Below are 72089 nucleotides of genomic sequence, written 5' to 3'. Positions count from 1 at the left end.
TGTTTCTATTTTATATTACTTTGTACTCTTGCCAAACATAAGAGCCTGTCTCTTTTTTGGCAACTTCAACCTGAAGTGTTCTTTTTTTTATTTCTGTATATATTGTTTTCGTGCTGAATAAAAAAATAATAATGAACAAACGAAAAACACAAATGTTGAAATATCTGAGGTTTGTATAGTACGCAATAGATAATAACAACACGCAACACATAATAATAAACAATGCGTTTATGTATATTTGTATATAAGATATAGGTGCTGTACGATCTGCACATATTATTGTAACAAAATATTTAATGAGATGCGTAACTAACAAGTATGTGAAATATACATAAATCACCCCGAGGCGATTTTGTCAGATGATTCGGCGAAAGACATTATTATTGTTCGGCAAGATATTTACACACTTTCTCCAAAACTGCGAACAGAACTACAGTAAGTATGTAAGTACATAAATTTCCGAAAGTTTATAATACAAATTTTCACATATTAAGATATTGCAATAATGGAATGAACATATTTCTTAGGAACCAATGAATAAAATAATTGTTCATTTAAAAATCTTGAGTGTCCGGTGATTTGAAATGAAGAAAAGAGAGAACCTTCGAACTCCGGTGACAACAGTCATAAAGCGGAGGCGATACGGTTGGCGGAGCCGTATACTACGGTCGGCTTCTGAGAACCTTAAGCACGCTTGCCTACTTTACGAGGCACTGGGTTATCGACGTCCTGGACGTCCACTGCTGACTGTTCATCGGCAGTTTTTGTCAGAACTACGGAACAGCTGACAGAGATCCCTAGAGGCTCTTTCTGGACACCATTTCTGCTCCAACTACGGAGCCGACATGGAATAATGATGACGAAAAAATAGAGAAATTTGCCACAACCCAAAAAATTATAAAAACCTTGATCTATATTCTTCATCCGCCTGGAGCAGAATACTTACGTTTATACCGCTAAATTATTACTGATACGATTGTTGTAAATTCTTGTGCATCTATCATATTTTTTGGTAGTCGTATGTTAATCAACATGTAGTTACATACCTAGTGCATTCGGTCTATATGAAGTTATTTATGGTACTTTGAAGTTAATTAACAAATAGGCATTCGGTCCATAGAAAGTTATTTTTGGTAGTTTTATGTTAATCAACATGTGGGTACAAACCTAGTGCATTAGGTCTATAGAAAGTTTTTTATTTTTTTATTTGAAAATTTATTTATAAACCCTTACGGATTATTACATTAATTTTACATTAAATAATATATACATTTTTCATTTATACTCTGTTGTTCAAAATAATATTTTTTACATCTTTTGAAAAGTTTGTCTGAGTCTTTTGTTTAGTTTTGTCTGGTAGTTTATTGTATAATTTCAGTCCCTGGTTCATTAGTCTTGATTGTCCTTGTCTTGTTTTAGAAAGTTGTATATGGTATTTGTCTGATATTCTCGTATTATGTCCATGTTGACTACAATTTTTTACTAGTTTTGGTTCTTCGTCTACAATTACATTAGTGGCTAATTTATGGATAAATTTTAATGATTTTAATTTTTAATTATTTTTGGTAGTTTTATGTTAATAACCATGTAGGTGCATACCTAGTGCATTAGGTCTACAAGAAATCATTTTTGGTAGTTTTATGTTAATCAACATGTAGGTACAAACCTAGCGCATTAGGTCTATATGAAGTTATTTACGGTAGTTTGAGGTTAATTAACAAGTAGTTACATACCTAGTGCATTAGGTCTATAGGAAGTTATTTTTGGTAGTTTTATGTTAATCAACATGTAGGTACATACCTAGTGCATTAGGATTAGGTCTATAGGAAGTTATTTTTCAGAACAAATGTTCAAACAAAAGATGGTTAATAAATTTCAGATTTGTAAAATATTTTTTTTTATTATTGACAGGTTGATATTTAAACCCATTTAGTTTTATAGACCAATAGCCGGTCTTATCCCCTTTAAATCAAAATATTATTTATTCAAATTATTACTTCCTAAAAATACAACAAGAAATACATATACTTTCAACTTTTACAAAATATCCCCCACACATGTGTCTATATGGTTTAGACTTGTTTAAAACCATACCAGTCTGATTATCTCGCGAGAGCGATGAAACCTGTTATTGGAGTAAAAACTTAGAAGACTAATGTGCAACTTGTCATTTATAAAAAAAAAAACATGCGCTTCCACTAACAAATTTCACTAACTGATTTGAATGTTTAGATTCAGGCCCCGATTATTATGGGAAGTTATCTGAGTTTTTTCAGATTGTCCATAAAGTAAAAGCTAGTTTTCTGAATGAAAAATAAAATATTCATATAATGACAGGTTACTGATGATGGCACTTTCGAAATGGGCACTTTGCGAAAATGTGTATATTTTTTTTCAAACAAACTTTTTCTCAAATAAAATTCTATTTTGTTTTATAGATTGTTGAGGATAACACTGTAAACTTCCCTGTGTAACCGGTGTACAGGTATTTAAAACGAAAATCGAAACCAAATATTTAAAAAATCATGCACTATTTTGTTTTTATGAAACATTTGAACAACTGTTCGAAGAATCATTGTCGTCGGTAACATGTTACTGATAAAATAAAATAAAATGCTGTAATGAAGAAGTTTAGTGCTTCGGAAAATTGCATTTAAATATTTTTTCTTATACGCAGTAAAAATTAGAGCATTTAATGGTACGACGAAGTTTCTCGAAGCTGTGTAAAAATTAATAAAAATACATTTAAATGAAAATGAACTACTTTAAAACGTCACAAGTTCTAGTGAACAGCTGTTTAGAATAGCCAATTAATTATGTACTTTGATATATTTTTGGCTTCCTTTTTTAATGTCAGGACAACTCCCCAACGGCAACTCGCAGCTTCAAGGGCGAAGTAATTTTAAAATTGTATAATTTAAAAAAATCATTGCCATGATAATTAAATAACAAAAACAATTTTTTGGCTTAGTTTGATAGTCTATGAACAAGCAAAAAATATGTAAAAACCACTGAACTTCCTCATTATATTTTATTTTATTTTATTTTATTTTATTTTATTTTATTTTATTTTATTTTATTTTATTTTATTTTATTTTATTTTATTTTATTTTATTTTATTTTATTTTATTTTATTTTATTTTATTTTATTTTATTTTATTTTATTTTATTTTATTTTATTTTATTTCATTTTATTTGGGATTTTTACAGCTATTACACAAACAAAATAATTAGAAAAATCTTAACAATACTAAAGCCAATTAAAAAAAATCCACTGTAAATATAATGACACATAATATATAAGAAAATAAGTTTAGTAATTGTATTTGTGTGACGTTTGTATTCATGTGTATGTGAATGTGTGTATGCGTGAATGAATGAGGGAGAGGATACATGTGCGTGTGGGAGAGGGTGCGTGTGTATGGGTGCGTAAGTATGAAAATAATATATTTGCTTAAAACTTGTAAATTGTATTAAAAATGGTACAATAAAGAGCTTAGTAAACAGTCAGAAACCTTTTTGTTAAAATTCAAATGACGAAATGATATAAATGTTTTTTTTTTAAGTATGTTAAATTTCAAAACCGTATTCTGAAAAAAAAAAGCATTTTATATTGAAAGTTAGAGTTTACTAAATCCATAAATCTATATATAATTGCAGGGCTTGCTTAGTAAGACAGTTTCCTAGATACCAGATACGAGTTAAATTGAACCGGTCTCCAAGATATTCGGTTGGTGATTCTATTTGTAGCAGGGTTACAAATATCTGCCAGACACAAAAAGTCCATTTCAGTTCAGATGGGTAAGATGACATTTGTTTGTCTGCAGATCTTAAATTACATGCGGACGTGTGACTTAAAAAGGCCAGCTTGTGGAACTAAAGACCGTTGAACGAGATAAGACACCATTCGATTTGGATAAATTGTATTCTAGGAAAGTTAACAACTTTTGAATCAAAATGTTTTTGATGAATTATTAAAAAAATATGTCAATCTGAGTATTTACTCTTAATATTTTTATTAGGTTCTATTGCAATATCAAAATAATATTATGTGATTTGAAAAAAGTTGTATTATTTTTAAAGCCATGTACTACTGTGATAGAAAAGGTGAAAAATTTATTTAAAATACGCGGGCTCTTCGATTCTGGCAAATCTTTTTTTTTAGGTTGGTAGTACTGTCACTGACATTATTGTCAAATTTCATATCAATATCCACATTTGTCCAATAGTTACGCACGTGTTTTGTTTCCAACAGAAAAACTTAATTTAGCGAATTTTATAATGTCTGATTTTGTTGAGCAAAGATGTTGGATTCAATTTTGTTTGCTGAGTGATTTTTTTTGCAGAAACGTTTAAAATGTTGCAAAAGGCCTTTAGTGACCAGGTTATGTCACAAATAAATGTTTACAAGTGGTATAAACAATTTTTAAAATAGCAGAGAAAGTGTTGAAGATAAAAATTGCCTTGGGGTGGTATTCTGAATGTAAAAGCGCGCATAGAAAACGCATTTTTAACGCGATTTACGTACTAAATACGTGCTAACAGAGTGATATCTTTGCGCGCAATTTTGTTCAGAATACCAGCCCTGGACGACCATCAACATTAACTGATGAACAACACGTCAAGGAAATCAAAGATTTGGCGCTCAAAAATCATCAATTGCCAATAAGAGACCTCGTTGATACTGTTAACATTTTATTTGGATCACTCCAGACCATTTTGAAAGACGTTTTGTGCCTGAAAAGAGTGAAATCTCGTTTGGTACCAAAAATGCTCAACTTTTTGGAAAAAAGAGCGTCGCGTTGAAATCTGTGAAACAATGCTTTCTGACTATCAGGATAAGATAAAATGCATGATAACTGGAGATGAGACTTTGATCTATGCATACGATCCGAAAACAAACGACAAATCAAGCGAATATCGTGCAAAATGTAAGTCTAGAGGTCTAGACCGAAAAGATCGCGCTAAAGTCGTTCAAATATCAAAATCATGTAAACAGTTTTCTTCGATTATCGTGGTGGGGATGCGGACGGTGTGGTGCATTGAGAATTCCTTCCGCCGGCCAGGCTAAACTGTTAAAAAGGAATATTACTTGAGCGTTATGCGACTTTACATCAAGCTATTCGCAAAAAGAAACCAGAATTATGGGCGGACAATTCTTGATTTTTGCACCACGATAATGCAACATCTCACACTGCATTGGTGCTTCGAGATCATTTCCACAACCATCGTATTTGCCTGATTTAGCACCGTGTGACTTTTGGCGTTTCCCTAAGCTAATGAGACCGCTTTCAAAAATCTACTATAATAATTGTTTCGAGAATTGGAAAAAACGTTGGCATAAGTGTATTCTATCGGAAGGGGAGTACTTTGAAGGCGATGAAATAGATTTTGAAGAATAAATAAAGATTGTAAAAGTTACAAACAATGTCACCTTATTTTTTTATCAATGTGTTATATACTATATGAAGGGTGCAGGATATATAGGATGAACGTTGAAAAATTAAATTTTGAAATGGAAAGTTTTTAAGTTTTGAAACCTCTCGGACATTTAAATAAATTAATATATACAAAGAAACCTGCTTATATTGTTTTATATAATCTTAAATGGTTGTAATCAATATTAAATCATTGATTTATTTCCAGTATTTAACTGACATCCTTCGTTTATTCCCTGTACGTTTTTTTTGTTGGACAGTACAGATTTGATAAATTTAAAAAAAAGAAATGTAGATCAAATGAACTACCGTCATATGCGATTATTAGTCTACAACACATAAATATTAATACATATCCTTTATATCCAGGACTTATTATATTTTAATAAACATTTTCGTGCACCACTATGAAAAAATAAGTCTGGCTTTTTTAAAAGTTTATTTCAATTTCTTTTATCCTATCATCCTGATCCCGATCGGATGGTTTTGGATTACCAAAGCAAAAATTTAATATTTTTAACCAATATCATCAGTGGCGCTACAGCGTGTTGTGATCCTTGGCCTCCTCCAGAATATGTTTCCATTCCTCCGTGCACCTGCGTTTCTTCTTCAGTTCGTGGGGTTAATTGTCTATTTAAATTTTGGTCTGCCCATGCTTTGTCTGTCTTTCGGAGTGGTATTATAAACTTTATTGGAGATACTATCATTATTCATTCTGTGGACATGGCTCAACGATTGAAATCTTATTATTCCTATAAACTGTGCAATGCTGGGTTCGCCATACAGTGCCTCTAATTTATGATCAAATCGTCTCTTCCACCATCCACTTTGCTTTACAGCACCAAATATTTTCTCAAAATTTTAAACCATCGTCCATACTTATAGTTGATCAAATTAAAAACGATTTTTTCGGGCTTTGGAAACAATTACTACTCTTATGTACATTTGTATTTTAATTACGAGTATCTCCATTTTATATCTTGTATCATAATTTACTATAGAAACGTTTTATTCAATGGTTACAGAGCATGCTGTTTTTTTCTGTAATAAATATAAATAATCACCGCTATATTGCGTTACGAAAAATATAGTCAGTAATCAAAATATCATCTAATATTTTTTACTCCATTATATCTGTCAAATAAAAGCCATTTAATTCAAACATTTAGGAGATTTATGGCTTTGCTGAGGAGTGTGAAATTAAAAGGCAATTTAAATTCTCATTTTCAAGATGGCATTGGTCCTCGATCGCTCTCAACTATTATGTAAGTTAAACTACTTTTTGTATGAAACGAGAATCGTGACAAGTTCTAATTTAATGTAATAAATTATATAATCTCTGCGCCATAGACATAAACTTGAAACCTTTTTGCGCCAACGAAAACTTGTTCTTATAAATAGGATAAAAGTTAACGATCTTTTGACACTTTGTATACACTGAAGATTTACACCAGTACAATAAATTGGTGTTATATTTTTTAGACACACTATTAATAATATCAAACGAATGTTTTGAAGTTTTCTCACGAGTATCAAATAATATTTCTGTTAGTGATCGATCTCAACTTACATCAACATAATATAAAATATAAATATTTGATCACCGGCTTCCCTTATTTTTCTAATACCCTTCTTCTTTCTATGTGTCTATATGGTAATCAGTATTATAACAGTTTTGTTTAAAACATGCAAGTAATATGTAGAATAATAGTAGTTTGTAGTTTGCTCAAATTATGGTTATTAGAAAAAAGTTTTTTGTATTAGTGATAGTTTTTAATTTTTCATAATGTTATCTGTAATTGTGTTTTAAGTAAAATTATTGTTAATGTAGGTTAAGTGTAAATAATCGATGTAATTAATAAGAACCTGCTGACGAGTTGTATGTATGCAACTCAGCAGGACTTTAATTTAAGTCTATTTTGTAAATATTAAAAAAAATAAAAAAAAACAGTTAGTGTGTGGGTGTACTAGTGACGTCGTTCAAAGTTAAATTCCATGTCCGCTCTCTAGTTGAAGAAAATGGTGTCCACGAAGATCTTCCAGGCATCTCTGTTGGCTTCCAGCTCCAGTGTATTCTCCCAAGTGATGAACTGCCGACGAACAGTCAGCAGTAAACTTTCAGGATGCCGAGAACCCGATGCCTTGTATGACAGACTGATGAGAGTCGTCGTTCAAAGTAGTTCGTTTCTATTACAATCATGTTTATTATTTTTTCATACTTTTTCAAGAAACTTCACCGCACAATCAAATGCTCTAACTTTTACGGAACGTAATAAAACATTTTATATGTCTAATTTCCCGTAGCACTGAACTTTTTGATTGTACATAATTTTTGGTTATTTTTTATCTTGAAGTAAATTAAATTATTTCATTTAAATTCTTAAAGCACAATCCTTTTAGCTAGATTATAATTTAAAAATTTGAATTTGAATTTAATTTAAATTTAACTTAAATTATTATTTAACATTTGTATAATTTAGAATTTACTCAGATTATTTTTATCTGGAAACTATCATTGTAATCGAAGGTTCGAAGGGAAATAAGAACTTGATTCATTAATTTATTATGCTAGGATGTATAACATAACGAGTATCTAGAAGAAGGAAAACGCTAAGCAAATGCATGTAATTTAAAACCAAATGCATTCCCAGACTGCCTATTTTAAACTGAGTCACATACATATTACATGTATACGTGTAGTAGATACTTACTTTCCTGCATCTGTAAATATTTAAATATGTCAACATAATTTATATATATAATTTAATATTTAAAAAAAATATATACATATATTTATTAAGCCAATCAACAGGCTAATAAAAACCATATTACTCGAACATTGAATTAATTTAACCTAAACAATCTTAGAATCCATTTAAATGTACAATGGGTCTATATATCGGTAGTCAGATGGCAGAAGGGACCATCTGTATTTTTGTCTATGTTTAAGTTTTCAAAAGTTTTAATTAATATTTCAGTATATTCAGTATACACGCATAAAAAAAAATTGGCGTCATTTAGAATGGTAATTTATTATTGAAAAGCAACACTAAAATATTTTAGTTTGTGGATTAAAGTCTTGAAATTGAGACGTATTTCAGCTCTCCTGAACATTTTCGAAAATTACAGATGGTCCCTTCTGCCATCTGACTACCGATATATACCCATGACTATTCATGGCATAGTCATGGCATGATCTAGGCAAATATGGCAAGGGTGTCATCTCAAGTCAGGGGTGATAACGCTGCTTGATTCTTGAATGCTTGCCCTTGCTGTAGGAACACACCGACAGTATTGTTCAGTGAGATTTAGTTGACTGTTCGGAGGATCCTTGTCAGAGGGGAAAATAATTCGACGTTGGTTCTAAAATTTCCCACGGCAAAGACAGCATTGGTACGCAAGTTATGGTGAGCTACATTAAAGAATATCATGGGCATCTATACTCCTATGCTCAAAACCCTTCTGAATTCTAAACTGAAAATGAGAAAGTACTTGAGCTGATCATAATAGTTGATCATATTTAATCCATTTCTTAATATGACGATTTTAAAAAGTTACGTTGAATTTATACCGAATTGATTGTAAGGCTTTATTTATTTCAGGAGAGGTACTAGGATAGCGAGCACGCGTGGATTAAGTATTTTACACGAATATCAAAATTTCTTGATGTTCTTCCAACGTAAACTGAAGAACAAGAATTGCATTTTTGGTTTTGATACGTCTCGAAACCGGTAGACATAGAAAAGTCGGTAAGTGGTTATTTACAAATATTTAATAACATTTCACTTTGAAACAATTCAAGGTATATTAAAACATCATAATATTATATTATATTAGATACTCGAAAGTGAAGCATTTCTCAAAAACAAATCAACTTAGGCAAACAATGTATACTGTGTGCGTAACGACTGGCAGACGAAGAGCATATGAGGTGTCTTCACAATAATAATTTCTCTCAATTCGGAAATCACATAATCAATTAAAATCATGACATGACTTTAATAAAAATACAGGAGTTAAAATCTTACATACAAATAATAAAGGGTTAAAAGTAAATAATATGGAAATATTTCGCATTAGGAAAGCTTTAAAAAATAATGTTCCTTTGATCAATAATCAAACAAACTTCCAATATAGTCCTTTATACGATGTTCCACCGTAATGGTCACCCCATTAAACCTATTAAACTTACCCCCTTCCTCCAACCCCTCTACTTTTTTCGTTAATTCTCAAACAAAATATTTTTATAATTTAATCAGAGCATGTTTGTCCGAATCAGTGCATGTGCTTATTAAAATTATGCTGAAGGTGTATTGCGAGTTTTGCATGTTGGTTTGCATGTTGGTTTAATTTGAGTCCTGACGAAGAGATGGGTCGTCTCGAAACCGGTAGACATAAAAAAGTCGGTAAGTGGTTATATATAAATATTTAATTACATTCATTAAAATGTTTGACCGCAAAGTTAATGCTTTGAATATTAATAATATTAAATGTAAATTTTTAAAAACATTAGTTGAACAATTTATGGCTCGATAATATGTCAATTTTTCGTTTAAAAGTGAATCTGGAACTATTAAACATGCTAGAAAAACGTGCCAACTACAAACAATTCAAGAATACAAGACGGTAATACTGATAAACATGATTTTTAAATTTTGCATGCGATTGTTGAGATTTCATTTAACACAAAAAAATACAGGAATCGGCGATGCGGTCCGCGGATTTACCTAGCGTAATATAATATTTTTCGATTTGGTTCCTCCATCTTGCTTCTGCGGGAAAATCCTAATACATCGATTGTACTAAAAATACATCTCATCTTCACAAGTTGAGTGCCATAAAAAACGTTTTTTTATCACTAGTTCTTCGTTTGTCAGCAGTAAAGCAATTAGCTGCAAAGTCGATCTTACATAAAACAGCACTCGAATAAAACAGGAGATTCAATTAGATTCGTTTTTTAAATAGCTTTTTACTCAAGTTAATTATATCAGGCAGATTAATATCACAATAGAAAATTAATTGAATCGGCATGCAAATTGATTCTGAGAAGACGAAATATTAATTTGATGCTAAAAGGTCAGAACAGAGGTCATTAGGGTCTGTGAGACGGATCTGACATCAGAAATGAGAAAAAAATGGGTGCAAAGCTTGTGGGTATCGAGATTTGAGAGGTCCGTACAATCGTACAAAGCATTCAAATGTTTGACAAGCCTATTTTCTTAATTTTTTATTTTATTTTTATTTGTTAAGGAAAAACAACAGTTGTTACAATAATACAAAATATAAAAAATAGTACATACATCAAGTTAAAGTTTTTCACAAATATAATGAAAGAACATGTTACACAGTAAAGAGAAAAATAATATATTATAAAAGACATGAGAAAAAAAAGAGCTTGTAAGAAGGTTAAGGGATGAGGAAATAGAGTGGAGGAGTGGAGGAGGGAGAAGACGAGTGATTTTTATAATATAGTTAACCAATTCAAATTTTTCAATATTATAATAAAATAAACATAATTAAAGGAACATAAACTTATTACACACTGACAAATATTTTATTTTACAGTGTTTTAAAAAGTTTTTTTTGAAGTAACAAAAATTTGTATTAATGATATCTAAATGGGGACAAAGTAAATTAAATTTGGAGCAGCTACGATAAATAAACGAGTTTTGAACATATTTTTTTTTGGGCAATGAATTTGTCGTGTTGACTTTACGGGACAATTGATTGAAATACGCTCCAAGAGATATGGACTGTCGATAAAATTGTTTAAAATTTTGAAGAGGAAAGACAGATCAGAAATGCTTCTACGTTTAGTAAGGGAAGTTAAACTATGAAAGGAAGAAGAGTCTTCATACGAGTCAAAATATGTAAGAGATTTATGATCCAGAAGTTTAAGGAATCTTTTCTGTATGTTATCTAGTTGTGATATGTAAATTGTATATAGAGCATTTCAAACAAAAGATGCAAACTCAAGATGGCTGCGAACGTATGCATTATATAAGTATGTATAAGTGCCTCTCGGAAAACTAAGAAAGCATTTATTTTTTGCTTGATTTACATGAAAACTTATTGTTACGCACACACAAAGCAAAGGTTATTAAATATTTGAATTGAATTTACATTTTATTTGAATTAGGTATTAAGTTTTACGTCTTCGTTAAAATATATGAACGTTTCAAAATGGAAATTTGAAAAATTAAATATTTTTTTAAGAAAAATATTTTTATCTAGAGTTTTCATTTTTGCTATAAAATAATATTTTCTCTGTGTCCAGGCGGATGAAGAATACAATTCTCTGTGTAAGATAGAACCAGAACCCAGGGCAAGCGTTTAAAATGCTAAATAAATCGAATGAAGATGAGTTTGCCTCATAATGTATTGATTAAAGCGTTCATCTACCGCATTCGATTTACCAATATGGTGCCCTATGCACCATTGGGTGCAAAAGGCGAATACATTAATAAAATTATAACCAAAATGAATCAGACCGATATCTAAACTAGGCATTTTGTGGAAATCTATGCATTTGCTATGAAACTTTACTGAAGTCAACAGATGACGCTTATAAAGAAATTTGGAAAAATGTGAAAGCCCACCTGCTTTCAATAAATAGACGATTTCTAAAAATAATGATGATTTAAAAATTGTAATGCAAAATGGTGAAATTGTAACGCAAAGGACTGGATTCACCTCCCTGAGAAGCCCAGAGAGCTCTTACCAATATTCAGTTAAAAGTACATAAAATATTATGGAAAATAACAAAAATTCAATCATAACTAAAACACTTAATTTGTAATTCATTCTAAAAAAAAGGAAATAAAGTGAAGATGAATGGAGAAACACATTAAATAGGAGAGAATTGAGGGGGTGGCCATTCGATGGATAGGATAGGATATAATATTGTTGATAAATATCACCTGGTCCATGAAGAAGTATAAAAAATTGAAAAAATAAGATTTTCAGACGTTGCCTAGTATGTAGGTGAAATAATTCAATTAGATGAATCTCATCCGCATAAATCAAGGTTTCAGCTCTTTAACTTCATAAACATCAACAGATAAAAGAATTGAAGGAATATATATGCTCAAATATGGGCAGAATGGTGAATGTTACACAGTGTGTAAAGTGGCCACTTAAACCAGTCAACGACAGGTCATAAACCCTGTAGATGCCTAGACTTCTATATTAGCTTCTCTAAAATGTTCTTCATCTCTGTTGTAATGTGTTCATAGTTACATAGTATGTAAAGTTATAACTGAAACCAGCCAATGATAGGTCTCTAAATAACAAGTTTTGTAAATGCCTTGATTTCCATGTTTCACCTGGGTCGAGATATCTCTCAAAGTTATTTTCTTCGTCTCTGTTGAGATATAGGTCTCTAAATGAAATCCGAAGATAAATAAATCTTTGTAGAAGTCTACAAAAAATTGGACTCACTCAAAATATTGTTGAAATGAAATTGGTTTAAATGACTCAAATCAATTTAGGAAAACAACTCTAACTCAACCACAACTTTGTTCCCATTTTCTAACAGTAATTGAAATATTCGCGTAAATTATAATTAAATAGTAAATTGTAAAAGTAAATTGTAATTTAAAAAGAATAATAACCCTAGCATAACTTATTATTGAATTTATGTAACAAAGCACAAAAATGAACGTTTGCAAAATGATGTTACGACTTAATCAAATAATACGAGTATATCGGATATAATAAAAGTATAATGATTTTTTTGCTAATGGCGATTTCTTTGAATCGGTGTTTCAATGCACGTTTTCACACTAAAAGGTTAGCCAAAACAGTGCTCATGAAATTAACGATGAACTCAGGGGTTTTTGACCTTCATCAATGAGTCACCAAATGAATTTATCATATAAAAGTTTCATTAGTAACAGATACCAGATGTAACGAATGAAAATTTGCATGGAGAAATAACTTGCGAACTAGGCGTGGTAAATAATTACAAAAAGGAATGATTTTTATTATTTAAGTAACTTTATGATAAAAACGATAAGGTACTCGTATAATTCCTTTCAGCTAAAACTTCTAAATAGTTTCTGCAAAATAAAACTACCTGTTTTTAATATGACACTCGTGTAAACCGTATGTAATATAATTCTATATTGAGCTTTTTAAAAAAAAAAAAAATTATGTAAAACATTTTTATTTATAATTTTTCACCTTGTACTTAATTTCGATGTACTTTTTCTTTTCATGGTAATAAGATTTTTATACATGTTTTAGTATAAAGAGATTGTGGACTGTATGTTTTTTGCTCAAATAAATAGAACGATGCGATTGTTTTGTTTCGAATTCTTGATATTTACTTTGTGGTAACTTGTAACTTTACAAAGATTTACTGTATTAATAATAATAGGAATAATTATAATTAAATGAAAAATGGTGGCTAAATTCGTGTGGGCCAAAAATCGTTTAAAATAAAGGATTTTTAAACTGATAAGAGAATTTGCAGAAAGAGGCCGTGAAAGGCTCCGTGCGCCCTTTTATGACAGCTGAATTCACTCTGAACGTAATATTCAGTGTGCTCAACGCAAGAAACATAATATAAAATAATAAAATGTGATATATTTAGTTATAAAGGTGTTAAACTTGCTTTGTTGTTCTCAATTTGTGTTATTTTTTTAATGTTAATATTATTTATATCTCGAATTAAATTGTTGTAACTCCTGGGAATGTAATTCAACGTATTATGCTTTAAAATACTTTGCGTTATATGATTTATAAATAAAAAATAGGTTCTTAAAGGTTTTTAATAAAAATCAACCGGAGATAGGTAATAAGACATATGTATATACATATATACCAGTAACGTGCGGTGACATTTGTCTATAGGTAAGCATTTTTAAACCATTTCCATTGTGGGTATTTCGCTCCTCGTCGTGCCCACCGCTCCCTATTTTGTCGGTTTTTGCTCGCGAGTCAAAGGACCGGCAATACGAGCGCGAGTGGTTAGCCACATAATGCGTATATTGCTTCTATGGACGGAACGTCACTGATTTATATATACATTATACATATATGTATATATATATGTATAAGATCTTAGTATAGGCACCTCTTGAAAAACTGCAGTCATGCAGTTCAGTAGAACTTAATAAATTGTTTTTTTTTTTTGTAAATGAATAAAGAAAAAAAAATATTATGCTAGTTTGGATCGTTAAAATTCCTTCGAATATTATATTTATAATTTAAATTATTAATGTTGTGGTCCTGTAATGGTGTTGTAAAGTCCCGATTAGGGGCCCGGTGTTCGAAAAATATGTAAACTAATTATAAAAACTGGTTTAATTTTATTTTTTATATCGTTGAAAAGTAAGCAATATTATTTTCGAAATTTTATCACAACTGTAAATTTTCGAATATTTAGAGATTTATAATACCCGCTTTAACTTTCATGCGTGACGTCAACGTTCGCGTAATCTCTAAATCTATGTTTTTTGTAGGTTTTTATTTTGTTTTGACTTAAGACTTCAAGCATTATGGGTGAACGCGAGAACCCTCATACTACGAGACGGACTTCTCGGTTTCAACGAATAACTCGTCCAAGACATTTGTTTTATTTCCCACGCAGAACTGTATTCTTCATCCGCTTAGGCAACATACATCAACTATGAATATGAAAAAAAAACTAAAGAAGGTACTTGTACGTAAATCGTTTTTGTGAAATGTATTCAACTTAAATTAAAATACGAAACGAAAATAACAAAGAAACAAATATTACAAAAAAACATTTTAAAGTTTCGTAAATAATAAACAATACATAGAACATTGTGTAAAGGACCAACATTTGTTGAATTAAGATATTAGTAATGTTTGATTATGTCCAAATGCTTGCAGACTGGCTGGATTTCCTCCCTAGGGAGTTGTTCACATTTAAATTTATTTCAACAGAGAGGGAAAAAATTTTGAAAAGGGAATATGGAAGTCTAGGCATTTACAGGGCTTATGACCTGTCATTGGCTGGTTTAAGTGGCCACTTTACACACTGTTAACATAGGGCACTGCATTGATACACCGATCGCAGTGTATCTTGATCATTTTTGTTAAATGAAGGTAAGATGATCGTCAGTCTTACGCGTCTGGTACAAGTTAGGGACTATGAAATCACAATTTTAAATAAATAGTTCATATCAACCATGTCGGGAATCGAACCCGAGACCTCTTGCATTGTAGGCAAACGCACTGATTATTACACCGCGAGACCGATCTGAAATCTTATATACAAATGCAAAATTATAAAACGCGTTTTAATTTAGATTCAATTTTTCACTCAGACTCTGCGCCTGCATACAAATACTATGCAAAAAGAAAGAAAAAGGCTGCTATTACACTTTACAGACGGTTGAACCTAGTAAAAAAACATCAATTTATCTATTGAGAGTATAGCGAGTATTTATTGCTCAAGTCCACAGGCTGATTTTGAGTCAGAAAATGAACCGTGTAAATACATAAAGTTAAAATTTTTAATATTAGTTAAAAAAATTCTGGTTCTATTTGTTTAGATTTTTGAGCAATCCGGTTCAGATTTCTTCTAACTGCTTATTCAGTTTTCTGATCCGTATAGTGCGGCCTTCAGGCTTTGCGATGTCTCAATAATTATTATGCTGTCTAGTCCTATGAGAGGCGTCACCAGTCACCAGTACTGACCAAGAGACAGACGGTAGGGTTGGGCTCATAGACCCGATGACCCGCGCCCGCGTGTAGCAGGTAAAGGTTTCTGCGGTAGTTTGGAGGCAATGTACTGGATGTGTGTTATATCCGCGGGCACGGTTTGGCCAGTACGCCGCCACTTTCACTCAGCCAAATTTTACCTCCACTGATGAATGGGCACAACGCTCCGGGCGAGGTGCGCCACATATCTTCAGACTTCAGACAAGCACGTCAAAGACAAATCACTTCTTAAGTATGAGATCGATTGTGACAGATTTGTAATACTTGTTTGGAAGAATTTACCACAGCTCGTCAGGCCAAGAACTGTACGGGCGGATGAAGAATATATTATCTGAGTGTGAAATAGAACTAGCACCATAGACGAGTGCTTTCAACTCGATGGCAATGGTGACTCTTATATAAAAATCCAGCAAAAGGAAATCGAGTGTAGTTAATTCCGTCTCGTAATTTGTAAAGTAAAGGTTGGCGCGTTGACCTACCACGATTAAGGTTCCGGTCCGATTTCCTACAAAGTTGACATGAAATATATTTGAAAATTTGGTTATGGGCTTTGATATTTTATAGTCCCTGGACTGGAATCTGCAGCGTATTACTGATCATTTTGGCTTCATGCTAAAAATGATCGAATACGCTTTGATTTAAATACTAATACAGTTCCTATATACCTTATTTATATACATATATGTATATATATATATATTTATATATTTAAATATGTATGTTTATAAATATCTATAAATATATACATCGACGGTGGAAAGGGAAAAATTTATAGGCGACATGCGTTCGCTGTACAGAAAAGCCAATTATTATTTATTTTTTTAATTAATAAAAATATCTCATATATATCACGCCAATATATATATATATATATAAATTTCATATACAGGGTGTTAATTAAACCTTGTCATATCCGAAACCACGATGATCAGTTTGAGCAAGAAGATATATTTGCACATTAAATTATTTTTTTTGAACAAATAAAATTTTAAAAAAATAATAATGAAAAGCAAATGGTTGCTTACTTCTGCAGGGGAGACACGAGGAGGGGGAAGGGGGAGTCTGATACTGCGCTGCGCTCACCTCACTTCTCCCTTGCAGAAGTAAGCAACCATTTGGTTTTTTTAATATTTTATTTTTAAACAAATCCTTGGTTCAATTTTTTTTTAAATATGCTAATATGTCTTCTTGCCCGTACTCATCATTGTGGTTTCGGCTGTGACAGGGTTTAAAGAACAACCTGTATATATGTATATGTATTGGCGTGATTCATCATTTTTCAAAATACAATTTTATTATTAATTTTAAAAAAACAAATTGGCTCTTCCGTGAAGATGGTTACATGTCGCTTAGGAATTTTTGCGTTTCTACTGTCGATATATATACACTGGAACACGTTTTTTAAATAACATGGTTTTACACGTTTTCTAAATAACATGGTCTAAAAATTAAATGTTCGAAAAAAATATAATTTGTTTAACAATGCGTAGAAGATATTAATTATAGGTACTATTCGTTTTTGAATGCCAACACCACTCTTTCACTGACTTGGCGTGTAATATAATATACTAGCGGACCCGACAGACGTTGTCCTGCCCAAACGTTGGCTGAGTTGGCTTACATGCTATTAGCTTGTAAAAAGACTTTTAATTGATAAGTAGGTACCTAGGTACTTGTTTATGATTGAAATCCAAAACCAAAACTTATTAATATTCAAATATTTAGTTTAAGTAGGTACTTGTTTATGTTTGAATTCCAAATCATAAAATAATTCATTTTCAAATATAGGATTCTTTTTGCAAATGTCAAACTCAGCTCTTCTCACCAACAGGTGTGTACTTTGTTCATTAATGCAATTTTAAAAAATGTATTGAATGTCAGTTAATATTATTTTAGAATTACCAAAAATGCAGTAAAAAGAAAGAAATTATAATGAATGTAAGGAAAGAATCTGATTAGAATCCATAGAATGCAAATGTTGTTTATAAACATTCTAAAACCAACTTTTTTTAACACAAAAAAATTACATCCTTCCACTTTTCTTGTATATGCACTTTTGTCGAATGCAACCCTGGTAGCTCGATGAAAAAAAGATTTATGCTCCTAATTTTTTTTTTACATATTCGACTCAAAATTTTAATATTAATATCTACGAACACGCGCTGCGCAAAGATCTACATTTTGATGAAAACCGCACGTAAATCGGTTATGCCGTTTAGGAGTTCAGTGACATCACGCGTACAGAAGAATTATATATTTATATATGGATGAAGGGTACTATTTGCAAACCCGGCAAAATCCATCTTTATTTATTTTGAGCAAATCACATAAATCTGATACAATACTTAACTTCAACTTTTTTTAAACTTCAATTTTTTATTATAATCAGTAAATATTTTATAGGTAAGCATAAAATAATGATGACATAAGCATGATTATTAACAGTAGTGAAATAATAAATTAAATTTTATAGATTCCAACTTTACAATACTCAAGTAGAGGTTGTCATGTTTGTAACAAACCCGATAATTTAAAAGTCCAGTTCTTACAAATACAGACATATTTTTAACTGAACATGTTATAATTATTGTAAAAAATTGTATTCTGAATGAGTTTCAATTAATATCTCACTTTTTTTAGATTTTGGATTTTGACGGGTTTGCAAGTAGTATATATTAAGTATATGTATGATATTATGATGGTAATAGTGGATAATCTTTGTTAGAATTTTTAAAAGTCTTTTAATATCATGTTATTGTAAAGGAAAAAATAAGGTAGAATGTAAAGCAAACAATTTTTATTTTGAAATTTCAATTAGTTTTTTATGCTCAGAACTTATCCAGCATTGTTCTTTTTTCAGTATAATTTTTTTACACGGTACTGTGTGGGACGTATCCCTCGTGCAAAAAGAGGTTCCAGTGTATATCGTCATTTGATTCATGCGGATTGCTCGATACGTTTTGAACAAATTTGGTAAGTAGGGTCACCATGCACCCATGACCGGCGACAGGAGACGTGGGAGGCGGTCCAGCGGCGCAGGTAGGCGTGCAAAGCTCAGATCCTGCTCGAGCTATTCGTCATTTCTTATTTTGTAATCAAAATTTGCACAATTGCTAAGTGAGAAGTAGGCCAGATCAGCGAGACTTTTATGGATACCGAGAAAGAGTCGTTTGAAAGCTGTTGGAAAAGAGTGACGCTGCAAATCATTATTTATCGTAGCGAGATATGCATTTGAATAATGATTTTCAATAAAAAAAGCAACGCTTCATGATATTCTTTCTTAACCATAATAGAAATTATGTTTCGCACAAAACCCGCAAGACTTTTACTCAGAGGGACCTCTATTTCATCACACTGAAAGTGTTTAATATTTTGGATGAGCGTATGAAGCTCTCAAAGGATAAAACCTATTTTTAAGAGAGGTTTTCAGCACCGGATTTTCCTTGAGGGGGGGGGGGGATTGGAAAAGGAAACTGCTTGATGATTTTCCAATTGTTTGAGATGGTTGTTTTATGTAAACGAAATTTTTATCGATTCTACGTGTCGATTGTCTTGTAACCGATTTATTACAGTTATTAAATTATTTAGTTATGTGAACAACAAATATGTACTTTTATTTTATTTATTCAGAAAAACAACAGCAATACAAAAAAATATACACATTATAAAAAAAAAACATAAAATAAAGCCAAATCAGTTTTCCACATAAATACAATTATAAAAATTCAGTTCAGTTAGATATTAATTCATAGAAGTGCATGGGTGCGAGTGAATTGTTTTTTCTTGGTGTAAAAAATGTTCACTCGTAATTTTAACAATCCCCAAAATGAACTTTTAACAGAAATATAAAAAAGATGGATTGTTTTGTTTAAATTTTAACTTTTTCTGATATATTATTTTTTGAGGTCTCCGCGGGTTTTGTAAATTTTATATAACAGGATATATATTATGAAATTTTGTTACCAAGGGCCTTACTCATAAACGTGGTGTAAAGTTATGCCTATGCATAGAAGCAGAAAATTTTACCACTCTTCCTTGACATGACTTTATACCATGTTTAGAAGTCAGCCCCCCTAGTGTGTAAAAGAGATTGACTGAATTAAATATTTATTGAAGCTATCGAAATTATAAGTTATCAAAGGATTTTTGGACCTTTTTTTGAGACTCATATAAGTCATTGATGTGTTTTAAAAAAAAAACGACTCATGAGACAGGGTTAACAGCTTTTAATTTCGTTTCATTAAGTGAAATCTAAAATTGTTACCACAATTATGTTTTATCACCAATGAATACAGCTATTCGACAGGTAAAAATGTATTATATCTTATGATTTTTATTTGCGATACAATTGCTTTAATTAACGAGGTTATTTAAAAAAAAAACTACAAATACAAAAAGATGCAATATTTCGAATGGTTATCAATATAAGAGCTTGCTTAATATATTGAGTAGATAAATCAAATATTACTGATAATGTTTTAATGGGGTTAAGTAAAAGTAAACAGTATAAGTAATCTATTAACCTTAAATTCAAGCGTTTTACAAGGACTTCGATACTCACCTAACCGATATTAATGAATTATTGAAACATCAAATAAGAATAATGTCATTGTTCAAAATCCATATCAAACAAATAAAAAAGATAACGTACCTAGTATTACCTATCTAAGTGACTTTGAAAATATCAGATAATGAAGTTTGTGTGTATTTAGGAAAATTCGTTTAAAGGGAAATAAAAAATACATTTAAACAACTTCTTTGAATTTCAGGAACTGTATTGAACGAGAAGCTACGAATAATTCTAGTGGAATTATCAAAAAAGTTGGTATGAACAATTTCGGCAAACTTTCTTAAGATGTTAATTCATACAGACTCGACAACTCAATTAATTCCACAAAAAAAATAATTTCGTAGAAGTCGTGTGGAAAAGTATGTGTTAATAACGAAATAAAAATAAAAATATATCGTAGCAGAAGAATACACACTTTTGAGATGTGTTGGCGGTGGATGCTGAGAGTACTTTGGACGGCCAGACGCACAAATATCTTAGTCCTAGAGTAGAACAACCAAAAGATAGACTTTCTGACCTGTTCAAAGTCAGGTTCTTTGGTTAACTGACTCGAAGAGTAGGTGACAGTCCGTAGAGGCTTGTGCTGGTTGGGTAGCGTGGAAGGAAAAATATAGAGAAGAAAGGCAACAACGCGCTAGACTAGTGGTCCCTAACCTTTTTATCGCCGCGGACCGGTCAACGTTTATTAATTTTACCGCGGTCGTTGAAGGGGGACGTTAATTGTTAATATTTTGGATTTTTTTTATTCAATATTTATTTTTTAATTTTATTTAAACATGCCTTCAAGATAAAATACAGTTACACCAAATAATGAATATAAAGTGATTTAACATTTGTACTCGCTAGAACGCTAAATCAATGAGAACCCTGAGCTTGTTTCTTTGCAACGAGACGATTCCATCGGGGGGTAATAGGGACAATGACACCCGATGCAGACGCTTAGGTGAAGATCTATGCGACATCCCATCGGTGATAGGTAATAAAGAACTCACACGAGAGGTAGTATCATACATGGTCAATATAGTGCAGGCAATTGGTAAAATAAACCAAAATTGGGAACAAAATGCCGAACACTCCTCTAGTGGAACGGAAGGCCTGTTGACTACTGCCAACAGGCCGGCTTCTCCTGAAGAGTTTTAAGTGGTTTCCTCTCCACATGAGCAAATGCTGAGAAGTTCCTGATTGGCCCACATTAGTATATCTCTCCTGATCCTAACAGTTTAGATAAATTTAAAGAAATTTAATGACAGAAAAATCCACTTTGAAATATAAACTTTGTATTTTATAAGCAAGGTAAATAATAAGACACCCGAAGTGTGTTGCTTGTGTCCAGTTTATTACGTTATTTTGTTTTGGTTGCTGTGACTGCTGAAAACCCTGCTTCACAGAGAAAGGACGTTGGAAATGGCAATAGGAATTTAAGTGCTGTGGTGGTAGCTTCAGGGTATTCACCCATGATTTTAACCCAGAACACTAGCGTTGTCTCGAACGTAGTTTTAAGGCCGCCGCCATTTGCAATCTCCTTCTTGCACGGCCCGGTATCATTAGATCCACGGACCGGTAGCGGTCCGTGGCCCGGGGGTCTGGGACTACAGCGCTAGACTGACCAGATCAGGACGGCGACAGGCTTTTCATTGACGGTAGCCATATCAGGCTAACCAAGTCAAGGGACAACTTGAGCTAATATAGTTGGGGCTGGGGATGTTGATCGCGATCCTCAATAATGAAGGAACGACATACGTTTTTTTATGATTCTAAACTTAGTCGAATTCGACATGACCATGAAAAACTTCAACAGATATTTACTTGATTACATATCTAGCATGCCTATTCTATAATATTATCAATTTAAACATTGCAATGTCCTTTTATAGTTGGCTCAGCCAATGCTATTTATTATAAAGTGAATGCTTTTTTATTTAAGAAATACGAGGTGATTATTTAATTGCTAAATAGGGTAAATACTAGGTGAACCATCTCTGTGTGTTAATCAAGCCAATAAATAACGTCCTAGAATTTGTAATGTGGCAATATCAAATGAGAAAATTGGTATTTAAATTATTTGATGACTCGTCCTCGAATAAACATTCACCTTCGGGCCGTAAAAGTAAATTAAAAACGGTGTATAAGCATTATAACAATAACAACTAAAAATCTTTGAAGGAGTTCCTATATGATGTGTTTGAAACTAATTGTGGTCTAGTGGTATTGTTGCGGATTTTGGATTTACTGTATGGTTAAAAGCTCTGTAAAAAATATATATTTTAAACGTATGTTTATTTTTTTCTGATTCATTCTATCTAAATTTTATTTTTTTCTACAATTTTTATTTGGTACACTAATATTATAGCTATTATTAAATTTATCAAATATCGGTACCCCCTTGACATGACTATTTATTTTCTATTAGACACTTTTAACTAATTCTTACATGAATTTTTAATGAAACGTCCCACGGAATACGATAAAAAACGATCATTTATTATTTATTAATACTTTTACAATGTTTGTATTCTTTTTTTATACGGAATAATCTTCCCTCACTGGGGTGCCGTGCCGAGGGAAACATTTTACAAAAAGTGAAATATGCCTTAAATTAGTTATTTAACAAAGTCAACATTATGGTAAAAAATAAAAAAAACCTAATTAATCCATTAAACCTAATTATCATTGACATAATGAACAATATAAACTAAAATAATGATAAAAAAAAATAACCAATTTATAAAGAAGTGTAGACCAAATTTCATAAACAGTACACAAATTTTACCTATTAGGCTTGATCCACTCATCGATCCGTGCGCAACCCACCTCCACTATCCATTTCTCAATAGCAATTTTATATTACTAGTATTATCATTTATAGTATTTGAAACTACAATAATCAAAACGTAAACATATTTTAATAACATTATCGATGAAAACGAAAGGAAAAAACAAATAATGAGAAATAGGAAAATAATTACAATTATAAATGTTCATTTATTATTATTATTATTTTTAAATTGCAATATAAATCTGAAATATGGCTTAAACCAATAAGTTCGCTAAGGTACAATATACGTTATACAAAAAGTTGAATAATAAATAAATAAGAATAAATAGATAAAACATTTTTACTGTGTACATAGTACATGCATTTTGTAAAATCAATTATTGTTTTCCTCGTTTTGTTATTTGTCATAATAATTTCTGTGTGTAATGTTTAGACTGTAAATGCCATATTTTGTGGTGACATAATTTGACCTTTCCGGGACCTTGACAGGCCATTAAAATTTCTGTCACATCTTTGCTAGTGGAAATCGGAAAAATTAATGCTCATAATGATAGAGGCAAGGCGAGGATTTCAATGAATATTTTTACTCATGTGCAGGTATTTCGTATTTCGTAATTATCCGTACATATAATTAAACATGTAAACCTGTACACTATTCAATTATCTATAGATGAATATAATAAAAAAAATCTTTTATTTAATATGTTAATGCTTTTTAGGTGCATATTGAACGATAAATTTCTCTGGACCGGAAACCAAAGCGAGAGATTTATCATCATCTTGCCGTGCCTTGAAAATTGTTGAATTACGTTGCAATTGGTTACCCAACATGGGAAATATTGTCCGTGTCTAATGGTGCAATATGCAAGTGCATTTATATGAAATAAATTAAGTAGTTAGCATAAAATTAAGAATAGTCCAGAAGGAGCGTAGAATCATATTTGAATACGTCGGACTGTGTCCAAAAATCCCCCCACTTTAACCACGCGCATTCGCGAAGTCACCGCGTAATGTTGCCAGATGGGAAAAAAATGTAAGGTAAAAAAAACAATCAGTTTAGAAAATCTTTAATTCGTTTCACTAGAGAATTCGTAAAATTTACGATTAAACAAAGCATAATCGGTGCCATCAATTCAAATAAAAACAAATACGATGCTACTGTTATTTTTGTAAACAAATGTGAAAAAATATAATTGTATCACAAATGTAAGGTAAAAAAAAGCAATTTGTTAATTTCTCTAAAAATTTTTTGTGCACGCGGAAACATTGATTGATACAACATAGTAGAAAGGGTCATTTAATAAGAGTAATTGAATTAATGAACTTTGAACTTAAAATATAAAACAAAATTTATTTTACAGAAAACGGATATTTTTATATCGTGTTAAATAATATTTGATGTTTTATAGATAACGTCGGTTAAATGTCCACCACGGCGTCGTTTAATCCGAGGTCCAATTTTCATTAGTTCTCTCATTAGATGAGCAAAGCAGGGTTAAAAAAATACTACCCTGGAAACACTAACGAAATGTGCATTTTATTTTCTTCGACAATCTGACAGATGGAAAAATAATTCAATTTTTAAGTAATGCATTTGCTACTTACACATGCATTTGCTAATTACACATGAAATATGATCCCATCCTGTTTCTTTAAGATCCCAGCAGTATTTCCACACTTTAAAACGACACAACACGGAATAGTTGAATTCTAATCGGGAGTTGCGTACTGAGCGACGTCTACAAATAAACTTATGGGTCAAAACGCAAAAATACTCTTTTAAGAGAAGTTTAGTCGCCTTCTGTTCGATGCACGTATGCGGTTTCTGGACTATTCTTAATTCTATTGTTGTTACTTACTCGTACGTGTTGTAAAATCACTACTAAAAATTCAGTTTTTAGAGGCGCAGTTTACTTTGTTGCACAACGAGTTAAAACACCGAGATCTGCCTCTGGGCCTGAGTTTCTATGTCTGCTTGTCTATTTTATAATGTCAAAGAATTAACTTTTTTGAAAAGTTTGATTTTTGCTCAGTCATCAAAAGAGGGCCTCCGACTCCTAGGGGGCCTGGATTTATTAATGCAACCCAGGTTCTTAAAAAGAAACATATCTTTTTTAAAAAGCAATAAGTTCACGCGCAGTAGTTTAGTGTCACTATTCTTATAAAGGTGTGACATGATAAGGTAATAAAAGTCAATTTGCATTATCTAAGTATAAAATACACGTAGTATCAACATATCTAATACCAATTCCCATACTACAATCTCGTTCCAGTCTATAACCCATAAATGAGATTGCCTTGCAAATACAACACAATAAACCTTGTGATAAAAACACGATTCAATAAATGGTTTTATCGCCATTTTATCTAAATTGAATCACGTTTCAGTTTTAATAGTTTTGTGGTGTGATACTTTTGTGAAATCAAAGACCCACGAGAAATTAGTTTTTTGTTTTACGAAGACGTTGAATTTTAAATATGGTGAAAGACAACAAGACAGTGAGAACACTACTTTTAGTCGGTTTGTGGTCGGTCCCGTGGTCAAGTCGCGAAATCGCGGATCACAGATTTGATGTTCGAACCTCGCTCTAACACAACTTGATCAGAATTTTTAAGCACAGTTATTTAAGACCAGTTAAAAATGATTTCAAAATAATTTTTTTTGATACTTAATAAGAAAGATCATACTGTTTTTTAGTTAATTTAAAAACACATTAATTAACACGAATTTAACACGTGTTCTTTAAATAAATATGTATAATAACTAAAACTATAATATGTATTACATTTAGTGAAAGAAGAATATTTAATCACGCGATTGGCAGACTCATAAAAAAATCTTTATTAATTTGGAACAATTATGTAAATTTAATTATATTCACAATACGCGTTTTATTAAAAATTGTTTTTAGATGTTTTAAAGAAATTAACAACGGTTAGACGAAATCTGCATAATTAATATAAAATTGACAAACATATATTATACATCGAAATTGCGTGTAAAATCGTATTTCTAAAGGCAGAAAGATTTGTCTCTCAAGGAAACACATCGGTAAGATTGCATTTAGGTTCCATGCGTGCAATCATAATTTCTATGTTCCTGACAAAGTTAGCACATTTCATTAAAGGTTTTTGTACTGCAGCTTTTTGTCAGTTAAGTATTTTATAATGCATGGACTGACCATCTTGCCTTCATGTAACAAAATTAACATGATACTCTGAAATTGGTGCAGACATTTTGTATCCACCAATTACCGATGAAAAATAAATAAGCAGAGATAATGCACTACCCACATCATAAGTCTCAATAATAACCTACCTAGCTTAGCATTCCTAATGAATAATTAATATTATTATTAACACTCATAAGACCCACACAAGTTTGCTATTCTCAGGCATCATGAGAATTCTTGCTGGTATTATTGATATTAATCCTTATAGCACAGTTCTGTTACACGCTATTTCAGAACTTACGAAATCCAAAATAAAAACCAAAGTTCATTTTAAATCAATGTTACATCACAGGTACGGTCAATGCAATTAAAATACATTTTCTCATAAACAGATGATAACATGATGGCATGATGGTGTTGGTTGTTAGAAAGTTCATTTGAGATTCACTCGTCGTGACTCGCGACACTAACGTGACGTATTTAAAATATTTAAAAATCGGAAAAAATATTTATACGTGCTATTTAGTACATATTTTTCGCTTTGTTAAAATAAGCAAAACAATTGTTTAAACATATTTCATATTTTTTGGACAATTGAGAATGCTTTGAGGAATTTTAACACAATGTGACACAAATGAAACACTTAAATTTTCTACAGTTTTTACATTTTATTATTCAAATTTTGAAAAATTAAAAAAACACGTGTTTTATTATTTCCATAAAGCTATTAAAATGCCCGGTATTTTTCTATTTTAAAGGAGTTAAGTTACAAAAGGGTTAATTGCTATTTATTAGAATTCCCCTTTATTTGCGCTGTACACGAGAAATATTATGTACATGATACATTTCATTGTGAAGAAACGAGAGCGTTTATTTACAAGCAATGCGTGGAAATCCGTAACAAAGAAGCTTCTCGTATAGAAACGTCAAGACGGTTCGATTTTCAAGGTGACTTCGGACAAAAAGTGCAGTGGATATAGATATATGTACATTGTACAGACATCCAATATGGAGAGGCGTTGTCCGAGACTTTATGTTCAAAAGCAGTGTCCGGATGTTGGAAACTAAGAGTCGCCAATACTGTAACAGGTAGACAGAAAGACGAGTTTTTTTCAATACGACAAACGCGGGACAACCAGTTAAAATGAGAAAGTAGAGGCCGGAACAGAAGACGAATTTGATGCATTTTTCTTAGGAAACCTAGTAAATGAATACACGTTTCCTTTAGCGGTTCTATCAAAGGCGGACCTTTTATGGTATAATACTAACATCCGTTAGAAATTAGAAATATACTCTGTATTATATGCACCATACAAGTTGATAGATAACTATTGTTCAACGAAATGAGTGCGCATTATTCATGTTCCTAAGTTCGTCTAAAATTAATAATCTGATATTTTTTCTCATTAAAAAGCAACACGCAAAAAGTGTTATTGAAATGTAATTATTAGTTGCTAGAAAGTAGATCAGTTATAAATAATAGAAAATTGAGATTTATAAAATCGATTAACAGGAAATTAAGGCCATCCACATGGTACTTTTATATTATTATAGTCTAATTGCCGTTTAATCACTTATCAACTGAAACGTTTATAAGCAGTGTGAATTAATTGTGTTATGTGTTTCATAAATTTAAAACAAAGACAGGTTTCTCTATAAAAAAATAACATTTAAGAACCAACAGTTACCATGTGATGTATGTACTATAGATTTGGGGACCGTGTGAGTTGAAGTACTCTCTTATGGTAGAGAGGGTTCAGAAAAAATTTCTTCGGTTTCTCTACATGAGGGAGTGCGGATATTATCCATGGCTTTATCCCACTGAGTTCCTCCAAGGTATGCTTGGTTACAGCAGTTTGAAGACCAGAAGGAATATGTATTAACTACGCACTTCTTCCAATTATTGCGCGGTATTATTGACAACCCCGAAATTATGCGGAGCATTAGCTTAGACAGCGTCAGCATTGATTGTTTCACATTCCAAGATACAGGATCAACCTGCCAATGGTTATGCCTGTTGGAAGGGCTATATCTATATTGAACAATATTACTTTGGACATGATCATTTTTCACGTCTCTGAGGGAGTTTTTCGTGACAAGATTCTCTTACTTTTTAACATGTTATTCTTTGGATATTTTGTGTACTTATGTGTTATTTTTATATAAACCTAATTTTACGTTTTTATTTTTATTATTTACATATGGATGAATTACGATATTCCATTTTGTAATGTACATTTATATGAATAAATAAAATGAAATTGAAATTGAACATATGTGTGTGCAACATGCGCAAACATTGAAAAAAAAATTGATCTCAATATTAAAAAAAACTGTGTTTGGCATGTTTATTATATTTTCACGACTCCAGTTTCGGGAAATTATTTATACAGAAAAATATTTACAAAACACATAAAAAGCCAACATGTTGACAACGAATATAAATATCCAATATGTCAAACATAATACGAAGCTTTTGAAATGTGGGGTAGAAGATAGAGGTTCAAAAAATAATTTAACCCCAGCAAAAGTAGATTAGTAAATGGAAAATTTAAGAATAGTAAAAAAACAAATTAAATAATAAAATATTTTAAGGTAATATAACAAGTAAATCGTAAAGTACAATTTCATACAGCTGGGCAAAGTGAACAAAACATTGTATATATTATGAAATGTATAAATAAATAAATATATTTACCATTCACCATCTTTGAAAAAGTTCTAAAGATTTGTTCTATAGGAACAATACCCTACACTAAATATATCCGAAACGTGGGAATATCTATTGCCGAGTTCACGAAGTCTGTTCAATACGGCATTACAAGTATACTCTGTCCGTGAATTGTTGCCACAAAACGGTGGCACCTGTCTAGTCATTCTTCCAGGCACCCTGAAGTATATTTTATAAAATAAAAACTGTCGCTAGTAATTCAAGAATTGATCTTAAAATATAGTTTTTATTATGATTTAATAATAAAAAAACCTGTATGGCAACCGGCTGTATTAAGGTTTGTGAACCGGAAGCAGTACCTTACTTCGCCAGATAAAAAGTTGAAGGTGCAGAGGCAGACTAAAAGAGTCACTTCCATAAATTTATATTGGCACGCGACCAGAGACACTGTTACCTATAATTACGAATCTTTTGTCTTCTTTCGTCTTATTATGGAGGGAATGAGATAGATATTTTTGTTTTAAAATTACGCCAATCGAATGTATAATTTGCGGAACAGTCAATTCGACACGGAATTTCCGAATACAAACAATAATGACTAAACAAACAATGATACATTCAGTTACTTTACGATACCTATATGTAGGCTAGGAAATTTATATTTTATTGATAATTAACATATCTTGAGTGTATTAATTATTATAATAAATGATATTTATTATTATTAAAAATTATGGCTAGTGAAAAAACCTCAGAGTAATAATGCGTAACCTAGAGAGGAGCCCAAACGTAGGAAAACCATTATATGACTATTGGGTATTAAGTCAGCTACAGTTCGCAGCAAAACAATGGGCCGCACTCAGGTCAAAAATTGCCAAATGGATATTAATTTGCATTGTAAATATGTACATACCTGTGTATTTATTATTGCAGGGTTATTCCAATCTATTTTTCTATAATTCGCCTTTATTTGTTTTATAAAACTGAAAATACATGTGTGTGTTTGTTTTTTATTTATTTATTCCTTTTATTCACAATATACTTATGTTACATTTATTGAGACATGAATCCCACCTCCATGGAAAAGTCCTGTGTTGAGTTTGTTTGTTTGTCCGTTACATCTCCGAAGTGGCGAGTTGTAGCGGCCTGAAATTTGGACACGTAATTTTAGATGCCATTTCAAGGTTAATGTTGCTATTTTCGAGTAAAATTTTAATCGACCTCTACTCGATAAAAACTCAAACTTTATATGGATGCCTAGTGCGGCCCTGACATATTGCCCATAATCAACTCTCATTATCAACAGTAAACATACTTTAATTCACAAATTTATACCCTTAATTAATTTTAAGGTTATTTTGGGTAAGATATTTTTTCGGGGTTTTTTATTAGTTTTGGAGGTTAAAGGTATTAAAAAACCGATCTCAGTAAAAATATAGTAGCGAAAAAGGCCAGCAAATATACAAAAAAGTGCATAATGTTATTGGATTATTACGATAAAATAAAAAGTGTCAAAGTTTTAAAGACAACAGCGATGAAAATAATGAATAAATACTACACTGGCTTGGAGGTAGGGTTCCCTACCTTGCAGGATTGTCCAAGAATTGAAGTTGCTGTCCAGAATTCAGGTGGAATGTCAAAATGTCCCGGAATTCCAAAAAAAGCTATCGACCAATATTACTTACACTCCTATACAGTTATTTTTATTATTATTCGAAATAATTATTACACATTTTTCAATTTTAGATTTATTGTTAATAAAATGGATAAAAGCGATATAAAATCGTCGTCGTGGTGTAGTGGTCAGCGCGTTTGCCTGCCATTCAGGAGGTCTCGGGTTCGATTCCCGACATGGTTGATGTGAAATATTGATTTAAAACGGAACACCGTTGCCATTTATGCCAAACATGGCACGGTGACTGGCACCCGAAACGTAAGACTGATCATCTTTCCTTCATGTAACAAAAAATATCAAGATGCGCTGCGATTGGTGTACCAATACAGTGCCTTATGCACCATTAGGTGCGGAAAGGGAACCATTAGGCTCGCAATAACAATAAAAAAAACAGTAGGAATTACAATTTTTTTAAATAAAAAAAAATCCTCAGAATACTTTATGTACGAGTACCTATGTATGTTTCTTGTTTGAAATAAGTGTTTTGACATTTTGGGCTTGGGACATCATGGGCTTTTACGTAAGGAACTCCATAAGTCTGAACTATGAGGTACGTAGTTTACATCCGAGCTGTGCCAGCGAATTTGTTTTCAGAGCGTCGGATCCTCACTAGTAAGAGGGAAGTGGTTTCTCAGTGAATAATATTAATATTTTTATGTCATATATTTCGGTTTAGGAAAATATATCCAGAAATTGTCTCAGAAAATGGTTGGGAAAACTTCAAGGCCGACAATTAACTTACGGGGACCCATCACAATAGCTTAAGCCTTGACCACAGGTCGCATTGATGTCAGAAGCTTATTTAGCACTGACCCTCATCTTATCAAGCTATCTGCCATATTATTTTTTTTAAATTAAAAGGCATTTTTAAAGTCTCGCCAATAGATCCGACTACCGCCATCTAGCGATTTTCACTAGAATAATTTATTACATTTTTTAACTACCTACTTCTGTCTCTTTAGCAGAGCAATGTAATGAAATACCAGGGCTGGTATTCCGAACGCGTTTACAGCGCGCTATAATCCGTATTTAGTACGTAAAAACGCGCTATACCGCGCTATAATTTCGTTTGGAATACTAGCCCAGGAGGTAATCTTCAAAACGGTTATGTCCACTTTTGTTAAATTTGAGTGAATGTGGTGACCTTTAGTTTCTATATTGAAGCAGAACAGTGAGAGACTAGACCAAATTCGTTTAGCAATTTAAAAACATTTATTTTGTTGTGCAAATAGAAGTAATATTGATACATTTGAAGCAAAAGCATAGCTCGAAAATTAATGAACACAAATATTCAGAAATAAAAAAAAAAAATGGATTTGACCATTTTTGAAGATTTCCACTCAAAGTATACTTTTATTTCGGTGAGTTTAATACAAAATAATGTGTGTTCATGCAATTGGATATATATATATTTTTGGACCCCTGTATTTAGTAGCCTTACATGTCATGTATAAGGCTAAGGTACTCGGAAAAAATCGTTTTTGTTTGTTTTGGAAATGGATGTTCGATCACTGATTTCGGTTTATTACCTTTATGAGTCCAATCACCATTGTTGCAAAGTTCAAGAACAATGGCGCATGATAACTACTTTGAACTACAGTGCGGATATCTGTTAAGGATAATCCATCTTTCCTGCATTCTGCTTCAAGATTATGGCATTGTAAAATAAAAAATGGGCACTGAAATAACAGATGTTCGATACTCTGTGAAGAAATATCATCGCATGGACAATAGTCATCATTCCTTAATTTAAAGCTATATGGATAACTTCTTATAGCTCCATGTCCGGTAAACATTTGGGTCGTTTCGATGCAATTGGATATAGTATTATATTATGTGCATACAAATAATGTATATTTGTCCCTTATTCTGAATTGTCTTCACTTTGATAAAACCATCAACATCCTAAATATAATATTTTGCGAAAGAGTCATTTATTCTTACTAAGTAAAACACATTTTCATGAACAACATGCATATTGTTGTGCACCGTAAAAAAACATTATATTGATTTTAAATTTGAATACTTGCTGTATTTTTACATTCATATTGATGGTGGTGACTGAACATTATAAAATATCCTTTGGAAAAAGATAACTCAGCATAATAGTTTAATGCATAAGTGTCTAGGCACAAAAAGGTTTGCAAATTAAAAACTGATAAATACGTTTTAAGTGTTTATTTTTTAAATAAATTTCCAATAAAATAGAAATACATGAAGTACTGTGACACATAATAACATCTAGCAGGGGGGCGATTTATAAACGCTATCTTCATTGGTATGTATTGAGACCGCATACTTAACTTTTCTACTATCTCTATCAACCTCGGAATCACATTTTATCTTCGCTATATAATATGCTGTCTAAGTAAAGATATGATTTCCGTATCTTCCGATTGTAATCACACCCCTGATATCACAATAGGTATGAATACACGCTGTATGAATTAGCTTCTATTATATCTATTTCCCCATCCTCTCTTGTGGTCATCCTTGTATTCATCGTGACTTCTGGCTCTTTCCAAGATTTCCGGGTTATCCATTTCAATTTGCCGTTCCTAAAAACACAATATAGTGTATTATTTTATTTTATTTGGGAAATCAACAGTTCTACATACATATTTTTAGTAAACAAACAGATATAGTGTATAAACTCAGAACTAACAACAGATTTCCACATAGTATACAAAGTTAGTAAAGAAAATATATTACATATCAAATAAATACATACAAATTATGCATATAAAAATGTTATCTTCATGTACTCAATAATCAAAGATTTTTTAAATATTTATTTTAAGAACATTAAGTTACTGTAAATTGGGCGGGATAAGGACAAGAATGCTTGAAGAGAGGATAAGGAGGGGAGGGGAGATGTACATATTTATTATTATAATGTCTACTAAGTTACATAATACATTTTTAGTGTAAATTTTAAATCTGACAGAGTGATGTTTATGTAATCTATATTTTTAAATTTTCTATTGAACATTGAAAAAGTCCCACGAAAAAAAGCATTTTTAACATACGATGTTTTACTTATTAGTACATGAAACAGGTGGTACCGTCTACAAATCCTGGCTGGCACATGTATTGTTATTAAACCAAGCAGCTCTGTACAGTCAACCATTCCTGTCATAATTTTGTAAAGCAGTAGTTGGTCCGCACACACTCTGCGGTATTGTAGAGAAATGATTCCATGGAAGGTGGAGGCAGTGAGAGTAGATACATAAGAAATACCGGTTTTGTATTTAAGGTACTTTATAAATTTGTTTTGAATATTTTCTATTCTACTTATATATATGGCATACTGGGGATTCCATATCTGAGAGGCGTATTCCAAATGGCTTCTGACAAATGTATAATATAATGAAATTAGGGCCTTTGGATTATCAAAAAATTATTGAGACCTTAAAAATTGTGCACAAAATAACACTGGGAAACATACAAGACGACGACATAATATTAGTCAAAAATGCTGACATACACAAATATAACCCCAGATAACAACAACACTATCATATTGAAAAAGCAAAGACAAACACAGGACAGTCAAAAATACTACATAATGGACTTAAACACTACAACGACCTACCTTACTACTTGAAAACTTTTACTGGAGACAAATTTAAAATCAATCTGAAAAAGCACATGATGACTGAACTAACTAGACTAGACGAGACATAAAATGACTAGACAATATTAAATTTCTAATGTAACCCTAACGGGTTTTTTTAAATTGTAAATAAATAAATAAAAAAAAAGGTGTTTACTCATTCGAATTATGAAACCTAACATGCTCAATGCTTTGGAGGTAATTTTATTGATATGCGATTCAAAAAGTAGTTTCGAGTCTAAAACAATCCCAAGATCTTTAATTTCGTGCTTTCTCATTAGTACATTATTGTTTAGTTTGTAATCAAAATTAAGAATTTTTCTTTTCCTTGTGAATGTAATACAGACACATTTATTTATATTCAAAAACAGTATATTTTCAATACAATAGTCAGTTAGATGATTAAGATCGTCTTGAATCATGAGGCAATCTTCTAGAGATTTAACTTTAGCGTATATTTTCATATCATCGGCATAAAGAAGAAATTTTGACTAACGAAAGCAAACATCAATGTGATTTATATATATATATATATATAAGAAATAATAGGGGACCGAGTAGACTTCCCTGGGGAACACCAGAGGAGATTTCATAATAAACAAATTGCTAATTTAAGGTAATAAACTATGTATTGAGTTGATAGGGACAATAGTGTAAAGGAAAACGAACTAAAGTATTTTTAGAGAGAAGATTCACATACAATTACAATCTTACATAATTTATGTATTCTTATTGTGGATCAAATTTACTTGGCTAAATGTGATTCTAATTGAAAAGAAACACAAAGGTATCTGGTATTAAATAAACAATCTTCACAAAGAAATAAACTATTTAGGATTTGAAATATAAACCATACCTTTTCTTCCTCCTCGTCATCTTTCACTTTTTCCATATCGGTTTCAGTTGTTTGCTGTAGAGATGTTATACCCTTATTCGTTTGTGGTCCAGGAAAACTACAAAAAAAATGTATGAAGGACGAGTGTAAACATTGAGTGTTCTGCAATTGGGCTTTCTGGCCTGTTTGTGTTGTAAAAAAATAATAATTTAAAAACGCCATAACCAAATCTCACAATTATTTTTGCTTAACTTGAGATTATTCATTTTTGAAGGTGTCATATTATTATATTTCTTTCAATAATATGCTAATATTATTATCATATATTTGTTATTATGAAGGTTACATTATAAGCCAATTACAATAAGTATTGCTTACACAAAAAAATCATGGACCTGGCGAAAAAGTCATGATTGGCGAATTAATTTGTGCGTGAAATAAAAAATGTTTGTTTTTTGCCATAAAAAATAATATTTGTACCATTATAATGCCTTAATTTTATCAATTAATTTTCACGGAAATAAACATATTATTTTTTACTTAGGCATATAAAACTAGTAATTTGCATATGTATCGAGTAGAGTACTAAGACTAGGATACTTGAAGAACACAAAAACAAAATTTATCTACCTTCCTTCCCTAACTCTTTGATCATAAAACTCTTCCACCGTCAAGACAGGTAAAGAAGGATATCCGAGACCATAAACTGATTTCTGGATATCATCTTTCGTGATTATAAAGGGCTTAAGTGGTGCTACTGGTCTCTTGGGTTTCTTCTTTTCTTCAAGAGTTCCATCTGAGGATGAAAAAGATAACTTTTTAGAACAAAAGGTCAGTATAATGCACAAAATCATAATTTATAAATATATCAAGTTAGTACAACATCATCAAAATGTGTGCCGTGTAATACTATGTGTTTAAGTAGATTTTAATTTAAATAAGTATCTTGTTGTTGAGACATATCCTATGCTCACTATAGAATAAAGAAAATATAACAATATGCGAAAATTGGATGCAAAGGTATGTTTAAACCACGGAGATTGTTATAATCAAAATCAAGAAATTGTTCTTCATGGATATGCTGCCCTCATAAGTGTAAAAAGGCAGTTATTCGCAAAAGTCATATTTTGAGATATGACACTTTTATATATTTATCAACGTTACAAAAATGATTCAAAACTTTAAATAATCATGTGTAAAAACACAGTATGTCAATTTTTTCTAAGCATAAAACCAGTTTGTGTCATATCTAAGAGCAACTTTAGTTTTTATGTCCCAATGTGCAGAATGTGTAGATTAGTCAATTCTTCACACAACTTGGAATTTTTTGGGATAGATTTTCCGGCTTTTAGTAGATCTCTTCGCCACTAAAACAGTGTGGGATGAAGATGGATTGGCAAGGTTTAGCTTGAAGTCTTATATGTTTATCGTGTTTATGAATACATTGTGCGCCATTATTTTACTACCCTTTTTTGTTTTTGCTACATAGTTTTATGTTATTTTTGTTTAGTTTCTTGTACATAGGTGTCTTCATATAACTGTTATAATTGGCTTAGGCCATATATATTATAATAAATAAATTAAAATACCTACACTATATTTTTGATTATGAATCTCTAGATACAGTGTTATTGCTTAAAAAACAGTATATCGTTTTTCATGTTGAAATATTTTTTCTTCTGCTTTTTGCTTTATATGAAATGGTTCAAAATTTCTTGTAGAACATTACCTCAAATTGAACTCATTTTGTGATTCTTGTTGAAAAGCTGCCTTTTTGCTTATGATAGTCTTATGATACTCAAACTCATTTTGTAATACATACATATTATATTATGTATATTTAATTAAAAATAGATATTTGGATTACGATTTTTTATTTACAATTTTATGACTATTTGCAAGTTCGCATTAGAAAATTAAAATTAAGTTGTGGTAGTGTGGGAATGATGTAGGTTTACATGTTTGTGTCAAATTACCTAGTATTAAAACACGTGTCTAGCCAATCCTTTGGTTACTATCAGTGAGTTCATTATCACAGATATGTAGGAATTTCATATATACTAAATACATATTGAATATCAATAGAAATTAACCAAGATTTATTCCTTAGTGATGTTAGTATAAAATCATCTTCAGTTATTATATAGCAATATAAAGTAAAAAATAAATACATATAATAAAGTTCTTACTTTTCATGTTTTGTTCCATAAAGTCTAAAAGAGGCTTTTCTGCTTCTAAGCTGTTTAATTCGTCTAGTGATTGGTTAATGTAAGACTTAATTAAGGTGATAAAATATTCTCTTTTAGTGCTGTCATCAATGTTGGGAGAATCCATGGCAGATTTAAGTGTTTTTAGTTCATTTTGCAATGCTTTTTGTTCTTTGTATCTTTTCAACTTTTCTTCACGATTCATTACCTATAAATAAATAAAGTAAATATTCAACAAAAAAGAGAAAGCAGTTAAACTCACAAAAAAAAGAAATATTCCAAAACATGGAATCATAATTTTTACAGTGTGTGGTTATACATTATTTATTAGACAGTATTATTATTATTATAAATTTGCAGGTTTATTGTTGTCATAGTGTGATAGTTGACTTCAACCAGCTAAATGTAATAGCGTGGCCATGTTTAGCTGCTAAATTTTTCTTATATTCGAAAACCTAATTTTATAATTAGTAAAGAAAAAGATCCAAGATATAATTTTGAATACACGCTTGCCCACATGAAACCACATCTGAGGACTTAAGTCTCGTTGGTCATGCCCGTATATGAGGAAAAATAGCTTATTGCTAAACAAGAAAAGCTGCCTGAAGGAGCTCTTTGTAATCTGGTAGCTTTGGCATCTTTGTGCAGAAGTACAAACATAATATATGTCCTTCATTGGATTGAGGAAAAGTGGGAAGTTAATTGTTTTATCAAATAGAAGTACATGCTATCTCTTATCGCAAAAAACACATTTTTCAAATATTCTTTCCTTCCCAGATCACCCAGAGCACAAAACTAGATTGATTATACTCTTAGGCATATTCTCTGTTTCGTTACTCTCCTCTCAGGAAAAAAAAAATACTCTCCAAGTTGTGATGTTCTATTGATGTATTTATTGATATTTTAAATTGGTGTTTACACTCTTGAGTCCTACGTGTGAAGTTAAGATAACTACACTTATATGATTACATTTCACAGGAAAATTTGTGTATTGCCTTAAGGCAACATTTTGTTACATAACGTAACAAAAAAAATAATTTTGGCACAGTTTTTAACTAAGAATATACTGCATTAAATTTAATGTCTATGTCCTCGGTGCTAGGAAGAATTAGTTTTTTTAATATTTTTTTTTATTTTCCTTAGTTAAACAATGTTTATATCGAAACTATGCGCATTCCACCCATAGATTGGACGGAGCCAAAGCTTTCTTAAAGTTGAGTGCACAATCAGTAGATATTTTTTTCTGATAAGGAAGTTATGTCAGCTATAAGTGAACTAATCTTTGTAATAACTGACTGAATTATAAGCAACATAAAAAGGCTGAAATATGCAACATAAAATAAATAGGTTTTTTATTTTTTTTCTTTGGTAAAATTGAAACAATCTTCGTTTATATTATTGTTTTATCAGCCAAAATATTTTTGTAAATTAAGGATGAACAATCTACGTCCACCGAGGCTACCGAGCAGTGCTCGAACTTGGTACTATATTAAAGCATATTGCCCCAAGATTTCACTCGTGCCATTAATAAAACTATAAATAATATGACATAAAGATTTGAAGCCAGGGTTGTTTTGTAAAATATGTTTAAACTTTGGTTTGAGCTAAACTTTAATTGTATAGGTAAGCTACAACTATTAGGATCTGTAAAAATAGCACAAATATGCCTTATCAGCAGGTTTTCAGTAAAATATGCTAAAATCTGTGAAAATAGCCAAAATATGCAGATGCATATGCGAATATGCCATTGCATATATAATCTGGTCTCTAGTCATAACTAACTACACATAACAAATAATTCATAATAATTTTGGTGTTAATCGTAGTGATCTGCGGTGGGTTTGACTTTCATAAAATATTTCTAAAAAAATTTGGAGTAAACCCCCCCTATGCAACCTTTCCCCTGGGCAGTTACACGTGAACTGGAGACTGGGGTAATAATGATCACCCCGCTCCGTTTTTATCTGGAATCTGCATAACTCCATTGACGCGGGCGCTTAGTACTAAATTCAAAGTCTGCAAATGAGCAAACTCAGATCTCTGGAAGTCCTGCGGAAGCAGTTTGACTAATCCAATTATTTATATTTCATATATTGTGACTGTGTTGTACGTGCTAAAATTGATTGACATGATGGTATTGAATTTTTTTCTTTCTGGAATTATGGTACAAAACTATGTACTTGTTAGTTTATATTTAACTTCAAAATGGTCAATTTATTGTATTACCTTTTCCATTTTCCAAATAATAAGAATTTATTTCAGTTCGATATACACCTTAAGCTATTTTCATAAGAGATATTTTGTTTATTGTTTAGGTTGTAGGTACCTATTACCTATGTACTGACTGCTTTCCTAATTGAAAATCTCACCGCACACCCTTGATTGATACACATAAACATACCATAGAAACTAGTCTGGCCTGTTCACTTTGAGTGGCTTTGATTTTGTTATCAGCTACAGAGTCAGCATCATCAGAATGTGGTATAGAGATATCTGTGAGTCCATAGTCCTTGCACCGTTGAATAAAATCCCTGTAAAAATGAGTCATAAATTTTAGAACAAAGCAGTTATTTCAGTAGATTCGCAGATACAGATATGTTACTGGTTGCAGTTAACCCAACAGCATTGCTTGTTTTAAAGGAAAAATATCTCATCATTTGAGGGTCTGTATTCATTAAGGATTGTCATCATTTTCCTTCTTTTCACACTTAATGGTGAATAGGGCACTGCATTGGTATATAATATTTTTTTATTACACGAAGGTAATATGATCAGTTTAACGCTTCAAGTGCCAATCCATGGGCTATGAAATATCGCAGTATAAAAACACCTTTTAAAATAAATATTTCTTGTCAACGGCGATGGAAGTACAACCCGAAACCTCTAGCATGGTATGCAAACGCACTGACAATGATAGAATGTTATTGTATACCCATAGTATATTGCCTTACTGGGTAAAATTGTATAAAAGATTGATAAGGCACTGAGTCTGCCATTACATAATTAATGTAACACCACAAGAGTCGATAATAATCTACCAGTTAAGTTATTTATTCAATTGTTTAAAAAAAATCTTACCTAAAGTATATTTCAGATATATTAATGATATCCCGCCTCGGTTGGTTCGTAAGCTTTAAGCTTAGAGTTCCCAGTAATGCGGGAAGTAGTAGGTACTGAAGGGAGTCTGTAGATAACTCGTCTACACTTTCGTTAGAGCTAAAAACACCACTAAGAGATACTAAACGCGTAGAAGACTCAAACAGCCGCATGCTTTTCTGAATACTTTGCTAAAAATAAACAAAAGTAAATTTTTTTTTTTTTTAGTATTTACTTTGTGGAATAACATTTACAGTATATTTAAACAAAAGTACATCGCACAATATTTCTTCAAGGAACATTTATGGTAATTTTAACATTTGAGTAAAAAAAAATTCAAACATACATTGCTTTGTAATTTATAATAAAAAACGTAGACTTGAATACACACAGTTCACAATAAATCATTGCGAAGAATTTTTATTTGTAAGATACTTAAAATTTTAGGAAATGCGAGACATTTCTGTTTTTAAATTCAATCTATTGCTAATCGTAGCTTCATAGTTTAGTGGAAAGAATTACTGCAAATGAAAAGTAAATACTGCAAATGAATTAGATAGTCATATCGATAAAGCACCTATGCGTCATACCACTGTAAACTTAATAAAATATCGTTATAAATAAGCAATTCTCCCAATGTTTGATATGATATTGCGAACAACTGTAAGAATAATTGTAATAATATGCAAGATATAGTCAGTGTTATTTATCCTTGAAACATGACTACGGTTGAGGTTATGACGATGAATGTACAGATAAATCGCTTGCATACCTGTATATTGGGGCTATTTGTAGCTTCTTTAGAATTTTCGATATCGTTATATATTTTCATTGCAGTATCAAATACATCTGATAGTTTTTCATCAGGATTATCGGTTAATTCCGGAAACTCTGACGTTGACGCCATTTTTTACGACAATGTTTTGTTTTTTTCTAGTAAATTAGGAAAGCACCATAGAGATAAAATTGACAGGTTTTAAAGCCATAGATTTTTGTCGTATAATGTTGCTACAATGAAATATTACTTATTCAAAGTACTAACTTTTCGAAGTATCGAAAAATAGGATACCCCATAGTATTATATATATATTTTTAAAGATCGCATCAATAAAACGCCAACATTTTTACGCAATTACAATGTGTAATGAGAATTATTAATACATGAGTTTGTCGATTAAACTACTGTCATTTTTCGGTGGAACCATATTTTCAATATAATATATATTCTGTATTCTTTTTTTAGACTGCATTCTGACAACGTTGGTTACAACAAAACTAGGTCATTGGAGAAAATAATAAACAAGAGGGTAAAATTAAATGCGGTATTTCAATTATTAGAATGAATTAATGTCCAGAAACCCGTAGGAGTTAATAAACGTGCTAATGATTTTAATTCATCTAACGCTACATTTTTATTTATGAAATATATGGGAATTACAAAAAGATCTCAAACATTAATTCATATTTTGAGTGTACACAGTAAGTGCAAATGTGTCATTTTTTAAAGTTAAATGCATAACAATTACATTTGTCACAAGCTTGAAATTGCAAAAGGGAAGTAAGTATAAATTAAAATATTAACGGATACAAACAAATTTAGAAACATAAAAAACCCTGCTTTACAAGCAAAGAGAAATCTTCAAATCTCCATATCTTTAAACTATATTTACTCATGCTACGGTTTTACACTCGAGGTGCAAATTATAAAATGAAGATAAACATTTTTTACTCATGGTTAAGATATTTATTGTTGATAAAAATATTTACCTCATAAAAAATATCCTCATACTTGTAATTAAAAACGTCAATATAATATGCCTAATGTGCAATATTATTATAAAAAAAACTAAAAGTATGTATTCCCTTTTCGGTCACTGCACACAACTGCGCATTCGTAACCATTTAAGGATTAGGTAATTCTAAAACACGCAACATTATTCCTAACATAGTAATAAAATCCTGTTTTTTTAGATACGTGTTCATAAGTAAAAGTGTTAATTAAGTAAAATGAAATAGTTCACATTTCAAATATAGCCTAAGTAGTATGTAAAAACGTTTGAATATATCAATTACGCGTTTTAGTAATTTAAATTGCAATCCAATATAAAATGATCAAAGATATATAAAAGGTTGATTTATTTAGTAACCTTTATTTTCTAATACCTTTATGTTATCGTTGGTTTTATTTTTACAATAGTTTAGTTACGAAATATTGTGTCGGTACAGCAGTTAGCAGTTATATTTATGCTTTGTAATTCGAAGCCTGAAGCATCGAGAATGTGCTACAGGTTGTTATTGCGAGTCTACATACTGATACTCGTCCATTACATAGTTCTACTCGCACAGTCCAGCGGTGAACATTGAGTTTGCGTGCGTTTTGTGATTGTTGGAGTAATCATTTGTTATTTACTAGCTTCATTAGTTCGCATATCGAAATATTCCTTACTATAGAAAAATTGAATCCATGAAAGGTAATTTTACATACTTTTATTATTGAATTATTTGCCTGTTTATAATTTTGCTATTTTAAATCATGTGCAAAAGAGAATAAGTAAATCCCTTCGCGCGTACATATTAAAATGTAAGTTGCTACCTTTTTTAATGCACAATTAATATTATAATGTAATGAATTAAAAGTTTTCCTTTAAAACTCGAATCCCAAAACGATAAACATAATCTGAAAATAAATTGAACGGCATGAATTTTTTTAGTGTCAACAAATAATTTTCAAAAAGTCAGATATATTTTGAGTTTGTCATTGGCTGGTTTGATCCTCCTCCTGATAAAATGGATGTTCAAACATGCCCGGAATGGCGAATATTACACAGTGAGTTAAGTGATTACCTAAATCAGCTAATGACATTTCATAAGCCCTTCTTTGCTCATCAAATTTGACAATATTAATGAACTTTTTACTTTTCTCTGAGTAATTTGTAGTATCTCGCTTGTATAGACACTATGATTCATTTCAATTTACGGAACATAATATTATGGACTTTACCTTGAGGTCGATTAGCATAGATTCTATTCTCGTCTTCGTGTTTTGGTTCATAAATTCGCGTTATCCAGATGCACATTTCCGTGAAAATGTCGCAAACTTTATTATGCTGATGAATCAATTTAATTTTCTAGTAAGCAATTTATTCTTATTTTATGGAATATTTATGCATAAACTTCCTGTATTCAAAGGCAGTCGAGTGAGGAAGTGCAAATTTCGCAAGTTTTTTCCCAGAGAAAATTATTAATTGAATGAACATTGTTATTTATTGAAGATGTTAGTATCGCAAATATTTTCTCATTTTCTGTATTCAGGCCGATAAAAATATATCTAGTTCTGTGTGTGACATACGACCAGAACCTTTTGACTATTGTTTTCGACTCGATGGCGGCTTTCAGGCAAAAAATTCTGAAAAAGGAAATCGAATCGAGATAAGTCCCCCTCGTTGTGTGTGGTTGGCGCGTTCACCTACCATTCTTGAGGTACTGGGTTCAATTTCTGGTAGGGAGGACGTGAAATTTTGATTTTAAAGGTTGTTTAAACTGAAAATTTTCATTGCTCCTGGACCGGCACCTGAAACGTAAGACTGATCATCTGACCCTCATGTATCAAATGATCGAAATACAAACACAACAGTTATACGAAGAAACATGTTTACAAGAAACTGAACAAATATAACATAAAACTATGTAGCAAAGACAATCAAGGGCAATAAAATAATGGTATACAAAAAACCTTTAAGACTTCGAGCTAGACCATGCCAATCGCTTCATCCCACACTGTTCGAGTGGCGAAGAGATCTACTAGATCAAATTAATTTAATATTATTATTATTTCTTCGTGCTTCAATGTAATATTTTTTCCATCAAACCCTCGATTAAAATAAGCTGGATTTGGGTTACTAATGAAGGGATATAATTTAAATAATACATTATGATATATGTATACTATACAGCATGGCAGCGTGTTTTGGGATTTTTTTTTATATGATGGAAATTTCATCAATTTTACGCTCAGGTAGGTGCACGGAAGTTTAGTGTCGTAGAAAATAATTTGATTAAATATTCTGCAAATAATTAAGTTATCGCACGAACAGTTTTTATAATTATTATAGCGGCAGCAAATTATTACACATTTAATAATACTAATCAGTTTTGGAATCTGGTATTCTGGTATTTTTAAAATAACCATTTTACATGTATTATGTTTTAACTTTAAGTTTGAAAACCTATCAAAATGGATAAAAATATTTTTTTTAAGTAATTTATATTTATGACAAAAATAAGTTAAAAAATTGCATTCTACTGCCTCAGAACGGTGAAGCTATCCCTAGTTAGGTAGATTAGATAATTCACCAGCAAAAACAAAAAATATGTATGCATACTTTTACGACTTAATTAACCTATTACAATTAAACATAAAACAATTAAATAAATAAAATTTACGCATAAAGGTTGCAATCATAACAAACTCCCTCGACATATTTGAACCAAACCATTCTATAATTATTAATCACGAAGTTAGCTACAGTTTACAGCAATACAACGGTCTGTAGGTACTCAGGTCAAGAATTGCAAGCGCAAACCGAAACCAGCCTTTACACGTCTGTTGTTAAACTAAAAATCAAATAACAACATTAGGAAGGATTTTGTTTAGAGCCAAAGGGTTTCTCTAGCGAATTATTAATGTGATATTGATACTAATATAAATTCGAAGTGTTGAAGTAAAATTTCTAGATAAATTGAACAGGAAGGTTGGTTTTTTGAAAATTGGTTTTTAAAAAGAAATACCATCATATAAAACCCCACAAGTTTTGCGCTATTTTTTTCTTAAATTCTGGGTTGAATTACGCCTTCTTAAAATATTGTAGTTCATCCCTTTTTTTTGTGGAAACACATTATATTTTGAATTTTCCAAATAGGTAAAACAGTGTTTTCATTTGTAAGATTTTATACCATAAATAAAATTTAAAAAGTTAAATATGTATTTAGGGCATGTTCCCAAATAATATTTAAAGTTTCCCTCGGTACGGGATACTTCGGTGAGGGAAAGTTATTTTAAATTATCATTGTAATAAATATCAAAATTGTAAAAAAAAAGGTTTCCCATAGGTTTTATAAACGGAAATAATGAATGACTTATTTTCTATCACCTAATTATAATCTAATTCTTGCATGAAACTGCTGTTCATGTCCAAAATAATGTACACGTATGTAAGGAATGTAAACGTGCGTTTAATTATCTACCGAGGACTTTCAGCGCTACGGGAAATTCTATACAAAAAATGTTTTCTTGCTCGTGGTAAAAATTAGAGCATTAAATTGTAACGCAAAGTTTCTTGAAAATGTACGAAAAAAATAATAAAAATAATTTATTAATACGATAAAAACGCACTACTCTGAACGACGTCTCTGGTTCATATGGAGCAACTAATGTTATGAGAACTGTGATCGGTAGGACTGACAGAGAAGGATCTCTAACGTCACACGCGGAGTTATTTCAGAAATACAAATATGTAAAAAAATCAGATATATAATTTTTTTTTTTTTTTTTGGTTATTAACGAATAAAAATACACAAATAAAACACTGAACTTCTTCATTAATCTCCAGCGCTCACAAAGTTGGAAAGCATATTTGATGGAAAAGATTTTCTGCTGAATTGATGTAAAAAATATATTTATACTTGCACTTAAATTTACAGCAAGTTATATTTGCTGTTTATAAGTCATATAATATAATGAACACCCTGGGTGCAATTATGGATCTTGTCACAGGGGTAGAGAAGAAAGAAATCAAGAGATTTTATTTTTTTGCATGCAATTATAATTTGTTTCATATATGGGCACTATAGTGATTAAACGTCAAATGACATTTAAAAGTCTTTAAACAACGAAAAACAAAGGAATACGGTTGGGTCAGTTTATCAACATCAACATGAAGACGTAAGAAACAAACAAAAATTAACAGGTAGGTAAGAAACCAAACAAAGATCGTGGTGTGCGGAATTTTAGTCTGAACCTTAGAGTATATACATTTATTCTCTAAGGTCTTAAGCTAGGGTTTCCTAGGACAGCATTTATCAACACCGTTTTCCTAGGAAACCATTTTCTAGTCACCGTTACGACGGCTGTCCACCGCATTACCGTTCACTACGGTCGTTAAGATACGGGCACCGCTGTTCTAGGAAACCCTAGCTTTACCGAGTTTTGCTGGTAGCATCGTTTAGAGCAGTCATCCCCAAAGGGGGCCATATTATTTTTTTTTTTTTTTTAATCCAATTAACAGGCTTGGCATGAAAACCCTAACAGATTGGCATTATTGAGCATTTATTATAAAGTAAAGCTAGGGTTTCCTAGGACAGCGGCGCCCGTATCTTAACGGCCGTAGTGAACGGTGATGCGGTGGACAGCCGTCGTAGTGGTGACTAGAGAGTGGTTTTATTTTTTAACGGTGTTATCAACACCATTTTTATAGGAAACCACACTCTAGTTACCGTTACGACGGCTGTCAACCGCATTAATGCTCACTACGGCCGTTAAAATACGGGCACCGCTGTCCTAGGAAACCCGAGCTTTACACTTAAGCTAAGGTTTCCTAGGACAGCGGTGCCCGTATTTTAACGGCCGTAGTGAACGGTGATGCGGTGGACAGCCGTCGTAACGGTAACTAGAGTGTGGTTTCCTAGGAAAACGGTGTTGATAAATGTTACTAACACCGTTTTCCTAGGAAACCACTCTCTAGTCACCGTTACGACGGCTATCCACCGCATCACCGTTTTTTTCACCGCAATTTTATTTGACATAAAACGGATATTTTTATGTCATTTTAAATAATATTTGACGTTTTAAAGATAATGTCTGTCAAATGTCCACCAGGGCGTTGTTTAATCCATCCATTATCAAATTTTCATTAGTTCTCTCATAAGGTGAGCAAAGTAGCGTAAAAAAATTGACTACCCTGGCAACACTAACAAAATATCCATTTTGTTTTCTTTGACAATCTGACATGAATAATAATTACATTTTTATGTAATGCATTTGCTACTTACACATGCATTTGCTACTTACACATGAAATGTGATCCCATCCAGTTTCTTTGAGATCCCATCAGTATTTCAACATTTTAAAACGACACAACACGGTATAATTGAATTCGATTCGGGAGTTGCGTATTGAGTGACGTCGAAAAAGAAACTAATGGGTCAAAACGATAAACTACTCCTTTGAGTAGTTTAGTCGCCTTTTGTTTGATGCACGTATGCGGTTTCTGGACTATTCTTAATTCTATGGCCCAGACTTATATTATAATATATCCTTTAATAATAATTCCTTTGTGCCTGTTAAGATATTTGAATATGTAGATAAAAAGCATTTGAATCCTTTACTTGTTGACACATATTTGGTCATACATAGTAAATAATGAAATGAAATTATGTTTATAAAGGTGTTTGCATGTTCGTAATCATAATATTATGCAATAATTTGCCTATAAAGGTTGCTATACGATCTCTATAGAAGAGCTGTCAAGCAACATTGTATGGCAAATATAGTGTCGTTCTGTGTTCTGTATCCAAATTGTAGGCGCGCCCTAATTCAATTGCCAACACAAAGGTCTATGAGAAGTATATTGTTATGTACATTATTATATACAATAGAGCACAATAGAAGACAATCAGCATGTTCTCTATCCACTGACTGCAATGCTTGATACTCGACTTAAATCCTATGATCACAATTATTGTTAGGAAAAATCGCCAGTAATTTCATTTAACCCGATTTATACGACCTTCATTTTTATTAACCATTGCAAATATTGTTTACGCACCAAACTTATAGACTTTGTACTTTCCCTGCAATCTTGTTTATTTATTTAAATCATGTTTTAATATTTTTTAAATATGTTTTCACTGAGATGTCTCAATAGTTTTAAATTAAGTAATATGATAATTCTTAAGAAAACATATTACTGTATTATTTGTGTATTAATTTTAATTGATTTAAATATTCGTATTTCTAAATGAATAAAAAAAGTCTTACTTCCATTAAAAAATAACACATTAGAAACAAGTAAGCGGGTAACGAAATAATTAAAATACTTTTTTTTCTTTTCCAGGAATCAAGTTATTGTAGATTGACGCACGCGTTCATAATGCCTTAAAAACACGATTTCGTCACATGAAATATACACGCACAACATGGCTAATTATCAACGGAAATCAACTTTAATACTCAGGATACTTTTGTTGATCGTTTCTGGAAAGGCTTTCAATGGCGACGACTTTGAATTAGAGTGTCCGGATGACTGTGATTGTCATTATTTTAGGATAAATTGGGTGACGGATTGTTCAGAAAGTAACTTGACAGATATTCCCTACGAAGAGTTAAGTCCTAATGTCTACATTTTAGATATGAATGGGAACAATGTAACGGCCCTCAAGCCATTCCCGAAGAATATAAAGATGAGGAGACTGCAGATAGCCCACAATCTACTCACGAAGATAGAAAGAGAATCATTGGTGGGATTGGAATATTTGATCGATGTCGATCTTTCTGCAAATATGATTACTTCTATTGACGCTGGCACGTTTGAGTAAGTTGTTATCACGAATCAACTGTCGTTAAATAGAGCGACTCGTCGTTAATGTATTTTATTAGCGTGAAAAAAGAGTCGAATGAGTTGGTTTGCAACTGTAATTAGTACAAAATTATTTTTTTGACGTTTCGTCGCTTTAGTTCGTTTTTGTCCAAAAAAACATTTTTAACGAAATTGAGTCAAGTGAACTTCTGAGAAAGCCTTTATTTATAAAATTTAAATGAAACATGTATTTGAAAAAAATGGTTTAAGGGGTTTTTAACGAATTTCGTCTTAAGTTGTGGTCATTATTTATCCCTATTTCTTAAAAATAAACTTTAAAGCTCTATTTCTGCAGATTTGTTTTCTGGTCTGTTGGATAATAACAAACTGAAGCGACGATATGGTTCTCGCATTTTATGGCTGTTTTAAAGACAAGCACTGGGATTTTACCATATTTCAACACTTTCCGACAAATATTTGGACACATTCAAAATATTGTTTATGTAACCAACTGGTCTACAAAAAATTAAAAACAAAGTTGTAATATTACGTATAATATGTTATTTATGCTGTAAATCTTGTTAAAGTTTCCTAAACTTTAAATTTCAAACCTGATATGCCTACCTACCAATAATGAGTTTTTTTTTCATTTGTTTCATGTATTTTTTTATAGAGACCTTGCTCTTTGAGGGCCAATAGCATCGAAAAAAGTTATGCTTTAGTTTATTGTTACATTATAGTCAAAATAGGCAGAATGAGTATCTAGTATTCAACTTTTTTTCATGTCCATTTTAACAAAAACGGAACAATTATAATATATTTTTAACTTATCTCTTTCAACGTAATTGGCCGTGAGTCTGTTTAAAGGTTATTCAGTATAACCAGTAAACACATTAATTTTCGTAGAGATTTCATACTATTTCGGCATTCAGTATCAAGTCATATTAAGGAAAAAATGCAAAGGCAGAAAACACTTCAAAATTTAAATGTCGCCCCTTTTTACAATAAATAATCTGTTTAAAAAAAAGTATTTAATAAGAAACAAAGATAAGTTATTGAAAAAATGAAATATGTATTTCAGAAACATTTAAGTGCTTACATAATATTAAAAAAAACACATTTGAATATCCACTTTTTTTCATTACAGAGATTGTCCTGGCTTGCTGACAATTGAGCTTCAAGAGAATCCTTTCAAAAGTGTCGATGGCCCCTTTTTAATTTCTCGGTCGCTGCAATATCTTGACGTCAGTTCCTGTACGTTAACAAACCTGTCCCCCGATTTCTTCGTCAACCTGACTGCGCTTCATACCTTGGATTTATCCAATAATCCATTAGTATCTCTCGGGCCGGATACATTTGCTCCGTTAAATTCTCTAGAAACATTGGTTTTAAATAATTGCGACTTGACGGAGATTCACGAATTGGCCTTTTTTAACTTGGAAGTGTTAAAGAGACTCGAACTGGTAGGAAACAAATTAACGGATATTGAATGGCCTCTAGTATTGGAAAATCTTTATCGGTTGGAATATTTGGATTTAAGAAATTCCAGAGTAACGTATATACCGGAGGATACATTTATTAATACAACTTGGATAAGAACACTGATTCTAGCTGAAAATGAATTAACCGATCTAGATGTATCTGTGACATTAGGCAACAATTTACCTCATCTCGATACTTTAGATCTTTCTAACTGCCATCTTCAAGGACTGATTTCTGATTACGCGTTTTCGAATTCAACGAAATTGAAAACATTACATTTATCCGGAAATTATTTAAAAGCCACAGATTTACAAATAGCTTTAGAGCCATTGTTAAGTCTCGAAAAATTGTTTTTAAGAAATTGCACCTTAAAGCAGCTTCCGGATACATTTAGCAAATTACGACTACTCGAGGAACTGGACATTTCCCATAACCCGTTAGAAGATGCATTCACAAATTTGTTGGCCCCGTTGGAAAAATTGGAATATTTAAATATGGGTTACAGCAATTTATCATTTGTGGGATCCGACACATTTTCTAAAATGACTTCGATGAAGCGATTAGTTTTGTCAGGCAATGATTTAAATTCGTTGGAAGCTGGCTTGTTCGGTAATTTAAAGCATTTAGAGAGCTTAGAACTAAATAATTGCGGTCTAAACAAACCTATAAATTCAAGCGTGTTTTTCAATAACTTAACGTACACAGAGCTAAAAGAATTGAAACTAGCTGGAAATCCACTGATAATAGTGAGAGACAGCCCCATTTTCCCCAAACAGCTATCAGGGTTAAGAGTTCTTGATATGAGCAGATGTAATCTATCATCTTTACCCGATAACGCATTTAGGATAAATGGAAATATCACGCAGCTGAACTTATCTGAGAACAAATTTACATCTCAGCCAGGTAGTTTGAAGTTTTTACAATTGTTACCCAGTCTCGAGAAGCTCGATCTCGGAAATAACAATCTGACATCAATATCACCTCAGATTTTGGTGAAGAATGCTAAGATAAACTCTCTTCGTTTGGTCGGGAATCCTTGGAAATGTGACTGCAACGTTGCCGAGATGTGGGATTGGGCATCCATGGTAAAGGGTGATTTGAGTATTTTAGTTGGCTCAAAAACTTCCCCGGACGACTTCACTTTGAAAGGAGCCAAGCGCAAGAAAAGCTTGCTTTGCTATTACGAAGAAGATCAAATTCGAGAATTTTCGAATATCAATCGTACAGTGGCGGGAAGGAGACCGTTTGTAAAACCACAAAAAGAGTTATCCAGTGCCAACAGAACATGGGCCAAATACGTTAGAGAGTCAGGATGTGAGCCAGTGGTGCGCATTCTAAAGCCCCTACCTTAAGTTAAATCTTTAGGATTGTCTGTAAATAATATTATCCAGCTTGGTTTGTAGTACCTCTTAAATAACTCGTATTAGTGTTGAAGATTATTTACAATAATAAACACTAATTCTTTGAAAGATAGATAAAGACCAAAAATTAGAATATTGCAAAAGAACCTGTGACAACATGTTTTTTTTACTGCAGGTAAAATAATAATATTAAGTAGCATGAGCAGGTGAAAACGTAAGAAATTAAACTATAGGGCTGTTTTGTTTACAAGAAAATGTGATGCAAATAAGACTGGAGATAGATTGAAATAGGATGATAAATCTGAATGGTAAGCAACAAAGAATGGAACCGTCAGGGTGAGTAGTTGGATCGAAAACTAACATTCAATGAAATATCACATTTGTCAATTATTATGAAATAGTGTCGTAAAAACACAAATTTAAAATGATGAAGATCAATAATTATAATTAGAATAAGTATTTCGTAAAATCGAGATTTATTCACAAATCATGTATGTAACATTTATTTCTGTGATGTTTATTCAATAAAAAAAACAGATTTTGTTATGTTTTATTTCAGTTAGTGAAAAAGTATTAAAATACTATTTATAATATATTTCCATTTCCATAAAAATATTTAAAACTATGATTAATGATCAAAAGCCCATAAAACAAATGGGACATTATAAGTCGTAAAAACGTTTTTTTTACTCTCTGTTTTTATTTATATACATTTTACTAATGTAATATTTAGGTACTGCTAGGAATACTTTTTTGCATACGTATTAAGGTATATTATCAACTTATTTATTGCGACGGCTTACGCCTTTAACAAAGTATAAATTAAAAATAAAAAACAATTTTAATGAAACAAAATACAAAACACCTGTACACAAGTGAAGAAAATATAGATACATAAAATAAAATCAACAGAAAATAATGAAATAACTCTGAAAATTAAAGATGAAATTATAGCATAGGTATGCAGCAAATGAACAATAAATAAAGAGTTTAAGTATAAAAAGTATTGAAGTAATAAAGGCGACGTATCATAGTATAAACAGTAAAATAGTTGCAACACTTAGTACGTTTTTATAATTAAGAAAAGAAGTTATTAAAAAGTAATGATTTTAATTTGTATGAAGATAAATGAAATAAATCTAAGTTCCCATGTTTGTTTGCTAACACGTGGAGCCGTGGAATGGGTGAACATTTAGCATAGTTTGAATTATGCAAATCAACAGAAAAAGTAATATTTGGTCCCGTTCCACGCTGTCTCACATAAAAATCCACACAATTTCAAAGTTCCGGACTGTCAAGAACATTATTTAATAACTTGAGAAGCAGCACTAAATCTGAAATTTCGCTACTGTCACTGATACATGATAATTTTAACTGCTTCGTTAAACATTTAAAGTTAAGTTCTTCAATTGGAATGTTTAATTGAGAATTCATGAATCTTAAAAACTTGTGTTGGACCTTCTCCACACTGTTTATATAGGTAACATAATGAGGATACCAAACTAAGGACACATATTCTAACTGACTTCTTACTTGGGTCATGTATAATATTTTAAATGCATCAACGGATTTAAACTCTCTTGTTCTGATAACAAAGCCAAGATTTTTGTGGCTGTTTTAACCATCTCATTCATATGGGTAACAAAAGTTAATTTTTTATCATCAAAGATGATACCCAGATCATTAATTCTCTTAACAAGAGTTGATGTCGTGTTACTCGTGCCATATTAAAAAACTTATGGATTTTTGATTCGAGAAAACCGCATTATGTGATACTTATCCACGTTAAGTAAAAGAGCATTTCTGGTGCACCAGGCGTCAAGATTATCCTAATTTCTTTAAACAATCGAACAGTCGAAAGGAGTTTTAATAAGTCTGAAGATCTTGAGATCATCAGCGTATATAAGTATTTTGAGATCGTGGAATACATCAACAATATCGTTAATGAATAAAATAAGGCCCAAATGAGATCCCCGTGGAACACCGCTCTTGGCAATAAATGAAGAAAATACTATACCGTGCATATTTAATTATGTATATAAGATATTGTCATAAAATATTTTGAAATTTAATTTTTCTTGTTTTGTGAACTGTAATTCGTCATTACGATTAAAATTAAAATTCACATTTTATTAAATAATTTATATTTTTAGAATATTTATATATATGAACATATTATTTAAAAAAAAAGTTTTCTTCGTTACAAACTTGTCTTACGGAATGTACTAATGTAAAATATACCTACAAAATTAATTTAACTTACAACGAACAGATGGCAGTAGTATTTACATATTATACAATATTATAGTAAGATGTAATAGAAATTGAAAGAGAAATACATATTATCAATCCGAATTTTATGCATATTATACTAAAACTTTATCCGTTTTCAATTCAATATGTTAAATGATAAGTCTGTTTTGTATAATCAAACGGCATTATGTGGCCAGTGTGAAGCAATGACGTATAATTAGTGTGAAGGCTATCAAAGTAAAAAAATACCATGGCATATTGATTACAATAAAATAGTAAGAGATTTCCCGATGTTTGTCGATACAGTTAAATCTGATGTTCTTGACCAAATTTGAAATATTTTAACCATAAAATAGCTATTTGTAATTCTATGGTTTTAACTGCTTTTTTGTCAGTTAAACATCAATCAATCATGTTTTTGTAAAAAAATCATATTTTTGTGAGAAAAATACAATGCATATAAAGTAAATACAATTTTAAAAGATCCTTCAAATAAACACTCGAAATGCGTGATCGGTAGGGACCAGTTTTTCAATCCAGATTATTAATATATTTTGCTCCCCTTTTTAAAAACCTTAACATTGAATGTTTTTCAATAAATACAATGTAAAAGAAGCAAGAATACTAAATAACTTGTTAATTTAAGTTATTAGGTGCACGTACAATGCGTAATTTTTTAGATAATTAAATTTACCAGGCCAAAACAGAGATTTGATAAATTCTTTTGGGTGAATTAATAATGAAGTGATATTAGTGAACATAAAGTGTCTGTGTCCGGGCGGGTGAAAATTACAGTTTTCGGTGTAAAATTAAACCAGATTTTCGGACTTGGATTATTATGTTTTTTATTTCACTTTATACATACATATTGGTCGTACACCGGTTATTCTACATTCTATCATAGTGATACATTCCAGTTCGAGCAAACCAATTATGCGAAGTCCCGTTATATTTTTTTATGAAAACGTCAAAGATGTCACGTTCTACGTAAAATCAGGCGAATAAAAAAAACTGGTGGTCGTTAATGTCAACCGTATTCAATCATGAAAAAATAGTCATTTTATTTAAAAAAGAAAGTTTTGGAATAATATTCAAATGTTTAAGATATAAAATAAAGTGACTTATGTGCAGAAAAATAAGTTGTTATAATCGGCTAATTTCTTATTTTAATAGGAACGGGCTGGCCACGCTTTATAGATATTTGCATTTATTTTTCGAGTGAAGTACATCGCTGGCAATTTTTTAATATTTTCCATAAATAATTATTATTATCTTTATTATTAATAGAATAAAACATTCAATTAAAAAGCTGTGCATAATATGGACCGTTCGCCATTAGATAGAAGCTTTGTGTTGAATTCCTGAGATGGTTAACATGAAACAATTGTTTAATGAGTCGAATCACACTGTAACATTTTATCATTAGTAAACCAGCACCTAAAGCGTGAGATCGATCGCCTTACTTTATAGTAAATAGTTGCGATAAGCTGCGTTTATTTTATCCTACAACACCTTATGTTCCATAAGGTGCAGATTTGGCTTTTTATATGTCCGAAATTAACAGTTTGTCAATGATTTTTAATTTCAAATATAAATGTAGAAAATATGCATGAACTGACGAAATAGTATTTTTTGGCGGCGTGTCGTTCTATCCTCTCTGGCTATGGCAATTTACTTAATAAGCTGTTAGAGCCTTATTGTTTTTATTAAATATTTGTAGGTATAATATTACCTAATATTAATAATAATAATAAAATATGGATATTTTTTAATAAACAAAAAAGTAGGTATGTAGTTATTGCAAACATAAACAACGGGAAAAAAAATGTTAACTGATTATTTAAAAAACACAGTTTTAATAATTTAATTTATTTCTAGTCATTAAAATATTTTTTATTCCAATATTACACATTTAGCTAAATCTGTAAAACGGACCCTTGAATGTCTAGACGGACCATATTCCATGCAATTCCACGCATTGAGCTCTTGGCGATCACGTGTTACGAGGGCGAGTCTAGTTGAACGGAGAGATATTTATTTGTTTTTATTTTATTACAGCCAACAATTATTAAATGGCACAATAAAGGTAAGGTTTAAAGACAGACCAGCGAAGTTCCTAAATAAAAATCATACATATTTCATTATGGTACAACAAAAAGGTGTGTATTTGTATGAGAGTAAGTGTAGAGGTGTGTTTGTGAAGAAGTAAGTGTTCAGGTGTGTGTAAGCGAGCGCATCATTAAAAAGCAAATGGGAGCGTGTCGCACCCAGATAACTATGAACTTAGTTATGCAGAAAGCAGCCAGCCATAGAAAAGTGAAACTGAGATAAAAGCACGTTTGTGAAAAGAGTGAATAATCAAATCTACACAACAGTTGGCATGTTTTTGAATTTATCAAATGATAAACAATGAATTTTATATTACAAACAAGAATCTAATAACGTATTTGATTAGTTTTAATGATTTTCAAAGTAGGGACCGTAAGATTTTTCTAGTGCTGTTGGTATTTTCTGAAAATTGAGAAATGCCATTTTTATCATCGACACTATTTTTAGAAGGTGATTATTACAGTTTTTTTGTAAGAAAGCGGCTTGGTTGTTTTTAGCAGAACATAGAATTGACCTCACTGCAACGAATATTTAATTTTTCATAATTGTGGGCTGGCGGCTTTCTGCATAACTATGTTCAATTATGACATGGCTACATCGACAAAAATCAGTACGTCACTCACGGGACGAGTATTTTTTTTATCAGAATAAGAATTAAGTGCAATATTTGCATAAAAATCTAATACAATTATTTAATTTAAAAAAAAACTTTTGCCTTTATTCACAAAAAAAAACTGAAAGTGGAGCTTAAGTACATTAGAGTACCTACACATCTATTTTTTTCTTTGTTCGAAACTCGAAAAAACAAATGAGAACAATGAAAAAATAGTTTGGCGTTTGCAGCAGGTTTATGGGATTTTGGTGTAGTTATAACCACACGAATTTTTAAAAACATATTTTCGGTATATTTAATCGGTAATTAAAAATAAACATTTTTATAAAACCAATGGGAAAATATTGTGTTTTTATCCAAATTGTAAGTACAAAGGTAAAGGTAAAAAATGAAAGCAATTAAAATTTAGCTTCTTACAAATACTATCAAAAGACAATTATTTAATAAAAAAAAATGATTCTGAAGATATGAGGCTATCTCCACTGAAGTATAATTAAAAAGTGATGATACAGCATAGAACGATTGTTTGAAATTATGTGCCGGAAAATGAGCGTTGTCGCGTGAATATTGACATGCAAAATGCGTAGTAAAATAAAAAAGACTATGCCAGTTTACCGCAAATTCAAAGGTTGTATGTCGAGCCTTTTCACACTGCCTCATGTTTACTGACTACGAGTAAGGTTCCGGAACCTATGTTGAATGGTACCCAAAACGAGTGCTTAGTGCTGCATCTAGTGCATATACATAAATATATCAATGGTTATCCCGTGGTTATCCAATACCGCCCATAAGTATTTAAAGACTCATTAATTAATTCTTTATTTATTATTTATTTTCAAAGCATTAACTTTATGGTCGAACATTTAATGAATGTTAGTAAATAACCACTTACCCATTTTTTTATGTCTTCCGTTTTGAGACGTACCTGTCTCTTCGTCAGGACACTCATTACACCAACATGCAGACACTATTAAAGGACAACAAAATATATCATAGGAAAAAAGAGTTAATATCTTTAGTTTGAATCCAGGATAGTGAGTGTTTTTTAAAAGCAGGATTTTTTTTAAAGTTTGGGGTTAACGGAATATTATCAGTAAAGAAAGAATTAAAAAATTTTGGGCCCATAAAAAATGCATGTCTATGTAGTATTTTTATCACACAATTGACTTGATCTATTTGAATTAATGTTAAATTAATTTTGATTCATAAATATATATTTTAAGCATTGAAAACAATATATTTGACTTATTTCCAAAAGTTTAGCTTTTTGGAACAATTGGAAAGAGGAAAAAGTGCGATTTTTGAGAAGCATTACTTTAAAGATAAATATTGTTTAGTATTTTAGGGTTTTTATGTACAATAATTATATCTAAATTAATTCTGCATATTTTAAATAGAGCTCTTTGTAAACAAAAATCGGCTTCACTAGATAAGCCGGTATCGAAATACCTATTACCATGTGAGTACCTAATGCAGAGATGTTCTGATGATTGTTTCGGTAGGCTGACTGCTGGTTAATTTCACTACCTACATAATACGTATTTTCTATTTTTTTAAGTACATATTTAATCTGGTTAAAATATTTGATTATTTGAAAATAAAACGGCAGTTTGAATTATAGTGTATAATAACTTATACGATTTTTTCTTTTAGGTTTTGTGATTTTTTAAACCTGGATTCAGCATGCTTAAAATCTCTTTGATCTTATAAAAATAAAACAAAATGACTAGATGTACATATTTGATGGTTTTAATACTTTCGTTAATTCTGTTTTCATTTACCGCAAAAACTTTCAACACCGAAAACTTTGAATCGGAGTGTCCAGATGACTGTGATTGTCATTATTTTAACATAAATTGGGTAACGGATTGCTCTGAAAGCAATCTTAAAGAAATTCCCTATGATGAGCTGGGGACCAATGTTTATTTTCTGGACATGAAGGGAAACAATATAACAGCCCTTCAGCAGTTCCCGCGGTATTTAAGAATGAAGAAACTGCAGATGGCCCACAATCTTCTCACGAACATAAAAAGAAAATCTTTCGAATGGTTGGAATACTTAGTCGATGTCGACTTATCTGAAAATCAAATTAATTCCATTGAAGCTGATTCGTTCGTGTAAGTATCAGTGAATTAATAAATAAATTACTAAATTTACTGCATGCTTACAATATTATCACAGCAAAAAAAAAAAATTAGTACCAATGTAGAATAAGGTATTCCCGTGCCTGGGAGAAAACGTTTTTTTATGTGAAAAAGAACCAGAACCCCGTACGCTCATAAGCAGAATCCACTAACTGTGTTTTAAATGCGACCACTAACTGGTTAAATAACTTTCATAGTGGGCTTTTTAACGAACTGCAACTCCGAGGGTAGAATTGGTAGGCGCGCTCTCGCGGTGGATTTTGTCTAAACACAATAACTGCGCTGGTGAATATAACAAATTCGTCCCTGAGTGGCGCCTACTAACGTCACTCAATAATGTCTCTTCTTGATATAGACACGATAATTGTGTGAAAAGAGTCATAGATTGACCAATCAGAGGTCCCATTTAAAATTCAGTTGGTGGATTTTGCTTATATGCACCCAGACTTGAGTTTTTGACACGATTACTTCTTTTGGGTAAAAATACCGAAGAAGGAAAACAAGTGAAGGCTATATTCCCTTAGTGGTCTAGTAATAGCTGCGTTTGCTTATCATGCTTGAGGTCCCGGGTTCGATTTTTGGCAATGTGGATATGAAATATTTGTTAAAATGTGATTTACATTGCTATATTTTGCAGTCTTTGAACTGGCACATAAAGCGTAAGACTGATTATCTTCCTTCATGCAACAATAAATGTTCGAGATATGCTGCGTTTTGTGTACCAATGTAATGTTTTATCAACTATTAGATGCAGGAATGATAATAACATAACTCGCTGCCCTAGTTCTTGTATGTTTAATATACCATTTCACAAATTGTACAAAACACATTTTATTTGTATTTAAAGTCAAATAAGTGAAATCAGTAAGTGGAGATTGGCACTCAAAAAATTTTGAAAATGCTATTTAATAACAGAAAAAATAACAATTCTTAAGCTACATAAACGCGTAGTAAAACAATGAACATATTGGCATTCACAACTCATTTTTTTAATGGTCTGTTGAACACACAAGAACTAGGGCAGCGAACTTAGTAAAAGTGTTTTATGACTAAACAAAAACGTAATGACTGATCGCAGCTTATCATTGGCCTGTTGTGTGTATTAATAGGTTGATGCAGCTAACATGATCTATCTACTTTGAAAAAAAATGTATTTTAATTTTATTTTTAGAGACTGTCCCCGATTGTTGAGTCTCGAACTACACGGAAATCCCCTTAAACAAGTTAACGGTCCTTTCTTAGTTTCTCAGTCCCTACAATATCTCGACATCAGTTCGTGTCTGTTGACTAACCTGTCGCCGAAGTTCTTCGTTAATCTGACTGCGCTTCGTATCTTGGATTTGTCCAATAATCCATTAGTTTACCTGGAGCCAGATACATTTGCTCCGTTGAAGTGTCTAGAAACGTTGATTTTGAATAATTGCGACTTGAAAAAGATTCACAAACTAGCATTTTCTAATATTAAACATTTAAAGAAACTTGAACTTACAGGGAACAAGTTAAATGATATCAAATGGCCTTTGGTTTTGGAACAATTGCATCAGTTGGAGTATTTGAATTTAAAGGATTCGAAATTAACGTCCATATCGGAGGAATCATTTGTTAGTACTATTAAGATAAGAACACTGATTCTGTCTGAAAATGAATTAACCGATCTAGACATATCCGTAACGTTAGGTAATAATTTACCACATCTCGATACTTTGGATCTTTCTAACTGTCACTTAAAAATATTCATATCTGAAAAAGCGTTTTTGAATTTAACGAAACTGAAAATATTACATTTAAGTGGAAATTTTTTGAAAACAGAAGATTTACGAATTATATTGGAGCCGCTTTTAAGTCTTCAAAAACTATTTTTGAGGAATTGTACTTTAAATCAGCTTCCAGATACATTTAGCAAATTGCGACTACTCGAGGAACTGGACATTTCGCATAACCCGTTGGAAAATGCATTCACAAATATACTGGCCCCATTGGAAAAATTAGAATATTTAAATATGGGGTACAGCAATTTATCTTTTGTGGGTTCCGACACATTTTCCAAATTGACATCCATGAAAAGGTTAGTATTATCTGGAAATAAAATGAAGTCATTGGAAGCTGGCTTGTTCGGTAATTTGAAGCAGTTGGAGAGCTTAGAATTAAACGATTGCGGACTACAAAAACCCATCGACGCCAGCTTATTTGACAATAACATGACTTACTACAACTTAAAAGAATTGCAGCTAGCTGGAAATCCACTTTTGATTGAGAGAGACATTCCTTTATTTTCCAAACACCTGTCTAAGTTAAAAGTTCTGGATATGAGCAGATGTAATATATCAGTCTTGCCTGTTGATGCCTTTAAAATAAGTGATATGGTTAAAATATTAAATTTGTCTGGAAACCAAATATCTTCTAGACCAAAAGTTTTTAAATTTTTACACCTGTTACCTAATCTCGAAAAACTTGATCTCCGATACAACTCCTTGACTTCAATATTACCTCGCGTGTTTGTAAAAAATCCTAAAATAAGCTCCTTGCATCTTGCTGGGAATCCTTGGAAATGCGATTGCAGTGTTGCCGAGATGTGGGATTGGGCAACTCTAGTTTTAGGCGATTTAAGTGTTCTCGTCGGTGCAAAATCATCCATGGAAGATTTTAATTTAAAAAGTGCCAAAACGAAGGAAAGTTTGCATTGCTATTATGAAGATGAGCAGATACGAGAATTTCCAACCATAAGTCGCAAAGTAGTAGGAAGAAGACCATTTGTAAAACTGAATAGAGAGATACCCAGCGCGAACAGAACTTGGGTTAAGTATGTTAGAGAGTCAGGTTGTGAGTCGATAATGCATACTCTGAAACCTGTACAAATGTCAACCTTGCCTGTTGCCTATCAGCCGACTTGGCTTTTAGTGGGCCTCGGCTCAGTTATAATTGTGATGGGAGCAATGATATTTTATTTGGAATATAAAAGACAAAAACATCGACTTAATGATTCTGCAGAGCATGACACGCAAACTTTCTAGAATATCGAGGAAATGTTTGATGATAAACATGTTTTTTTTTCTGAATTTATGGAAAAATAAATCATTTGTAACTCTTGGAAAAAAATAAATATACTTTTGTAATTGGATTTGGAATTATATTAGTTAGTAAGCTATGAGAGATCTCATATTTTTGTAATTGAACAATGTGAATTTTTTGCGCCACGGCAGGACAAGAGGCTCAGTTAACGTGATGAATTACAGCACAGAATATCCGGGCCTACAAAAATCTATTTTCATTTTTTGCGATCTCAGTGGGAGTGGAACCCGGAACCCTCCCATTGAACAACATAAGTAAAAGCGTTTTGAAGTTTTCCTTGATTAATTACGTAATAGTGAAAGTTAATCAAAATACAACACGATTCAACATGAATATTAAACTAATGTTTCCTGAAAAAAGTCAGTCCTGAAAAAAACATATAAAATGGTCGGACTTATCATGCGGTTATCGAAACCATTTGAACCTGCAGAGACATATGAAAAACTTTACAAAACATTTGTTCGTCCTCAGCTAGAATACTATTTTACTCCTATTTTATCACCTTACTATGATGTTAATAAATAGACTAGAAAGGGTCCAAAACAATTTTTTTAACAAGTTGAACAGCAAAAATGTTTGATTATGTCCAAGTGCTTGCAGACTTGCTGGATTTCCCCCTTAGGGAGTTGTTCATATTTAAATTTAGCTCTTTTACTTCACAAAAATCAACAGATGGAAGAGTCGAGGAAATGTAGATGTTCAAACATGGGTAGAATGGTGAATGTTACACAGTGTGTAAAGTGGCCACTTAAACCAGCCAATGACAGGTCATAAACTCTGTAAATGCCTAGACTTCCATATTCCCTTCTCAAAAATGTTTTCCCTCTCTGTTGAAATAAATTTAAAAGTTGAATACCAGTTAAACCTTAACTTCTCTAACTATGCTGAAAGTATGGAGTACCATAGAATGAACTCTCTTCGAAATCGAAGAATAATGTTAGATCAGTTATTTTTATACAAATTAATGAACAGTAAAATTGATTCCCTAACCTACATGAAATACTTCCGTGTGCCATCTAGATGGTCTAGGCCAACAAGACAATCTTCTGTTTTACATAGACAACGCGTCAACGAACTATTTAAAACAATCTACAATACCTACAAAATACGAGCAATATAACAATAGACTTACAGAGGCTGATTTTTTTGTCAGTCTATGTAAATTTAAGTCAACGGTCATCGAAGTATTGAGAAAAGCATTTATCGAAATAATTTTATTATCATGTAGGTACATCTTTTTCATTTTTTATGTTTTACATTTGTTTTATTCAACATAATAAAAAATATTGTCTTTAGTGTAAACAATTTTTTTAGTGTGTGTACGGGTGTCCTACACATACAAAGAACTTGTGAATATATTTTGTACATTGTTTGTTTACCCAATAAAATAAAATAAATAAACAAATGATATTTTGATATATATTACTACGAAATAAAATATGGTTTATGTTATAGGTATTACGTTATTATTGAATACTTCAAATTATTCTTGTATGTAGGTACACTTTATTCACAATAATATCACAAAAGGGTATTTTCAAAATACTTGGAAATAATCTATAGATACTTTTAGTCATAGAAAACGATGACGGAATTTTATCTTGTGTTTTTTCAAAAGGTTTATCACAGTGTCCGTGAAAGGATGATATTAGTTCACCTCAAAATAAACAGAGGGCAGTGATGTATAATATGTAGCCGGTTTCACAACCTTTTCAATGTTTAGGTTTCTTTAAGGTATGAGTTCTTGCTAAATAGTAATTTAAAACAGATAATGAAATAATACACAATGGATTAGGTTTTAAATATTTCCACATATTATGACAATAAAAAAATTACCCTAAGCATAACTTAAATAACAATAAAATTAACAAAATTTATCTATATATTACATTTTAACATTGGATACCTATATGTATATTAATTTATAAATTTACTACTTTTTTTCTAGGTTTCACTTGTTTTACTAAGATACCAATTTTGTTGGTAAATTTTCTTTTTTGAAGGATTAGAGTGTCTGGCTTCTGTGTCTGCAGGAATTCCTCTACTCTCTTGTGGATATGGAGCCTTGATAGGCTCGAAACCGTATTGATATTTAGGTGGTGTTAATTTAGTTTCTGAATGAACTAAACTTTTGTATTGAGGTCTTTCTATATTTTTTTGTTTTCTGGGGGATGTACGTGGTTGGCGCGTGTCACTTTGAGATTTGTAGTTTTTTGGGGCACGAGATTTGTAATGTTCAGAATTATGATTTGGACGACTTGGACGACTTGGACGACTTGGACGATGATTGGTCTCCTTATTTTTAATTTTTTTTTGGGATCCTTTGTAATGTGACTTAGAAGTTTGCGAAGGATTCTGACGATTGTTTTCATGTGGTTCGTGTTTACTGTGATGCTGTGAACCTTCATGGTCAGGATCGGAGTAATAATGTTCACCCGAGACATCATCATAATCATGTAATCTATGATAATGATCTCTTTGATATTCATCCTGATCATCGTCATCATTGTGGTGAGAGTAGCGTGAGGATTTATATCTAGAGTGCCTTCCGTCTGAATCATGATCATCCTTAAAATGTCTTCCACCTCTATAGTCATCTTCATCATCTTTTTGACCGTATGCTGGAAAACCTCGTGCTGCTTCATTATATCCATTTTCGAATTGTTCTTCGTCATTTTCTTCCTCATGGGTAACTTCAGCTTGAACTTCTTCCTTTACTTTATGCTTCACATCATCATCTTCGTTTTCAGGTTCTTCCTTCTCCGTTTCTTCATTTTCAGTTTCTTCGTCTTCAGAACTTTCATTTTCAGGTTTCTCATTTTCCGGCTTATCATCTTCTACAGGTTCTTTTTGTGTCGGTTTAGGACCTGCGTGTTTTTCTTGGTAAACAATTGGTGAGGGTTGAAGATTTCTAGTAAAAACATCGAAAGGATTCTGTATTTGGGGTATATAATGTTGCAGTTGAGGAACAATGGGATTTTCAAATACTTGTGGCGTGAAAAAGTTTGGCTCGATAGATTTGAAGTTTTGAGATATTTGGGACATTGGTGAAGGAGAGCTGTGTAAATGTTGGTTGTGTAATGGCCGTTGGTTTTGATTTGTTGGACTTATTTCTAATTTATGTAATTTATTTGACTGAGCATTAAGATACTGATGCAGTGGTTGATTAATTACTGGCTGCAACGAAGGTGCGGTCAACTGATTATTTAGAGACGAAAGATATCCTTGAGATTGACTGTAAGCAATGGGAATCGTTGAATATGTAGTGGGGTGCGGAGGTAATTTAATGTCCTGGCTTGTTTTTATGGTACTAACGGGGCTATTAAGAAATTGTTTATTTGTTCTGTATACAGGTAGGGCATTTAATACTTTTGGATGGAAAGTTATAGGGTAGGGGTTTTGAGCGTTTTGGTGGGAAGCTTGATGATGTGGCTGAGACGAGTGTTGCTGCAACTGAGCCGAGTTCGCATGAAGTTGAGGATGGTGTTGCTGAGATGCGTGAAATTGAGTGACATGCTGTTGGGAGCCATGCTGCTGCGGGGTATGCTGTTGAGAGGCATGCTGATGAGAGGCATGTTGATGAGGGGCATGCTGTTGAGGGACATGCGGTTGAGAAGCATGCTGATGTGAGGCATGCTGATGAGCATGGTGATGAAGAACATGCTGCGGAGGAGCGTGCTGTTGAGAACCATGCTGTTGTGATGCATGTTGTTGAGAAATATGTTGCCGAGAAGTATACTGTTGAGGGTTAAGCTGCTGTGAAGTATGGTGCTGAGGAACATACAGTTGATTGGCATGATCTTGAATGGTATGATCTTGAATGGTATGAAGTTGAGAAGGCTGATGAATCGCGTGAAATTGAGGCTGAAGATTATGATGTCGAGGAATATGTTGTTGGGCTGCATTTGATTGTTCATTGGGAACGTTTTGAAAATTTATTAATTGCGGATTGTTTTTCAGCGTGCTAAAATTTAGAGCTTGAGGTTGATGAACTTGCCCGTTTAACAAATTATCACTATTAGAAACTTTTTGAATTTCAGTGGCGTAAGTAGGTAAAAAATGACTGTCGGTTTGCAAATTACCCTCATCAGGTTGGACAGTCAAATCAACTATCGGAGTTTCATCCGGCGATAAAGCACGCACGTGAGTATACGTAGCGAGATGCTGCAACGGTAATATGTTGTAGGCAATTCCATCTCCTAGGTTGATTATTCCACGTTTTGATTTGTGATCAGTTGCGTTCGTATCGCAAACCGATGTAACTATGAGATGCACAATTAAGACCACCCCCGAGAATACCTAGAAGTAAAAATGAAGATCAGAAACGAATTTTTGTGAATCAACTCATTTATCACTTTTGAAAAAAATCTTACCCGTAAATACATTATAAAACTCTTATATTCCGGCAGAGAAACTAAACAACTACTGAATCACAAACCGCAACGATCGATATTTATATTGAAAGGTGATTTCATTTGTAAAAAAGGCTTAAGTACAATTTATACTTTTTGTTTCATCCGTCATGGATCCACGGACTCGCTTCAGTTGCTCGAGATACCTCTCTAGACCGCGAGCTCTCCGTGTGATTTCTTCGGGGCAGGTGCAATTAATTTTATTTTCGTTCTGAAGCCGGCGATTCTCTTTACTCTCACTGTCACCGGAATGTCGGCTGTGGAGGGAACGGCTTTCCCGGCGACTAAATCGTCGGCGGCCCGGGCGGCCTACTACCGGCTCAACTACCTAAAGTCTCCTACAATGGAAGACGTAAACTTATCTCGCAATTTGCTCGACGTTTTGTCTCGGGAATTGAATTGATTGATCACGGTTAAAACAAAACTCTCCATTGATAAATGATCAACAAATTGACAAAGTGTTCAAATATACATTGGGTGGCAATACGTTTTTTGTTTGATCATTTTATGACGAAACTTGGGTGAATAAAATGATGATAATTGTTAACAGAAATTAGAAATGTTACTAACAACTATTATTCAAAAATGAGATTCAAATGTAATTTTTTTCAGTTTTTTTACCCGTCAACTATATTTATCATTACAGTTAATCTTTATTATTCATTATTTCATTTAGAGTCGAAAATCGTCGAGTCGAAAACCTCGATTTGAAAAAGTTCGTCCAGGGTTTTCGATAAAAATATGTATTTGAAATATATATTTAAATCCTTACGGATAACATTTATTTAAGAAAATTATGTATTTATTCTAAATCGATTTTTTTCGACGCGTAGTAGTTGGTGCCTTCGCCTACCATGTTTTAAGTCCTAGGCTCGATTCCTGGCAAGTCAGACGTAAATATTGATTTTAGAGGTTGTTCTATACTGAAAAATTGTAATCTAAGAGCAACATTTGTTCTTATGCCCTAATGTCCAGAATGTGTAGATTAGTCAATTCGTCACACGACTTGAAATTCTTTGGGATAGATCTTCCGGCTTTTCGTAGATCTCTTTACGACTAAAATAGTGTGGGATGAAGTTGGATTGAAATGGTTTAGCTCAAAATCTTATGACTTTCGTTTTTATTTTTATATTGTATATCATTATTGTATTGCCCTTGTATGTCTTTGCTACATAGATTTATGTTCTTTTTGTTCAGTTTCTCGTATTTATGTTTCTTCATGTAACTGTTGTAATTGGCTTAGGCCGTATATACAATTAATAAATAAATAATTCCTGGACAGGCAAACTGAAGCGTAAGACTGATCACCTTACTTTCCATGTAACGAAATTAAAACGGATCCGCTATATTTGGAGTACTAATACGGTGCACTGGGCACTTAGGTGCGGATAGTGAGAAATGATTGCATTCGGAGCAGATGTAGAAACATTTTTTAAACGACAATAGTTTTATCAACTAAAATGCACATTAACATAGACATTTGTTTCCTTGTGAAAAGTAAAGAAATGGGAAATAAATAAGATAAGCATTTTCAAAATCAAATATTGTTCTTTATATAGGTATATACTATCGTCATTAAATGATGACTTTTTGAAATGTATTAATTGTTGTTTTTTAGACTGAAATTCGTATTTCGTATTCGTATACGTATTTCTTCAACTTTAGATTTTTTTCCCTGCTAATTATAATGGGTTAGTACGGGCACAGCCTAATACCCGTATGCAGAGGCAAACCTTAAGGTGAGGTCAGTACATTCTATTGTCTTCACCTTCAGGATATTCTCTGGATATAAGATTAGAATGAACTTTACTCACCTTAAGTTTTGTCTCTGCATACGGGTATAAAAAGCCATAAAAAGTTCATGAAGCGAAATATCACTTTATGTGGAATGAACAAATAAAATAAATTAAGCGATTATCAAACAACAAAGTATGTCTAAATGCTTGCAGACTGGCTGGATTTCCTCCCTAGGGAGTTGTTTTGTTTGGATTTGTTGCAACAGAGAGGGAAAACACTTTTGAGCAAGGGATATGGAAGTCTAGGCATTTACAGGGCTTATGACCTGTCATTGTCTGGTTTAAGTGGCCACTTCACACACTGTAACATTCACCATTCTGCCTATGTTTGAACAGCCACATTTCCTCAACTTTTCAATCTTTTGACTTTTGTGAAGTAAAAGAGCTGAAATCTTTATAATGTTGGTAAGATCTATCCAGCTGAAACAACGCAACGGCTATTAGGCAACGCCTGAAAACAATTTCCCAATTTTGTGCTTCTTCTTTTACCAGATGTTTTCCCTCTGTTGCAACAAATTTAAATACAAACAACTCCCTAGGGAGATAACCTAGCAAGTCTGCAAGCATTTGGACAGACTCAAAACATTGTTGAATTAACTACCTGGTAAAAGAAGAAGTATAAAACTTGGGAAATTATTTTCAGGCGTTGCCTAGTAGGTGAATTGGTTCAGTCGGATGAATCCCAAGGTAAAATAAAGGTTTCAGCTCTTTTACTTCACAAAAGTCAACAAATGGAAGAGTTGAGAAAATGTGGATGTTGAAACATAGGCAGAATGGTGAATGTTACATAGTGTGTGAAGTGGCCACTTAAACCAGCCAATGACAGGTCTGTAAATGCCTAGACTTGTATATTCCCCTTCTCAAAAGTGTTTTCCTTTTCTGTTGCAATAAATTTAAAGATTATCAAACATTTTATTTTAATAATGAAATTAAATGACTAAATAAATGTCTGTTATTGATAATCTTCAAAAAATGTAAACAAAATAACATTGATTCTCTTTTTCTTTAAGCTGCTGAATTGCAGATGTATTGATATTTTATTTTATAATTAGTGTTCACGATGGTTCATTGAAGTAACATTTTTATTTTCAAAACGTAGTACCTGTGTTGCAAATTCATGATATCACACGCTTCGAGGTCCGCTGTCGCATTAGTGACCGCTTGAAAAACGCAAAGGGGGACTTGTGACGTCATTATTTCTGTCCTTGCAGCCATACAAGAGCAGGCTGTCTGTCACAAGCCAGGAACAGCCACTTCCAAGTAATGGGCACTGCTGAATTCATTGTTTCCCGTGACTTAAAAATTCTCGTGCATTTGAAATGCTAATTTGTATGCAAGAATGCACTTTAAAAATGCATTTTTGAATATTCGTCTTTATAAAATCCTGTGCAAACATAATTTTGATGACGCTGTGTCTTAAATAATTAAAACACACAAATAGAAGCGATTTGAGTAAAATATTGATATGAAAGACACATATAGAATTATGAGCATTATAAACATGGCTTATGAACTATCATTAAATTATTATTATTTAACTCTGTATTAAATCAATAAAGTTTTAAGTATCTCCAAATGTTTGTAGACAGGCTGGATTTCATTCTCTAAGGAGCTATTCAGATAAAAAAATATAGCAACAGAGAAAGAAAACAAGCAGAATGGTGAATGTTTCACAGTGTGTACAGAGGTCATTTAATGTGTAATGTAATGTTTTTATTTTTTATGTATTAATTTTTTTATTAGCCGTAAAATTTATTTTTATTTTGAACAACCAGTTTATTTACTTATTTACAGACACTGTCGATTTATTCAATTCTTACGGATGAATATTACAATAAAAAAATTGTAAAAACATTTAAAAAGAATGAAAAAAGCGTTGACAAACAAAAGGGTCATAAAGACAAGATCTGGACTATTTATTTAGTGCTCGTTTAAATCGTTGTGAGTATACTTAAACCAAAAAAGTCCAGATCTTGTCTTGAGTTAACAATACGACAAAGACGGGTTATTGGAGAATCGAGGCCATCGTTTGTTCTATGCTGATCGATGAACAGTACTAGATTGTTTTTTTTACCTACAATATGTACACAATAAATATTGGTACGTTTTTGTAGACTAGAAATATTTAACATTGACTATGTATCAGTATATGCAAAGTTACCTCTTTCCAGTCCAAGCATTCACGATACTTTTTTAAGCAAGCGATGTTGGACGGATTCAATGTGATTAGTTGAACGATTAATGAAACCCATACTTATAAACAATATATAAATGTAAATAAATAATTTCAAAATCAAAACAATATTATTAAATCTAGATGCTTTTCGATGACACCCATCTACTTTTATACTCGTATGTTAATTTTTTCAAAAACCATCGCCATCCCACGAAATAATGCGATAGACCCAACAGCCCCCTAATACTTTTTGGCATCTCATCAAAATTCTTAACAGAATATTTCGTTGTTCCAGACTGGCACTATAGCGTAAGAATTCATCTTACCTTCATGGAACAAACAATGATCAAGATAAACGACGATTGGTGTACCAATGCAGTGCCTTATGCACCATTAGCTGCGGGAAGGGAGAGGATGATGATGATACGGAATTTTCGATATTACAGAGCTTATGACTGTCATTAGTTATTTATTTATGTTTATATCATAGCGGGCTTTCACTTAGGCATAATAGATTATTGGCTGGTAACATGAATTTGTTTAAAATCGCGTAAATAAATTTCAAATAAAATAAAAAGTAAATAGTTTTTTATGGTAAATTACCAAAGTAAAGTATTGCAACATTGAGTGTAAAAATTATTTTAAGGGTTGCAAGTATTCAATGAAAAAAGTATTTACTGGCGAACCAGGTTGTGGTCCCGTGGTAGTATTGTGAACTCACGGATCAAAGATCCGAGGTTCAAATTCCACTCCACCTTAACTCGACTCTCATTTTTCAAAGTTGTCAACTTTTCGGAAATGGTGTGAAAATATAAATATTTGGATACATTCTCGCAATAAGAACTCAAATATTTACTTTTCTATCAAAAAATGTTCATCGGAAATACTTTATATTAATTTCACTTACTTTTGTATGGTGTAATAGGTAAATTGCTTACAACAAGCAGATTTGGTTGTATTTTTATCAATTAAATGATTTCGATACTGTGGTTATTCCCATGGCTAGTTTTGAAACATTTGATCAATCTAATTGCACGGCGTTACCTCAACTGGTTAAGTGCTACAGCGCGTTAACTCGCTCTTCGTTTCCGTGCTCGGAGGCTTAACAAAAATAGCGCCCAAAGACGCATGCCTTTGTACGCTCATTAAGCGTCGAGGTCAAGTGTTGTGACCGATATTAGATTTCGTACACTCGGAGATATCTGTTAGAAGCTTGATGGAATACGAGGAAATATTAAATTATCTACACAACAGCTGTTCAAATTAGAGTTTCTAAAAGTTGCCTGAAATTTCGCGGCCGCTGGAACTGCCATAGCAATGAAGAGCGGTACAGAAAAGGTTAAATCCAG

General features: G+C 31.9%; 3 protein-coding genes across 3 annotated transcripts; 1 reads left to right on the top strand and 2 right to left on the bottom strand.

Annotated features, from left to right (window-relative positions):
- Window positions 1–33161: 33161 nt before the first annotated feature.
- On the bottom strand, window positions 33162–41753 carry Tap42 (immunoglobulin binding protein Tap42). Its single transcript, XM_088234122.1, has 7 exons — window positions 41525–41753; window positions 40735–40943; window positions 40058–40187; window positions 37639–37864; window positions 36080–36245; window positions 35471–35567; window positions 33162–33556 (listed from the first exon to the last, which is right to left on the bottom strand). Exons 1-7 carry the CDS (start codon window positions 41657–41659, stop codon window positions 33446–33448), a joined length of 1074 nt encoding a protein of 357 aa, XP_088090248.1. The 5' UTR covers window positions 41660–41753; the 3' UTR covers window positions 33162–33445.
- Window positions 41754–43041: 1288 nt separating this feature from the next.
- LOC148284839 (uncharacterized) lies at window positions 43042–62398 on the top strand. Its single transcript, XM_088234103.1, has 5 exons — window positions 43042–43223; window positions 48864–49340; window positions 50473–52154; window positions 58864–59260; window positions 60459–62398. The coding sequence occupies exons 2-5, from the start codon at window positions 48946–48948 to the stop codon at window positions 62296–62298; spliced, it is 4314 nt and encodes a 1437-aa protein (XP_088090229.1). The 5' UTR covers window positions 43042–43223; window positions 48864–48945; the 3' UTR covers window positions 62299–62398.
- A 1870-nt stretch (window positions 62399–64268) lies between these two features.
- LOC148284838 (uncharacterized) lies at window positions 64269–67094 on the bottom strand. Its single transcript, XM_088234112.1, has 2 exons — window positions 66730–67094; window positions 64269–66655 (listed from the first exon to the last, which is right to left on the bottom strand). The coding sequence occupies exons 1-2, from the start codon at window positions 66739–66741 to the stop codon at window positions 64301–64303; spliced, it is 2367 nt and encodes a 788-aa protein (XP_088090238.1). The 5' UTR covers window positions 66742–67094; the 3' UTR covers window positions 64269–64300.
- Window positions 67095–72089: the final 4995 nt, after the last annotated feature.

This window comes from Micrasema longulum, unplaced genomic scaffold (assembly GCF_059751315.1).
Source record: "Micrasema longulum isolate JH-2025_06_02 unplaced genomic scaffold, ASM5975131v1 h1tg000084l, whole genome shotgun sequence".
Taxonomy (NCBI): Eukaryota; Metazoa; Arthropoda; class Insecta; order Trichoptera; family Brachycentridae; genus Micrasema; species Micrasema longulum.
This window is presented reverse-complemented; position numbering and strand designations above follow the sequence as displayed.

Bases quoted from the DNA above. Each gene is read 5' to 3' on its own strand.
- Tap42 (XM_088234122.1), bottom strand. From the start codon at position 41,659: ATGGCGTCAACGTCAGAGTTTCCGGAATTAACCGATAATCCTGATGAA. The intron at 40,188-40,734 runs GTAAGATTTTTT...TCATTTTTACAG, and splicing joins ATATCTGAAATATACTTTAG to GGATTTTATTCAACGGTGCA. The intron at 33,557-35,470 runs GTATGGTTTATA...TTGTGTTTTTAG, and splicing joins ATGACGAGGAGGAAGAAAAG to GAACGGCAAATTGAAATGGA.
- LOC148284839 (XM_088234103.1), top strand. From the start codon at position 48,946: ATGGCTAATTATCAACGGAAATCAACTTTAATACTCAGGATACTTTTG. The intron at 52,155-58,863 runs CTTAAGTTAAAT...AAAAATAAAACA, and splicing joins GCGCATTCTAAAGCCCCTAC to AAATGACTAGATGTACATAT. The intron at 59,261-60,458 runs GTAAGTATCAGT...TTTTATTTTTAG, and splicing joins ATTGAAGCTGATTCGTTCGT to AGACTGTCCCCGATTGTTGA.